At 45.6% G+C, this 71,348-nt stretch overlaps 2 protein-coding genes and 1 non-coding gene across 8 annotated transcripts; all 3 read right to left on the bottom strand.

Moving 5' to 3' along the window:
• Positions 1–20,823: 20,823 nt before the first annotated feature.
• Positions 20,824–45,681, bottom strand: VAMP2 (vesicle associated membrane protein 2). Its single transcript, XM_058183098.1, has 5 exons — positions 45,556–45,681; positions 31,323–31,443; positions 29,439–29,597; positions 27,316–27,367; positions 20,824–24,373 (listed from the first exon to the last, which is right to left on the bottom strand). Coding segments are annotated over exons 1-5 (351 nt in total). The 5' UTR covers positions 45,558–45,681; the 3' UTR covers positions 20,824–24,356.
• A 3,383-nt stretch (positions 45,682–49,064) lies between these two features.
• On the bottom strand, positions 49,065–67,744 carry AURKB (aurora kinase B). Of its 6 annotated transcripts, none has more exons than XM_058182871.1 (9): positions 66,184–67,744; positions 60,948–61,021; positions 59,922–60,078; positions 58,018–58,081; positions 57,344–57,541; positions 55,132–55,270; positions 53,659–53,807; positions 52,830–53,004; positions 49,065–49,605 (listed from the first exon to the last, which is right to left on the bottom strand). In XM_058182871.1, exons 1-9 carry the CDS (start codon positions 66,311–66,313, stop codon positions 49,429–49,431), a joined length of 1,263 nt encoding a protein of 420 aa, XP_058038854.1. In that variant the 5' UTR covers positions 66,314–67,744; the 3' UTR covers positions 49,065–49,428. The 6 variants fall into 6 exon arrangements, with proteins under 6 accessions (XP_058038854.1, XP_058038855.1, XP_058038858.1 ...); XM_058182872.1 differs by having other exon boundaries at positions 59,922–60,075; XM_058182875.1 differs by having other exon boundaries at positions 60,948–61,182; positions 67,191–67,739.
• Positions 67,071–67,201, bottom strand: LOC131199000 (U8 small nucleolar RNA). Its single transcript, XR_009155238.1, has one exon. It is a non-coding gene; the product is annotated as a U8 small nucleolar RNA (small nucleolar RNA).
• Positions 67,745–71,348: the final 3,604 nt, after the last annotated feature.

Here is a 71,348-nt window from a genome sequence, read left to right as displayed (position 1 = left end):
CATACACACACCACACAACTCCGTCGTGAGCTAAAAACACACTTATTTATTCAAGCGGGACTGGCATAATAGTTTCGATTTTAAATTGGGGTTTTATTAATATTTTGAAATTTGAAATTTAAATTTTTAATGATCAGCCTTTTTGTCATTTGCTATGTTTTAAATGTTGGTTTTAATTGTATATATCCTGTGTTTTATCCTTGGCTGTACACCGCCCTGAGTCCTTTGGGAGAAGGGCGGTATAAACATTGAATAAATAATAATAATAATAATAATAATAATAATAATAATAATAATAATAATAATAATAAAAACACACACTACACACATACACACATTACACAAACTCACTACACCCATACATACACACACAGACTCTACACACACACACACTATATATATACACATATACACATATATATACATACATACACATATATATATATATACATACACACACACTACATATATATATATATAAAACACACTACATATATATATATACATATACACACATATACACACTGCACATATACACACATACACATACACACACACACACATACACATACATATACATACATATACACATACATATACATACACATATACATAAAACACACTACACACACATACACACACACACATACACACACACTACATATATATACATACATATACATATACATACACAAACACACTGCACATATATACACACTACACACACACATACATATACATACACACTATATATATATACATATATATATATACACCCTACACACACACTACACACATACATACACACTACACACACACTACACATACAAACAAAACACACTGCACACATACACACACTAGACACACACACTACACACTACACAACATACACACTACACACACTCTATACATACACACATACATACACACACACAACACACACTACACCCACACTCACTACATCCACACACTACAAATACACACATACACACAACCCTACACGCATACATACACATATACACAACTCTACACAACATACTACACAGATCTACACACAACACATACTACACCCACACATACACACAACACACACACACTACACCTACACACATATACTGGCCTGGATCCCTTGAACCTGCAGCTGGAACAGAGGTTCAAGGGACATTGAAGCACCAGAAGACGACTGTGCAATTCAGAGGGTGGGGGGGGGGCGTGTGCACGTTTCTCCATGTGTGTCTTAGGACCTTCATGTGCTGTTTTAGAAACATTCTAACGGTGTAAACAAATGGCGCTATTGGGATTTATTTCAGGGAGGGAAGGAGGGAGGAAAAAGAGAGAAGAAAGAAAGGGAGGGAGGAAGAAAGAAAGAAAGAAAGAAAAAAGGGAAGGGAGGAAGGAGAAAAGGGAGGGAGGAATGAAGAAAGAGAAAAAAGAAGGGAGGGACAAAAAAGGGAAGGAAGGAAGGAGAAAGGGGAGGAATGAAGAAAGAGAAAGAAGGGAAAGAAGGAAGGAAAAAGGGAGGGAAGGAAGAAGGGAAGGAAGGAGAAAGGGAAGAAAAAAAGAAAAGGAAGGAAGGAAGGAGAAAGGGAGGGAAGAATGAAGAAAAAGGGAAGGAAAGAATGAAAAAGGGAGGGAGGAACAAAGAAAGACAAAAAAAAGGAGGAAGGGAGGTGGGGAAAGGATGGAAGAGAAATCGAATAGAATTCTTTATTGGCCAAGTGTGTTTGGACACACAAGGAATTTGTCTTCGGTGCAGAAACTCTCAGTGTACATAGAAGAGAATATAGAATAGGGTAAAGAGGAGAGGAGAAGAGAAGAGAATATAGAGTAGTGTAGACACAATAGAGTAGAGTAAAGAGAAGAGAAGTAGCACAGAATATAGACTGGACTAGAATTCTTTATTGGCCAAGTGTGATAGGACACACAAGGAATTTGTCTCCGGTACATAAGTTCTCAGTGTACATATAAGCAACGAAGTGATGCAATAGCAGTAGCACTTAAGATTTCTATCCCGCTTCACAGTGCTTTTCCATCTGTCTCTAAGCGGTTTACAGAATCGGCCTCTTGCCCCCCAACATCTTCTGCAACAATCCAAACTCAATTTACGGATTACAAATTAAAGAACCTTTTTCAAACAGTGACCACTGCATGATTGATTTTCGTCTCAATATACGTCCATACTTAATTCGCCATAACACCAGAACTCCCAACTACAACTTCAAGAAAGCCAATTACGACCTTATAAACAACGATCTTTCACTTCTGAACTGGCAAAATCTGTTTGCAACCTGCATAACCGCTGATGACCTCTATAGAATCTTCCTACTTGAAATCAATAGAGTCATTAAATTATATGTACCACGAATGACCACCATGTCCAAGAAAAACAAACTACCCATATCAATAAAAAAGCTTCAATCAAAAAAAATCCTCTGAAAAGAAACAAAAAAGGCTATGTTACAAACTTCAGAAACCGTTACAGAAACATATGCAACCAAATTAAAACTGAATGCACAAATTACCACACCAAGCAAGAAGAAAACCTTCTACGCACAAATTCCAATCGTGCCTTTTATAATTTTGTCAACAGTAAACTTAAAGATTCAAGATCCATCCCACCACTAAAAGATTCTAACAACAAAGAATGCAATGACGAAACAGTCAAAGCAAACCTCTTCAACATTTTCTTTGGCTCAGTTTTTGTTAACTCCGATAACACATATCCAACATTCCACAAACGAACCAGCAATGACTATGATGATTTAACTCATATAGATTTCACAGAAGACAACGTTGGTAAAGCTCTTCACAACTTAAAACCATCGCTTTCTATTGGACCTGATGGTCTATGTGCATATTTCTTAAAAAAACTTTCCATTAATATAGCTGAACCCCTAAGTATTATCTTTGATAAAGCTTTCACTACCAGTTCTCTTCCCAAACTTTGGTCACTAGCCACAGTCATCCCCATCTTCAAAAAGGAGACCCCAGCTTAGTCGAAAACTACAGACCGATCTCCCTTTGCTCGTCACCTGCAAAGTCATGGAATCTATCATCAATCAATCCATTACCTCACACTTAGAAACTAACAACCTACTCTCCAACAAACAATTTGGTTTCAGGAAAAGTTATCATGTAACTTACAACTTCTCCACTGCAAAAACATATGGACTTCAAATCTAGATCAAGGCAAATCAATAGATGCAATCTACATAGACTTCTGCAAAGCTTTTGACTCAGTAGTACACCATCAACTTCTCCTTAAACTAACATCCTATGGCATCTCAGGACCCTCCACAAATGGATATCTGCTTTTCTGTCTAACAGACAACAAGTGGTCAAAATTGGCAATGCTTTATCAAATCCTGTTCCTGTCAAGAGTGGCGTTCCACAAGGCAGCGCCCTTGGACCAACACTCTTTATTCTATACATTAATGATCTTTGTGACCATATCTCAAGTAATTGTGTTCTCTTTGCTGACGATGTCAAACTATTTAACACCACAGACAACACTTCTATCATTCAAAACGACCTTGACCATCTAACCGCTTGGTCTAAAATTGGCAGCTCCAAATTTCAACCAGCAAATGCTCAGTCTTACATATAGGAAAAAGAACTCTAAAACTAAGTACATACTAGATGGACATTACCTTACAGACGACCCCATCCCGTTAAAGACCTTGGAGTTTTCATGTCAAATGATCTAAGTGCCAAAGCCCACTGCAACTACATAGCAAAAAAGCTCTAAGAGTTGTAAACCTAATTTTATGTAGCTTCTTTTCCAAAACACCACACTACTAACCAGAGCATATAAAACATTTGCTAGACCAATTCTAGAATACAGCTCACCTGTTTGGAACCCTCACCACATCTCTGACATCAATACAATTGAACGTGTCCAGAAATATTTTACAAGAAGAGTTCTCCATTCCTCTGAAAACAACAAAATACCTTATCCCACCAGACTTGAAATCCTAGGCTTAGAAAACTTGGAACTCCGCCGACAAGACCTAAGTTTAACTCACAGAATCATCTATTGTAATGTCCTTCCTGTCAAAGACTACTTCAGCTTTAATTGCAATAATACAAGGGCAACCAATAGATTTAAACTTAATGTAAACCGCTTTAATCTAGATTGCAGAAAATACGACTTCTGCAACAGAATCATCAGTGCTTGGAATACTTTACCTGACTCTGTGGTCTCTTCCCATAATCCTAACAGCTTTAACCAAAAACTTTCTACTATTGACCTCACCCCATTCCTAAGAGGACCATAAGGGGCGTGCATAAGCGCACAAACGTGCCTACCGTTCCTGTCCTATTGTTTTTCTTTTCTTCTTCCTATATATGTTTATATGTGTATATACTATATAATCTTTTTGTATGATGTTGTGACAAAATAAATAAATAAAAATAAATAAATAAACAATCTGGGTCCTCATTTGACCTACCTCGGAAAAGAAGGACGGAACTCTGAGTCAACCTGGAGCCTGGTGAGATTCGATCCGCCAAATTGCAGGCAGCCGGCTGTCGGCAGAAGTAGGCTGGCAGTACTGAACTCTAACCACTGCGCCCCCGTGGTCTATATAGCATAGGACGGTCATTAAAAGGGGACAAAACTCAAAACGTAACCACTGTTTTTTGTTTAGCAACAGAAATTTTGGGTTCCATGAGCGGTCGTAAGTCAAGGACCACTTGAAACCTTCCAGTTATTGCCTTTAACGCTTTAGAATTGTAAACCCCTTTCTAAGAACGTGTGTTCGTTTTGCAAACGTTTACTTCCGCGGCCATCCCGTTTGTTGCTCGGGGTGGGCCTCCACGCGACATCTACTGCGTGGGCCTGCGTGTTTTCGTTCCCGCGTTTTATCATGTTTATACACATATGCAGAATATTAAGCAGGCATTAAAAAAACACCCACCGTTAAAAACAACAACCCGTCTTAATTGCGCTAATTGCCTCAAAGACAATATGTGACTTATCTCTTGCCAATTAGACTGGGACAAGATGGTTCCCAGCTTGTATTTTTCTCAGCAGGAGGAACCATGCTGTTGTTGGTAGAGTAACAAGCTTGTTAACGTCGCCCGTAAAATGATGGTCAGATGCGCAGAATCTTGGCTTGAGCCAATTAAGCACCGAAACAAACCAACACAATCGGGGTGAAATGCTCTGAAGTCTGCTACCGGTTCGCTTTGCTACTGGTTTGCTTCACGCGCGCATGCGTGGTGCGCGCCAAAAACCTGCACATGCGCACCGCAGGCGCTACCACGCAGCGCTGGAAAAGGAGAATTAAGGAGCCTTTTCTGAGTCTGCAAAGGTAAGTAGAACAGCGAGGGGGGGGGAATAGAATAGAATTTTTTTTTTATAGAATAGAATTTTTATTGGCCAAGTGTGATTGGACACACAAGGAATTTGTCTTGGTGCATATGCTCTCAGTGTACATAAAAGAAAAGATACGTTCATCAAGGTACAACATTTACAACACAATTGATGGTCAATATATCAATATAAATCATAAGGATTGCCAGCAACAAGTTATAGTCATACAGTCATAAGTGGAAAGAGATTGGTGATGGGAACTATGAGAAGATTAATAGTAGTGCAGATTCAGTAAATAGTCTGACAGTGTTGAGGGAATTATTTGTTTAGCAGAGTGATGGCCTTCGGGAAAAAACTGTTCTTGTGTCTAGTTGTTCTGGTGTGCAGTGCTCTATAGCGTCGTTTTGAGGGTAGGAGTTGAAACAGTTTATGTCCAGGATGCGAGGGATCTGCAAATATTTTCACGGCCCTCTTCTTGATTCGTGCAGTATACAGGTCCTCAATGGGAGGCAGGCTGGTAGCAATTATTTTTTCTGCAGTTCTAATTATCCTCTGAAGTCTGTGTTTTTCTTGTTGGGTTGCAGAACCGAACCAGACAGTTATAGAGGTGCAAATGACAGACTCAATAATTCCTCTGTAGAACTGGATCAGCAGCTCCTTGGGCAGGTGGAGCTTACTGAGTTGTCGCAGAAAGAACATTCTTTGTTGTCCTTTTTTAATGATGTTTTTGATGTTAGCTGTCCATTTTAGATCTTGCGATATGATAGAACCCAGAAATTTGAAGGTTTCTACTGTTGATACTGTGTTGTCTAGTATTGTGAGAGGTGGAAGTATGGAAGGGTTTTTCCTAAAGTCTACCACCATTTCTACGGTTTTGAGTGTGTTCAGTTCCAGATTGTTTTGGTTGCACCACAAGGCTAGTCGTTCGACCTCTTGTCTATATGCGGATTCGTCATTGTCTCGAATGAGACCAATCACTGTTGTGTCATCTGCGAACTTCAGTAGCTTAACAAATGGATCATTGGAGATGCAGTCATTGGTATACAGAGAGAAGAGAAGTGGGGAGAGCACACAGCCTTGGGGGCCCCCTGTGCTAATTGTACAGGTATTTGATGTGATCTTGCTTAGCTTCACCTGCTGCTTCCTGTTTGTTAGGAAGCTTGTGATCCACTTACAAGTCTGTTCCGGTACCTGTAGCTGGTTTAGCTTAGTTAGAAGAATGTCTGGAATGATGGTATTGAATGCTGAACTAAAGTCTACAAAAAGGACCCTTGCATAGGTCTTTGGAGACTCAAGATGTTGTAGGATGTAGTGCAGAGCCATATTAACAGCATCATCTGTTGATCTATTTGCTCGGTATGCAGATTGCAAGGGGTCTAACAGCGGATCCATGATGGTTTTCAGGTAGGAAAGCACTAGCCTTTCAAAGGTTTTCATGACTACAGATGTTAAAGCAACTGGTCTGTAGTCATTCAGTTGTAGTCACAGAACAGCTGTGCTGCGCGATTTAGATTTGCTAGAAAGCAGGATTTCAATCGCGCAACACAGCTGATCGTCGGAAATACCGGTTCGCCTGAACCGGTAGCATTTCTTACTACCGGTTTGGTCGAACCGGTCCGAACCGATAGCATTTCACCCCTGAACATGGTCAGAAATTAAGGCTGCGGAGCTGAGGGGGGAACTTAAAAGGCACGGAGGACCTTCATCTGGATTGTCAGCGAATACAGATAGTCCTTGACGTAAGACGGTTCATTTAGTGACCGTTCAAAGTTAGAGCTGCTCGGGGGGGAAAAGGGACTGAAAACCGTTGTTTCACACTTAGGGCTGTTGCAGTCACGTGATCAAAACTCGGACGCTTGGCAACGTATATTTAGGACAGGTCACGTCGTGATTCCTCTTTTGCGGCCTTCCGACAAACAGACTCAAGGGGGAAGCCAGATTCACTTAACGACCATGTGATTGCCTTAACAACGGCACTTGTATTTTCTTCACAAGTGTGACAAGAAAGGTTCATAAAATGGAAAGGAACAATTCACTTAACTGTCTTCCCCTTAGCAATGGGAGTTTTGGCTCAACTGTGGTCGTAAGACGAGGACGGCTTACATTCTCATTCCCTCCTAAGAATGAGTAGCTTTTGGATGACTTGAAAGGAAAATGTTTGGCCCTCCAAGGTCCAGCTCTAATCTATATATGTAAAAAATGGCTCTCTGTGGGTGTGTGAGTGTGTGTTCCAGCATAACTCTGGAACGCCTCGAGCAATTTCAACCAAACTTTGTGCAAAGATGACTTAGTCTCTGGAAAAAAAATACTGTGGGGGGCAAGACACCCTTAACACCCCTCGAGGGGTGTGTGTGTGTGTGTATGTCTGTGTGAGTGTTCCAGCATAACTCTGGAACGCCTGGCCGCTGAACTGAAAAGGAATGAATTTCATCACTTGAGACTTTCAAGAAAAGATTGGACTGCCATTTGTCAGAAATGGTGTAGGGTCTCCTGCTTGAGTGGAGAGGGGGGGGTTGGACTAGATGACCTATAGGGTCCCTTCCAACTCTTGTTAATCTGTTCTGTTACTTTTGACAGTGATAGTGTGCGTTTTGGATTCAAGTTGTGTTTGGATACAGCCTGTTGTGCCTTAAAATGGCTTCTACTGTACAGCACAGTGGAGTTGCCATGGTAACGGCTTCACAGTACTCCACAAGGAGGCTCCCTCTGGGAAACGTCGGGTTATCAGCTAGTCTGGATATAAAAACGTCAGAAACATTTTAATACAGGTAGTTTTCCACTTACAACCCACTGTTAAGCGGATCGCTGAAAGTTGCAAAGGTACAGGGAAAAGGATTTGGTCCTCACACTTACGACTGTCGCAGCATCCCCCTGGTCCCCCGATCAAAATTCAGGCGCTTGTATGTATTCAGGATGCCTGCAGCGTCCTCCAGTCATGGGGGTGGCTCTTGGGGGGGCAGGGGGGGGGGCTTTCCATCCGACTCCTGACCAAGTCAATGGGGAGCCAGTTTTTATATCCAGACTAGATTCGTTTCATGATTCAGTTCGTCACTGTTGCACTGGTTCACTTAATAACCGTGGCAAAGCAAAGTTCTGAAATTGAGTGCCACTCACTTAACGTCTGCTTCGCTTAGCAGCTGTTAAAAGGCAACAATGGATTTTCATCACATTGCTGCTGCTGCTGCTTCCTTCTCTTCCTCTCCTCCTCCTCCTCTTCCTTCCTTCTTCCCTCCCTTTTTTGCCTTTCTTCATTCCTCTTCCCTTTTTCCTTCCTTCCTTCCGTTTTTCTTTTCCCTCCCTTTTCTCTTCCTTCTTTTCCTTCTTTCTTTCACTCCCTTTTTCCTTTCTTCCTCCTCTCCTCTCTTATAATTCTATTCGATTCCATTCCATATTTTGGATTCCATTCCATATTTTCTCTTCTATTCCATTCCATATTTTCTATTCCATTCCATTCCACATTTTCTATTCTATTCCATTCCATATTTTCTTTTCTATTCTTTTCTATTCTATTCTATTCTATTCTATTCTATTCTATTCTATTCTATTCTATTCTATTCTATTCCATTCCATTCCATTCCATTCCATTCCATTTCATTCCATTCCATTCCAATCCACATTTTCTATTCTATTCTATTCCATTCCATATTTTCTGTTCTGTTCTGTTCCATTCTATTCCACATTTTCCATTCCATTCCATTCCACATTTTCTATTCTATTCCATTCCACATTTTCTATTCCATTTCATTCCACATTTCTATTCTATTCTATTCTATTGCATTCCATTCCATTCCATTCCACATTTTCTGTTCTATTCTATTCCATTCCATATTTTCTATTCTGTTCTGTTCCGTTCCATTCCATTCTTGTATCATTTCTTAAAAGCTGGGCTTTGTGAAAAGCAGGATTGGGTGAAGCTGGAAAGGAGACCACCAGGAAATCGACAGGTTCTAACGGGAGTCGTGAAACGCATCCCAAAAAGAGGTCAACGTTTCCACACCCCTTGCCAAAACTAGCATGAAGTTGGACGTGCATAAAATCATCCGGTGCTCCGTCTGACTCAGGAAACCTGTGGCTTTTTTTTTTTTTAGAAAAAGCAGGAAATGCTCAAAGGGTCGGACTCCTTACGTATAATTACACCTGTTATCGAGATACGTTTTTGATCTGTTTTCCTCCACCAGTGTCCCTTTCCACATTTTCTAGCTGCTGCTGCTGTTGTTTTTTAACAGGCACAAGTGTTTCTCACCTTCCTTTATTTATTTATTTATTTATTTTATTTTATTTTATTTTGTCACAACAGTATATATAAGCATAAGCATGAAATAACTATACGATATATAAGCATACATATAAGCATAAGCATGAAATAACTATATGAATTGGATACTATCAAAGGGAACATTAGGACAGGAACGGTAGGCACGCTGGTGCTCTTATGAACGCCCCTTACAGACCTCTTAGGAATGGGGTGAGGTCAATAGTAGACAGTTTTTGGTTAAAGCTTTGGGGATTTTGGGAAGAGACCACAGAGTCTGGTAGTGCATTCCAGGCATTAATAACTCTGTTTCTGAAGTTCATATTTTCTGCAATCGAGATTGGAGTGGTTCACATTAAGCTTAAATCTATTGTGTGCTCGTGTATTGTGATTGAAGCTGAAGTTGTCTTCGACAGGAAGGACATTGTAACAGATGATTCTATGAGTTAAACTCAGGTCATGTCGAAGGCGGCGGAGTTTTAAATTTTCTAAATCCAGGATTTCAAGTCTGGTGGCATAAGGTATTTTGTTGTGATCAGAGGAGTGGAGAACTCTTCTTGTAAAATATTTCTGGACACGCTCAATTGTATTAATGTCCGAAATGAGGTGCGGGTTCCAGACAGGCGAGCTGTATTCAAGAATTGGTCTAGCAAATGTTTTATAAGCTCTGGTTAGTAGTGTAGTGTTTCTGGAGAAGAAGCTACACAGGATTAAGTTTACAACTGTTAAAAGCCTTTTTTGCGATGTAGTTGCAGTGGGCTTTGGCACTTAGATCATTGGATATGAAAACTCCAAGGTCTTTAACGGTGTCTTTCCCCCCCAAAATCCAACATTGGATGTTGTCAAACATAAAGTAAGGTATTCTCTTTAATATATTCCTCTAATTGCTGCTGGGGCCAATGGGTATATTGTGGCCTTTGGGATGGTCTCTGAGCTTGGTGGCTTGCTTGCCAGATGTTTTATTACCAGACTGACAACACTGAGGAGGAGGAGGAGGAGGAGGAGGAGGAGGAGGAGGAGGAGGAGGAGGAGGAGGAGGAGGAGGAGGAGGAAGGAAGGAAGGAAGGAAGGAAGGAAGGAAGGAAGGAAGGAAGGAAGGAAGGAAGGAGGAAAAAGAAGAAAGAAAGAAAAGGAAGGAAGGAAGGAAAAAAGAAAGAAAAAAGAAAAGAAAAAGAAAAAAAGGGAGGGAGGGAGGAGGAAGGAAGAAGGAAAAAGGAGAAAGAAGAAGGAAGGAAGAGGAGGAAAGAAGGAAAAAGGAAAAGAAAGAAGAGGAAGAGGAGGAAGAGGAGGAAGGAAGGAAGGAAGGAGGAAAAGAAGAAAGAAAAGGAAGGAAGGAAGGAAGAGGAAGGAAGAAGGAAAAAGAAGAAAGGGAAAAAAGAAAGAAAGAAAGAAAGAAAGGAAAAGGAAAGAAGGGAAAAGAAGAAAGAAAAGAAAAGAAGGAAGGAAGGAGGAGGAGGAAGGAAAAAGAAAGAAAGAAAGAAAGAAAGGAAAAGGAAAGAAGGGAAAAGAAGAAAGAAAAGAAAAGAAGGAAGGAAGGAGGAGGAGGAAAGGGAAAAAAAGAAAGAAAAAAGAAAAAGAAAGAAAGAAAAAGAAAGGGAGGGAGGGAGGAGGAAGGAAAAAGGAAAAAGAAGAAAAAAGAAGGAAGGAAGAGGAGGAAAGAAGGAAAAAGGAAAAAGAAAGAAGAGGAAGAGGAAGGAGGAGGAAGAGGAGGAGGAGACTGTAGGGTCTTTGGTGCTGTCTGAGCTTCGTTAGTTTCCTGCAGACGTTTCATAACCCAACTAGGTAACATCATCAGTACCGAAAGGGAGTGCAATTTGCAGAGAGGAGGAGGAGGAGGAGAAGAGGAGGAGGAGGAGGAGGAAGAGGAGGAGGAGGAGGAGGAGAGGGGGAAGACAGGAGGAGAAAGAGGTCCGTGGTGTCCTAGGTATTCTCCGAGCTTCATTATTTCCTTGCAGACGCTTCATAACCCAGCTAGGTAACATCCTCAGTGCTACAAGAATGAGATTTGCAGGGAGGAGGAAGAGGAGGAGGGAAAGACAGGAGGAGGAAGGGGACTGTTTCTTGCAGACATTTCATAACCCAGCTAGGGAACATCATCAGTGCCAGAAGGGAGTAAGGTTTGAGGAGTAAAGGAGGAGGAGGGGGGAGGAGGAGGAGGACTGAGGTATCTTTGTTGCTTTCTGAGCTTTCTTGTTTTCTTGCAAACATCTCACAACCCAACTAGAATAGAATAGAATAGAATAGAATAGAATAGAATAGAATAGAATAGAATAGAATAGAATAGAATTTTTATTGGCCAAGTGTGATTGGACACACAAGGAATTTGTCTTGGTGCATATGCTCTCAGTGTGCATAAAAGAAAAGATACCTTCATCAAGGTACAACATTTACAACACAATTGATGGTCAATATATCAATATAAATCATAAGGATTGCCAGCAACAAGTTATAGTCATACAGTCATAAGTGGAAAGAGATTGGTGATGGGAACTATGAGACGATTAATAGTAGTGCAGATTCAGTAAATAGTCTGACAGTGTTGAGGGAATGATTTGTTTAGCAGAGTGATGGCCTTCGGGAAAAAACTGTTCTTGTGTCTAGTTGTTCTGGTGTGCAGTGCTCTATAGCGTCGTTTTGAGGGTAGGGGTTGAAACAGTTTATGTCCAGGATGCGAGGGATCTGTAAATATTTTCATAGGGAACACCATCAATACTACAAGGGAGTGGGATTTGCAGAGAGGAAGAGGAGGAGGAGGAGTATAGAGTCCTTGGTGCTATCTGAACTTGGTTACCGTATTTTACGGACTATAAGACATACTTTTTTCGTCTCCCAAAAGGGGGTAAAAATTTCTGTGCGTTTTATAGACTGAATATTGCCGAAGTCCCGTTTACCCGCCAGCCGTTTTTTTTTTTCTGGCTTCTGCACGCCCTGTTTTCGGGGCTTTTTTCGGCCTGTTTTTTCCCAAAAAAAGAGGCCCAAAAACGCACTGAAAAAAGGGCCGAAATATGGGGCGCGTGGAGGCCAAAAACTTTTGTTGTTGTTGTTGTTTTCCTCTTCTAAATTTAGGCGCGTCTTATAGGATGAAAAATACGGTATTTCCTTGCAGACGTTTCCTGACCAAACTAGGTAACGCCATCAGTACCGGGAGGGAATGGCGTTTGCATTGGCCCATCTTAAAAAAACGGCTCATCTCGAGAAAACCCGACGTAGAGATTCAATCACGCTCCAGAGCGCCTTGATTTCATCCGGAAGCTCAAGATCCAGATTTCTAAGGAACGACATCGTCGGTTGGGGACAGGGAGGGAGTCAATTTTTTTGCACCCAATTCCTACCCGCACCCCTTCTCCTCCAACGGGCATGGTCTTCTTGCCCATCCAAGTTTGTTTGTCCTCCATCCACTCCGAACTTCCTTCCCAGCTGGGCACTTTGAGTGCCACCCAGCCTCACCCGCCCCTGGAGGAGGTGGCATTGCTGGCTCCTTCACGTCCGCCCCTTGGCAACCTCGCCCCTCAAGTGCCAACGAGCAGGTGAATCCTCTGCCGAGAAAGCTGGGTCAGGAGGTGAGAACACTTTGTTCCCGTCTTCGTGAAGAGGAGCGAAATTATTAATAGCTTCACGCTGCAGGGCCTGGCTGTTCCTCTCCCGCGCCCGACTGGAAAAACATCCTTTTCGCTTCCTGCCAAACGGGGCACAGCCTCGGCGACATCCGTCGGCCGAGCTTTTTTTTGAGCCTCGCAGAAAAAAGTCAAAGAAAGAAACAAAAGAGTTTCTTGCTTTTGCTCCCTGTATGCACCCAGGGGAGAAGGCAAAAAGAATAAAAATTAAAATTAAAATTCGGGCGAAAATTGAGGAGCGGATAACGCAAGTTAACGCTTGCAAACGATTTCGAGCTCGCTTTGGCGAACCGTTAAAAAGCAAAGAGGTTGCGGCTTTGCTTGGAAAGGAACCGTGGCGGAGCCCCCCCCACAAAAAGTGAACAGGTGCCCCATTCGGAGGGGTACTACTACAAGGTCCATGTGGCACTCTCAAAATTCCACAAAAATAGTAGGAACCCTCGGGAGCTGTTGTGGTCCGCCAGCAGCCTGCGGAGCTGGCAGCGGAGTTGGACAGTGAGGAGGCAGGGGAGGACAATGGGCCAGTCCTGGAGTCTGGGGAAGGCCCGGACAAGGGCTCTGCGTCGGAGGCAGAGATGGGGCCAGGGCCATCTGGGAGTTATGCGCGGACTCCGGAGCCTCCAGAGGCAGACAGCAAAGAGGCAGAGGAACAAGAGGAGCCTGTTCCTAGTACACGCATACAAAGAGTTGCCAGAAGGCAAGAGCAGCTGAAGCAAAAAGGACGACTCGGGAGTAAGGCCAGGAGATGATTGGCCTCTCCCAGAAGGCTTAAAAGAATTAGTGCTGCTTATGAACAAACTCTTGCGTTGAATTGCTCTTTGACTCGGTACTCTTCTTTGGTGTTTATGGTGAGCCAGGGTGGACCCGATCAAGTTATTAAAATTAACCCGGGTTTATGCAAAAGAAAACCACAACAAAATCCATCAGGCTGCAAATTATCCCAGTTCAGCCCGGTTTTAGGTCAATCCAGCCTCCAAAGAACCGAACCTCATTTGCTAACTTTGTAAGGCAGATTTTTTTTCCCAATCAAGATACCTACCGGACCGTTCGTTCAACTTAAGTTCAATGCAGGTAGTCCTCTAGTTACAACGGTTCATTTAGTGGCCGTTCCGAGTTATAACGGCAACACTGAAAAAAGTGACTCGGGAAAGCTTTTCACACGACATCGTTGCAACATTCCCGTCGTCACGTGATCAAAATTCAGATGCTTGACCGCTGACTCATATTTATGACGGTCGCAGTGTCCCATGATCCACCTTTTTTTTTTAATTTGAATTTATATCCCGCCCTTCTCCGAAGACTCAGGGCAGCTTACAATGTATTAAGCAATAGTCTTCATCCATTTGTATATTATATACAAAGTCAACTTTTATTGCCCCCAACAATCTGGGTCCTCATTTTACCTACCTTATAAAGGATGGAAGGCTGAGTCAACCTTGGGCCTGGTGGGTCTTGAACTTGCAGTAATTGCAAGCAGCTGTGTTAATAACAGACTGTCTTAGCAGTCTGAGCCACCAGAGGCCCTTAACAACTGTCTCACTTAACCATGGAAATTTGCGGTCGTAAGTTGAAGTCTACCTGTAGCTCAGCTTTAAGAAAGTCGGGAAAAGTATTCTTATAGTAGTGGCCAAAATTGTGGAAATCTTTTTGGGAAAAGTGTATTTTCTTAAAACTAGCAAATAACACCACTTTTTGGGGGAGCAGTACCATAAAATTATCTTATCAATGGAGAGGTAATTTAATCAAGAATGTAATGCAATCACTTTTATGGAGGATTTGCTATTAGAATAGCAGTTAAAGTATAAAGAAGAACAGTTAAACGTAGAAAAAACGAGATCTACAAAAATGATCCCCATGTCAGTTAATACTTAGTTGGGTCACCTTTAGGATGAATTACGGCCTTAACAACATCTTCCCATGGAGTGAACCGAGCCTTTGAGTTCTGCAGCTGTTATCACGTGAAACCAAGATTGAATGATGGCTTCGATTAACTGGGTTTTATTGCTGGGTCATTCTGACTAACCAGTTTCTTTAGTCAGGTCCATAGATTTTCCATTGGGTGAAGGTCTGGGCTATTTCCAGGCCGTTCCAGCAGTGGAATAGGATTATCTTGAAACTCCCCCCCCAAAAAAGTGGTGTTATTAGCCATCAAACCTCCAAAATACACTTTTCCCAAAACGTTTCCATAATATTGGCCAATCCTGTATATTTTTAGATTTCCAGAAATGGGAGGGGGATTTTTGCATAGCAGATATCCAAGGCCGATAGATTTTAACCAGCGGGCAAGTTGGAAAATTCTTCTCGAAAGCGACGGCAGCAACTTCTAAACTTGCTAAGAAAACCACGGGTCTCTCTCTCTCTTCATCATCGGCAAAAAATTTAAATCGTGTATAATTATTCCAAAATTGTAATCGTTTTTGCTAGTCCAGAACACAACAGGATTGCAAAATCGCAAAAAACTGGTTTTTGTTTTTTTGAAATGGGACTTTCTTGCACCTTAAACAAAAATGTGTAATCCAAGATTTGATTGGTTGGTTTGAGTTTTGCAACTCAAGTTCTCCTCTGCTTGTAATTTGCAAAAGCTGTTCACCAATTCTCTGCTCAGTCTATCAAAATCAAAGGTGGTTATTCAGTCGGCTTGAACCAATTTGCCCGAACCGGTAGCGGAAATCGCAGGCGGACCTGCTCACCCGCCCCGACTCTATGCCATCCTATTTAGGCATTTTTGAGGCTGGGCGGACGCACGGAAGGCGTGTACGTGTATGCAAACCGGGTGCACGAAGCGAGCGTGTGCAGGGCGAACCGGTAGTAACATAATCTGAAACCCACCGCTGATCAAAATCCATCTTTTGGATGCAAGATCTCTTCACCCAGATAAGTATGCGCAACACGTAATCCTTGAATCTACTTTCTCCGGCACCTTTTCAATCGAAGGTTCTTAAATCTTGTTTTACCTCAAGGGGGGGAAAATGCATTTAAATGTGTCAAAATAGAGATTGTTGTTCCAAAGGAAACAAAATTATGTTCGGATACCGTTATCAAAATATAACCCAGTGTGTGTTTGTGGTTGGTTGCTAATGTGTGAAACAAAGAACAAGGCCAGATGGTCTAAAGTTCATGTTGTGGTCCGTCAGTAGCCTACAGAGGTGGCAACGGAGTCGGACAGCGATGAGGCAGAGGTGGGGCCAGGGCCATCGGGGAGTGAGGTGCAGACTCCAGAGCCTCCAAAGACTGACAGTAGTGAGGCAGAGGAACAGGAGGAGCCTGTTCCTAATGCACGCATGAGAAAAGCTGCCAGAAGGCAAGAGCAGCTCAAGCGAAGAGGACGACTCAGGAGTAAGGCCAAGAGATGATTGGCCCCTACCATAAGGCTTAAAAGACCAGCAACTGTGTTTGAGCTTTGCCGGAAAACAACATTGTAGCCGTGTCTTCTGCTTCGTGTACATCTTTGTTTTTGTGGCTTCTGGACGTTTGCCAGGAAGGGCTTTTGGCAGTTTGCCTAATCGGCTAAGGTTTGTGAGATAACTGAGGAATTTGTGTTGGGAGGCGTTTGTTTTACTTTGAGTTGAACAACGCTGGGAATGAAGTAATTCCCAGCTCTTCGAATAAAGTTTGTTTTTCCACGGACTAAGTTTATAACAACCTACTTGGGCCTGGGTCACAACAGTTCAAATAGAAAATAGTGGAAATAAAGTGATTTTTTTTTTTACTCCCTATCCAAGTTCACAGATGCCCTGAAAAATTAAAATCTGGATAGAAATCCACGGACATCAATCAGCCACCTTAAACAGTCTTGAGCAAATCTTTGCCAGATTTAACATTCCCACTTTGAAAGGTTCTACGGTGTGAGAATTGTGGCTTATCCAGCAAGCCACGTTTAAACCACAATTGGACGTTATCGATGAATTCAGTGCACCATAACCATTCCGTCGCCTTCTGAAGGAAATGTTCCCAAACCAAAATGTTCCCGTTGCCTAAAATGTTGGTAATTGTTTCTATTTGGCCAAAAAAAACCAAAAAAAACCCAACCAACACCACTTGTGTTCAAATACGATCATCTACCTTCATGGCTGAATTATGCCTGAAATTAACACCTGAGCCGCACCAGCAGCCCCCAAGTGCAAAATTTGAAAGTGTCTCTTGCCGACAGGAATTGTGTGTGTTTAGTTGCATGTAATGCATTTCACTTACGAAAAAATCTTACTGGGTTTTTTTTCTTCATAGGAGGAAGGAAGAAAGGGAGGTAAAGGGAGTGAGTGAGTGAAGGAAGAAGGGAGGAGGAGAAAGAGTACAGGAGGGAGGAAAAACAGATGGACAGAAGGAAGGAAAGAAAAACGGAGAAGGGATAAAAGGAAGAAAACGAGGAAGGGGAAAGAGAAGTAAAGGTATAGGAGGGAGGGAGGAAGGAAAAACATACAGATGGAAGGAAAGAAAAAGAAAGAAAACGAAGGGGAAATAGAAGATACAGGAGGGAGGGAGGAATGAAGGAAAAATGGATGGGTGGAAGGAAGGAAAAACAGACGGAGGGAATAAAGGAAGGAGAGAAAAACAGAGAAGAAAGAAAACGAAGGGGAAATAGAAGGTACAGGAGGGAGGAATGAAGGAAAAACAGATGGACGGAAGGAAGGAAAAACAGAAGGAAGAAAAAAGAAAATGAAGAGGGAAGAGAAGTAAAAGTACAGGAGAGAGGAATGAAGGAAAAACGGAGGGAATAAAGGAAGGAGAGAAAAATGGAGAAGAAAGAAAATGAAGGAAATAGAAGGTACAGGAGGGAGGGAGGGAGGGAGGAAAAACAGATGGACGGAAGGAAGGAAGGAAAGAAAAATGGAGAAGGAAGAAAATGAAGGGGAAAGAAAAGTAAAAGTACAGGAGGGAGAAATGAAGAAAAAACAGGGACGGAAGGAAGGAAGAAGAGAAAAACAGAAGAAAGAAAACGAAGGGGAAATAGAAGGTAGAGGAGGGAGGAATGAAGGAAAAACAGAGGGACGGAAGGAAGGAAGGAAAGAAAAACGGAGAAGGAAGAAAATGAAGGGGAAAGAAAAGTAAAAGTACAGGAGGGAGAAATGAAGAAAAAACAGAGGGACGGAAGGAAGGAAGAAGAGAAAAACGGAGAAGAAAGAAAACGAAGGGGAAATAGAAGGTAGAGGAGGGAGGAATGAAGGAAAAACAGATGGACGGAAGGAAGGAAAGAAAACGGAGAAGGAAGAAAATGAAGGGGAAAGAGAAGGTACAGGAGGGAGGAAGGAAGGAAAAAGATGGACGAAAGAAAGGAAAGAAAAACAGACGGAAGAAAAAGAAAATGAAGGGGAAAGAGAAGTAAAAGTACAGGAGGGAGGAATGAAGAAGAGACAAAGGTGTAAGAGGAAGGAAAGAAAGAAAAAGAAGGGAAGGAAAGAGACAGAGGGTGGGAGGAAGGGAAGGAAGCAGAAAGAGGAAAGAGGAGGAAGAAAGGGAAAAAAAGAAGGGAGAAAGAAAATCAAAGATGGAGGGCAGAAGGAATTTTTTTCTTTAACTGTTATAAAGGCGGAAAACGTAAGGCTGGCCTACGCTGCGCATCTCCCCTAAAAAAAAAAAAAAGTAAAAAAATCATTTATTTCCAGAAGACCAAAAATAAAAAAAAATAATAAAAGCCCAAGAAATCCATTTTTCGGCCCCAATCGGTCAAACTCCCCCTTCACCCACCCCTCAAAAGTTGCCCATCACCAGTCGCTAAATCTATATTATTACTGTTGTGTCTCGTCCAATCTCACCTGAGCCGGGGTCTTCTTATCTGCTTCCGAACACGGAGGAATGTCCTAGTATGCCTCCCGGCCCCAGCCCTGGCTCCATGCCCAGACAGGCTGAAGAGGAAGAAATACCTCCAGCCCCCAGCTCTGATTCCATGCCCAGGCAAACGGAGCAACTAGACCCCTCCCCCTCCTCCACAGCATGTGAGCCTGAGGGAGGTCAATTGCCAACAGCTGCAGACTGGAGTGACCCAAGCGTCAGAAGACTTGATAGGCGGAGGCAACAGAAGGAAGGGAGGGGCAGGCCTGGATAAGTGCTGAGTCATGGAGCCACACCCCATGGCCTATACATACAGATCTATACAGATCATGCCAGACTAATCTTATCGCATTCTTTGACAAAATGACAAAATTAGTAGACCAGAGGAATGCTGTCGATATAATTTACTTGGACTTCAGTAAAGCATTTGATAAAGTGGACCATAACCTACTACTAGATAAAGTAGAAAAATGTGGGTTAGACAGCACCACCACCAGATGGATTCGTAACTGGCTGACCAACCGCACTCAACGTGTAGTCCTCAACAGAACTACATCCACATGGAGGGAAGTATGCAGTGGAGTACCCCAAGGCTCTGTTTTAGGCCCAGTACTCTTCAACATCTTCATCAATGACTTGGACGAGGGGATAGATGGGGAACTCATCAAATTTGCAGATGACACCAAGCTGGCAGGAATAGCTAACACTCCAGAAGATAGGCTCAAATTACAGAAAGATCTTGACAAACTTGAACATTGGGCGCTATCGAACAAAATGAAATTCAACAGTGAAAAAAGTAAGATTCTACATTTAGGCAAAAAAACCCAAAATGCACCGGTACCATATATGTGGTACCTTGCTCAATAGTAGTACCTGTGAGAGGGATCTTGGAGTCCTAGTGGACACCCATTTAGATATGAGCCAGCAGTGCCTGCTGCTAAAAAAGCCAACACAGTTCTGGGCTGCATAAACAGAGGGATAGAATCAAGATCACGTGAAGTGTTAGTGCCACTTTATAATGCCTTGGTAAGGCCACACTTGGAATATTGCATCCAGTTTTGGTCTCCACGATGTAAAAAAGATGTTGAGACTCTAGAAAGAGTGCAGAGAAGAGCAACAAAGATGATTAGAGGACTGGAGGCTAAAACATATGAAGAACGGTTGCAGGAACTGGGTATGTCTAGTTTAATGAAAAGAAGGACTAGGGGAGACATGATAGCAGTGTTCCAATATCTCAGGGGTTGCCACAAAGAAGAGGGAGTTGGGCTGTTCTCCAAAGCACCTGAGGGTAGAACAAGAAGCAATGGGTGGAAACTGATCAAAGAAAGAAGCAACTTAGAACCAAGGAGAAATTTCCTGGCAGTTAGAACAATTAATAAGTGGAACGACTTGCCTGCAGAAGTTGTGAATGCTCCAACACTGGAAATTTTTAAGAAAATGTTGGATAACCATCTGACTGAGATGGTGTAGGGTTCCTGCCTGGGCAGGGGGTTGGACTAGAAGGCCTCCAAGGTCCCTTCCAACTCTGTTGTTATGTTATGTTATATAAAGGACCTGCTTTCTGGCATTCTCCGAGTCAGGCAAAGTCTAAACATATCTTGCTGAAGTCACTTTCTGGTCTCCTGCCTGCCTTGAGAACTTTGCTGGGACTTTGGCAAAGCTGCAGAGGCACGCCTGATTCCGATTCCCCTGACCCGGCTGTCAGCGGAGGAGTGGGACACAACAATTACCCTTTTTTTCCCTTCCCCCTTTTTGCCCGCAAAGAAACCCCCTCCTCAAGGACAAAAGACCGGCAAGTCATCATCGTCCCCACCCACCCCCCCAAAAAAAGGAAGAAAAAAAAAATAACAATGCAACCAAGAAAAAGACGAGCGTTTGGGGGGCATTCTCCACACAGGATATATATTTATTGTAGGTTTTTATTTTTGTCTCCGAATATCAATTTTGAGTTTTTTTTTGTTTTGTTTTTTCACAGCATTATCGAACCCCTGCTTCTATCCCAAATTGGATCTTAGCCCCCTATTATTATTTTTTTTGTTTTTGTTTTGAGGAGCAGGGCTGGCTGGGCAATTTAAACTCAAGGAAATTTCCTTTCCACACCGGTGTCTGTCTCAGGTTTTGGGCTGGGATCCATTTTATTCCACTCTTTTAATTCTCTTTTTTAAATTCCTCTTTGGGCAAGTTACATGTCCACAGCGACCCCTGCTGGCCAACTGCGAGAGGGGCAGCCCCTTCTCTTTCCCCCCCATCGGAAAAAAAAAAAAAAGAAAGAAAACCCCTATATACCTTTCTCTATTCCAGGATTTTCTCAAACCACTTTAAAAAAAGACGCGAGTGGGAACATCAACTCCCAGAATTCTCTGCCGGATGTGTTCGCGGACTTGCGGCCTGGGGAATTCTGGGACTTGACGTTCCCGCTCGTCTTCAAAAGTGACCTTATCTATTATACTATCTATACGAGGACCTCGGGAGCCCCCTTTTCAGACTAAATCCGTTTTATTAAAAGGCAGCGTCCAAGTTTGTTTTGTTTTTTCAGCACAAACGGCGACACCCCACAAAGGGATGTTGCGGGCCCGTCAAAGGCGGCTCACCCGCACAAGCCTTCAACCCATGACACAAATTGCCGATTGACTCACACAATCTGCAACTTGCCACCTTCCCTTCCTCCCTCGCCCCCCCACCCCCAAAATATCATTAAAGCCCCCTCCACGCACCCAAAAAAGAAGCTCCTTTAATCTGCCTTTGAATCAAACGTTGGGTTTGACAAGGGGCTCCAGAGCCCTCCTACCGCAGACGGCTCTTTTCCTAGACCAGGAGTAGGCAACCTGTGGGCTCTGGAGCCGCATGTGGCTCTTTCATTCCTCTGCTCGCTCAAAATATGTATCGCAACCGCCAAGGCGCGACACCTGCCGGCGCGCGATTTATTGAGCTTGTCCGGTAGGTTCTGTGGCTCCCGGTGTTTTCTTTTCTGTGGGAAACGGATCCAAATGGCTCTTTTGAGTGTTTTAAGGTTGCCGACCCCTGTCCTAGACTATATATGGAAGACGATGCGTCAAGCGGACACCCCACCCCCACCCCCGTTCTATTCCCCGTGGCTCTATTTCTCAGGGTGTTCCCTCTCCCCTCTTTTCTCCCCAGATCGAAACCCCCTCAAAGAACCACCCTCCCCCCCCCCAACAGGCCAGCTTGAGAAGGACAGGATGGAAGCGAAGGCCACGCTCAACCGTCTCCAAGGTCTCCTCGCTCCGTCGTCCCTCCAAACTAAGGAACTTGGAGACCTTCCCAAACTTCTCACTTCTGCTCCCCCGTTTCCTGATCTTTTTCCAGTCCGTCTCCCCCTCCTCCCCCCCAAAATCCATGTGGTGGTGTTTGGTTTTTTTCTCTCCCCCTCCAGCAGGGCAACTGGACCCAGAGGGTTCTCCTGCCGAGATAACCCGCCACCATCCGTGCTTTGCCCCTCCCCAAACATTTTACAGGCATCATTTCTCTCTCTCTCTCTCTCTCTCTTCCTTCTTCCTCTTCGGAAAAATTTCCAGGGAGCAAATATGTGACGAACAGGATACAGCTGTTTTCTTCCTCTTGGAAAAGGAAGGGGAGACGAGAGGAAAGGCGGCGGTGGGGGGGGACGAAGGGAGGGAGGTACCCCCCCCCCGCAAAAATACTTTTTAAAAAAAAAAAAAAAAAACCTCACACATAGCCAACATTATAAACAGGCCCAGAAACATGGCAGTTTGTGCTGAAACGAGGGGGGCAGGTGGGCGGGTGGGTAGGGGGTGGTTTGTGGTCACTGGTCACAATTAATCACAACTACAACTGTTTGCAAAAGCTGAAAAGTGGCCAGGCTTGGAGGACAGGGCCAACAAGGGGCTGGGTGGGTGGAGAGGGGGAGAGGGAGGAAGAGAGGTTGCACAAAGAGGAGGAGGAGGAGGGAGGTATTTCTCTTTTATCCACAGTCATTCATACCCAGCTGTCTCCTTCTCCCTTTCCCACTTTAAAACACCTTTCCACGAGGTTTAACGCGGAAACAGGAAGCGCCGACAAATAATAATAATAATAATAATAAATTAATTCGAACAATAAATTATAACGTTTCGTTCCCAGGATCCGGGTCAAGGAAGGGTCTATCCTTAGTCCCCGGGAACGAGAGCCTCCCCGCACCTCCCGCCCCGGTTAACGCCCGTCAGATATGCTGGTTTTTATAAAATAATAAAAATCCACCTTTGTATCTTCTGCAAAAGGAGACCAAGCTGGAGTGGAGCGCCCTCCCCCTCCTCCTGCGTTGCTCTTTTAACGTAGTCGCACATACACACACCCAAGGCATGCACCCACAAGCACACACAACTCCTTAAAACAGGGTTAAGATAGGCAGTGATAGCAAGGAAAACCAAAAAAAACCCAAAAACCGCACAGGTCCTAAGAGCGGGAACACCGCTTTTAGAGAAAAAGTGTGGAATGTCAAGAATCGCAACCAGGTTGCGTCGCCGTTGTTCACAACTAAAAAAAACAACAACACACGGGAAGTAAATGGCAGTAAATTCGCCCGTGGTTCGGAAGAGGGAGGAGAACGCCGCGGGCCGGCGGGAGGACTCCCACCCGGCACCGACCCTCGGAAAGGAGGCGTTTAACTCCCGCCAACGCCGGGTGAGTTTCCCGCAGACACTTAAGGGAGAGAAAACTGGCAGTACAAGCCGAATAAGTTAATAAATTTTAAAAAAAAAAACCGTTAAGAGGAGATCACCAGGTCCGGGGATCAGTGGCCAAGACACTGAGGACTAGCAGCACGGCCGAGAAGACTAAACGGGGAGCGACCCCCGAACTTCTCCCAGATCTCCCCAACGAGCCGGGATCTTCCGATTCTAGATATTTGCGAGAACGAGAAAGGAGGGGGATACAATTCCAAGATCGGGCATGATCCGCGTGGCAACTAGGAATTGCTCCGTTGGGAGGCGGAAGGGAAATGGGGGTCGGGAGTCCACCGAATTGGGGGAAATGGGGGGACGACCACGGAGGCGAGAATCGGGGGGGGGGGGCAGGTGGGCCTTGGTCCTCGAAGGTTTGTCGTTAAAAATCAAGAAAAAAACCACCGGGAGCGACACATAGAAAGTCTAGATAGAAATCTACAAACAGACAAAATATAATATAATATAATATATATATATATTTTTATGTATATATATATGTATATATGTATATGTATAAATAACAAATCGGGCTATTTACAAGACACCCACACGCAACGCCACGCTCACACACACACACACACACGCGGGGAAAGGGGGGGGATGGGGAGGGAGGCGGGGTAAGGGGGGGTCGGGGTGGGGTGGGGAAGTTGGCGCTGGAAGACTCGGCCCCGTGCGCCTCTCCCGGCCTCTGCTCCTGGTTGGGGAAACGTCTCGGAGTATTTCCACTAAGTACTGAAGTAAACTGCAGAGGAAAAAACAGACAAAAGAGAGAACTTATAGGATGTCCTGGTTATACGACCGGCATAATGAGAAACGGCCTGTTACAGTCATTAAATGGGTCGTTCCTATTATTTGGTTTGGTGAACTTTTTTTTTTTAGCGGCGGTCGTTAAGTGAACCGGTGGTAGGCGTGGTTTTTACGGACAGGCTGGAAGGGCTGTTTTTCCCCCCCCCCACAAAACCGTCATTAAATGGGACAACGCGGTCATATTACCAGGCATCCCAAGTTCGGATGCGTGACCAGAGAGGACGGGGAGGGGGGTGGTGTCGCAATGTCAGAACTGCAAAATCTGGGTTGGGAAAAAAACCACCCATTTTAGGGTCGGTCGGTCGGTTGGAATGCCGAATGGTCCCACTTAGCGACCGGTCGTTAAGTCGAGGACTGCCTCTAAAGGTTCCGGTAATTGGTATTTGAGTGTGCTAAGCTGCAGTTTGCCTGCAAACACAACTGGCTTCATTGCTACATCAAACAAACTTCATAGGTAGTCCTCGACATACGACCATTCGCTTAATGACCTCAACAGCACTGGGAAAAAAAGGGACTTTCCACTGGTTCTCACACTTATGACTGACAGTGTCCTTGCCATCACGTGATCAAAAATTCAGGCACCGGGCAACCCACATATATGGATCATGGGATCACCGGATTGCCATTTGCCATCTTCGCAGAAAAATTCTGACCAGCAAACTCAGAGCGGGAAGCTGGGATTCGCCTAACGACCGCAGTGATTCGCTTAACGGCTGGGTCAGAAAAGGTTGTCAAATCGGCGGCAACTTATTGCACAACCACATCTCTTAGTGACGGACGCTCCAGTCCCAACTGCGGTTGTAAGACGAGGAGTAAAGTTTATTTATTTATGAAGTTTCTGCCCATCATAGTCCTATAGATTAAAATTGAGAAAATTATTCAGGAAAAAATCTCAGGATGGCTGTAATCCTGTTTTTTTTTTTTTTTTTAAACTAACCAGGATACAGGTAGGTCCTCGACTTACAAAAGTTCATTTAGTGACGTTTCGAAGTTAGGACGGCCCTAAAAAAAAGGGACTTGTAACCGTTTTTCACACTTACGACCGTTGTAGCAGTCCCCGTGGTCACTTGAACAACTGGCTCGCATTTATGACGGTTGAAGGGTTTATATGATCTCCTTTTGCGACCGGATGAGCGAAGTCAATGAGGAACTCGGATTCGCTTAAAGACCATATAATTCACTTAACAACCGGGGCGAAACAGGTCATGAAAACAGGGCAAAACCTCACTCAACAACGGCCTCACTTAGCAACGGAAAGGTTGGTGCCATTGTGATCGTAAATCGGGGGGGGGGGCCTCACCGTACAGGTAGTCCTCAACATATGACCCCAAGTTTCCGTTGCTAAGCGAGACGTTTATGGAATGAGTTTTGTCCTGGTTTACGACTTTTCTTGCCACTGTTAAGCGAATCACTGCAGCTGAGAAGTTAGTCCCATTGTCGTTAAGTGAATCCGGCTTCCCCCTCCCCCCTCCAGTCAGAAGGTCACAAAAGGGAAGCACGTGACTCCCCGGGACGCTGCAACCGTCGTAAATATGAGTCACTTGCCAAGGAACTGAATTTTGACCGGAGGAATCCTACAAAGGTTTTTAAGCGTGGGGAAAAAACATTGTCGTAAGTCACTTTTTAAAAAAAAAAGCGCCGTTATAACTTGGAACGGTCACTTAACGAACGGTTGTAAGTCGAGGACCACCGGTAAAAAGTTAATTCTTACTAAAGTCCACACTGAGGGCAATCGTCGGCGACTTTAAGGATTGTCAAAAAATGGAAACGACACGGAAGAGTTTGCGATAAGTGGGATCAACCGATTGGCACCCAAACCCCAGATGAGATTCAGTCTAAAGCAAGGGTATCAAACTCAGCCCCCCCGCCCCCCCCCCCGCGCCCCGTTTCTACTGGCAGAGGGCTAGCAAAACATACCAGAAACAAACCAAAAGAAGAAATGTTTCCCCTTTTGCATTTGAGCCATCCAAGGGACAGGAAAGGAGAAAGGGAAAGACAAAAGACAAAAGAAGGAAGGATGGGAAGAGAGCCAGGAAGGAAAAAGAAGGAAAGAGGGGAAGGAAGAAGAAAGGAGAATAAGGAGGGAAGGAAAAGAAAAGGAAGGGAGGAAGGGAGGAAGGGAGGAAGGAAGGAAGGAAGGAAGGAAGGAAGGAAGGAAGGAAGGAAGGAAGGAGGGAAGAAAGGGATAGGAAGGAAGGAAGGAAGGAAGGAAGGAAGGAAGGAAGGAAGGAAGGAAGGAAGGAAGGAAGGAGGAAGGGTTTGTGGAAGGAGGAACTGAGAAAGGGGAGGAGGGAAAAAGGAGGAAGAAAGAAAGGAAGGGATTGAGGAAGGGGAAGGAGGAAGGGAGGGAGGGAGGGATTGAAAGAAGGAAGGAAGGAAGGGATTGAAAGGAAGAAGGAAGGAAGAAAGGTTTGTGGAAGGAGGAATTGAGAAAGGGAAGGAGGGGAAAAGGAAGAAGGGAGGGAGGGAGGGATTGAGGAAGGAGGGAGGGAGGGAGGGATTGAAAGGAGGAAGGAAGAAGGAAGGAAGGGACTGAGGAAGGAAGGGAGGGATTGAAAGGGAGGAAGGAAAAAGAGTTTGAGGAAGCAGGAAGGAAGGAACATTATAATGAGTGTGAGGGAGGGTCTCAGGGAAGTCCTGCCTTAGCACTTGGCCCCCACAGGTGCCCCCCCCCAACACAAGTCCTGTGTTATACCCATCATGGCCACGCCCCATGACCCCCCGCCTCCAGGGTCAAACACAACTCTGATGCAGCCCGTCGTGAAATTGAGTTTGACACCCCCGCTCTAAAGCCACTTGAGGCACTTTCCTGTCCCCCTCTTTACGTCTCATCGCTCCCATTTTTATTTTTTTTATTTTTTGGCAAGGGTCACTCACCAATGATGATGATCAAGATAATGGCGCATATCACCCCCAGAATTATCATCATCTGCCACGGGAAAGAAAGAAAGAAAGCGTGTGAAATCAGTGGTGCTATTCAGCCAGTTCTACCCGGTTCGTGCGAACCTGTAGCGGCGGAAGGCTCCATCCACCCGTCCTGTTTTTGACGCTCTGTGCATGCGCGCTCCCATTTGTGAACTGGTAGCGGAGTTAAGTGAATACAATCTCTGGTGGTGAATGGTCTAAATCGGTCTTTCTCCAACAGGAATCTTCTGGATTGTCCCGTCTGACCCCCGCGGTAGATCTGTTTCCCATCTAAAGCAAAACCTTCCCAGATCCCTTGGGATCTAGCTCCTTTTAGATCCTAAACGAGCGTTTCTTCAACTTCTCCAGAATTCCCCAGCCAGCAAGGATTCAGCATGGACAGGACGAGAACAAGCGTCACATTGTTTTGACTGGGTAACTTTCTTAATAGACGGTGGGAATGCGGTAGACGTAATATATCTTTGACTTCAGCAAAAGTGAATAATAATAACAATAATAATCCACAAGATTAAATTAATAAACGAGTTAAAAGTGGGCTGGATAGCATGACAATTAAATAGGAAACCGATAAGACTGGCTGGGGAATTCTGGGAGTTGAAATCCACCCACCTCCACGTTGCTCCGATGGAAAACTATGGAAGCTAGAAGGCTGACATTACATACATCCAGAAGACTACAAGGACCCTGTGGCTGGGCCTGCTTTCAAGTGAGTTCACCCCCCTCTCAAACCTGATTCCATGCAGATGATCACCAGAAGGCCGAGATCATGGAAGGAGGTTAGCATTCTCATCAAGAGCTCGGGTCCCATCCTCCCCGACCCCCAATATCCTCTCTCTCCCCGTTTTTTGAATCGAACCTGATTCTGGGGTCTCTTCCCCCAAATCTTCTCTGCACTGGTGGCCCGTGCCACACGATCCTTTTTGCCCGTATTTTTGCCCTTCCAACTCTGTTATTCCGTAGAGCAGGAGTCGGCAACCCGTAGCTCTGGAGCCGTATGCGGCTCTTTCATCCATCTGCTGCGGCTCCCTGTTGCCAGTTGGTAAAAGGAAAGAGAGTACTGCGCTAGGAGGAGACTCTATGGTGGGGGAACCAGACTTCCGGTCAGCAGAGGAAAAAGGACACCGCGCTAGGAGGAGACTCTATGGTGGGGGGGAGGGAAACCGGACTTTCGGTCAGCAGAGGAAAAAGGACGCCGTGCTAGGAGGAAACTTTAAGGTGGGAGAACCGGACTTCCGGTCAGCAGAGGAAAAAGGACGCCGTGCTAGGAGGAGACTCTATGGTGGGGTGGGGTGGGGTGGGGAACCGGACTTCCGGTCAGCAGAGGAAAAAGGACGCCGTGCTAGGACGAGACCTTACGGGGGGGGAACTGGACTTCCGGTCAGCAGAGGAAAAAGGACGCCGTGCTAGGAGGAGACTCTATGGTGGGGTGGGGTGGGGTGGGGAACCGGACTTCCGGTCAGCAGAGGAAAAAGGACGCCGTGCTAGGACGAGACCTTACGGGGGGAACTGGACTTCTGGTCAGCAGAGGAAAAAGGACGCCGTGCTAGGAGGAGACTTTATGGTGGGGGAACCGGACTTCCGGTCAGTAGAGGAAAAAGGACACTGCGCTAGGAGGAGACTCTATGGTGGGGTGGGGTGGGGAACCAGACTTCCGGACAACAAAGGAAAAAGGACGCCGTGCTAGGAGGAGACTCTATGGTGGGGTGGGGTGAGGAACCGGACTTCCGGTCAGCAGAGGAAAAAGGACACTGCACTAGGAAGAGACTTTATGGTGGGGGGGGACCGGACTTCCGGTCGGCTCCAGAATTGAACGGGGTGCTTCCAGTTAGTACATTTGTGGCTCTTTTGAGTGTTGAAGGTTGCCGACCCCTGCGCTAGAGGAATGATGCAAGATGACATCTCTTTAACCTCAGAGGCCTTCTCCGTCTAATGTTGGTTGCGCTTCCCAGGGACGCCCAACCAACAAGGTCCCTCGAAGGTCCCTCAAGATCGGGTGGCTCCTTTGGACAAAGGGGAAGGAGGCAACCAGGCTTTGGGGGGGGCGAGGAGGAGGCGGTCGTCCTCCTCCATCCTACCTTTAAGTTCTTCCACCAGTATTTGCGCTTAAGCTTGGCGGCGCTGGTTTCGAATTGAGACGCTCCGGCTTGAAGAGCATCGGCACGGTCGTCCAGCTCCGAAAGCTTCTGATCTCTCTCTAGGACCTTATCGACGTTCACTCGCATGATATCCACCACCTGGAGGGAAAGAGACCCCGGGAAAGAGACGGTCAGATGTAGGAGAAGGCAGCGAGAACCACCGAGATCTGGAAGCCGATAGAAGGGCAGAGTTTTAACACCGGGAAGGAAATGTCTGCAAGGAAACCACCAAACTCAGAAAATATCTAAGGACACTACAGTTGTCATCCTCCTCTTCTTCTTCCCCATCTCCCTTCTTTTTCTCTGCAAACCTCACTCCCTTCTAGCACTGATGATGTTCCCTAGTTGGGTCACGAAACGTCTGTAAGAAAACCACCAAGCTCAGAGAGCACCAGTCCTCCTTCTCCATCCCTTCCTCTTCTCCTTTTCCTTCTCCCCTCCTCACCCATCTTCTCCTCTTTCTCCATCTTTCTTCCCCCTTCTCTTTCTTCTCCATCCCTTCCTCTCCTCCTCCTCCTCCTCCAACCCTCCTCCCTTCTAGCACTGATGATGTTCCCTAGTTGGGTCACGAAATATCTGCAAGCTCAGAGGGTACCCAGGACCCCACCGAAGATTGACACGCGCTGGTCACGTCACCTCCATCAAACTAAAGGATTCTGAAATTAAATCAGATTAGAACTGAAATTAAATCAGATTCGATTTCAGTCATGGTTGTCTATTATAGCTTTGGAAGTGTGTTTTGAGCCCGTCGCCCAAGGCCGCCGGGAAGGTAACCTCATCCCGATTTAAACCGAAATTCTTTCCGCCGACGATTGCAACCCTTGGTGAGTCCTCGGCTTGCAAGCCTTCATTTAGTGACCGCTCAAAGTTACAACGGCATGACAAAAAATAAGTGACATACGACGAACCCGTTTTTGACTTAGTTGCCCAGTTTCCCTAAAAATAAGACCCAACCGGAAAATAAATCCTAGCGTGATTTTTTCAGGATGCTTGTAATATAAGCCCTACCCCAAAAATAAGCCCCAGTTAAGATTGTCTGCCAGATGGATGCATTTAGTACTGTATTTCCTCAAAAATAAGACCTAATTAGAAAATAAGTCCTAATGCGTCTTTTGGAGCAAAAATTAATAACACCTGGCCTTATTTTTGGAGAAACACGGTATGACCATTGTAGCATCCTCATGATCAGGCGGCAGGGGTGAAATCCAGCAGGTTCTGGAGAACCGGTATCGGAAATTTTGAGCATTTCGGAGAACCGGTATCGGAAATTTTGAGCAGTTTGGAGAACCGGTAGAAGAAATTTTGAGCAGTTTGGAGAACCGATAGCGGAAAGTTTGAGCAGTTCAGAGAACCGGTAGCAGAAATTTTGAGCAGTTTGGAAAACCAGTAGCGGAAATTTTGAGCATTTCGGAGAACCGGTAGCGGAAATTTTGAGCATTTCGGAGAACCGGTAGTGGAAATTTTGAGTAGTTCGGAGAACCGGCAAATACCACCTCTGTGCTGGCCCCAGGAGTGGGGAGGGAATGGGGATTTTGCGGTATCCTTCCCCTGCCATGCCCACCAAGCCACACCACGCCCACCAAGCCACGCCCACAGAACCGGTAGTAAAAAAATGTGGATTTCACCATTGTCAGGAGGCATATACATTTCATACATAAACATTAAGAATGCAGTTTATTAGTGAATTGGGGGGGGCTCGGTGCCCTCTCTGTACCCCTGGCAAAGAAGGGCCACCACCCGCAAACTCTTGACCTCTGGGGCAGTGTCCCTCCCCCTTCCCCCCCCCAGCATGGACTTCAACTCCCAGAATCCCCTACTTCTCACCTCATCCACTTGAGCCTGGGTTTGCTGGAGCCTCCGGTTACTGGTGAGGTTGGGTGGGGGGCCGGGGGGAGCCCCGGCTTCTCCTCCGGCAGCCGCGGGTGGGGCAGCAACATTAGCCGACCTGAAAAGTATATAAGGAGGGTGTGATTTTGTGTCTTGCACACAGCTTAAAAACAAAGGGGGGGGGTGTTTTATGGGTTTGCAAGACCCTCTCCTCTACCTGCACGGTGCGAAGAAACCCACCTGAACCTGAAAACAGACCCACCTGTGTTGTTTCTCAGCATCGAAAATGTGTCGGGGCCCAAAAAGGCGGATTTGGGACCTGTTGATCGCAACCCGTTTCCCGCTAACCCAACCTCCCCACCCCCCAAAAAAATTCACAGGCAGGAAGCACCTATCCAACGTCTTGTTCTTAAGTTCCCAGAATCCCCCAGCCAGCTAGCCACTGCAGAGGCTTCTGGGAGGGGAAGGCCACAGGGCTAGGAAATCGACGAGTTTAAGTGCTTCCTTGAGAATGGGATTGGGCAGGGTTGGTTCAAAGGCCCGATCGGACGCCTTAACGTGGGGCTACATGGCTGGACTTCAACTCCCAGAATCCCCCAGACATTATGCCTTGATTTGGATAGGTGTCAACTCCCAGAATCCCCCAGCCAGCATATTTTAAGACAAATGGACTTCAACTCCCAGAATCCCCCAGCCAGACAGCTTTAAGATGGGTGGACTTCAACTCCCAGAATCCCCCAGACATTATGCTTTGATTTGGATAGGTGTCAACTCCCAGAATCCCCCAGCCAGCATATTTTAAGACAAATGGACTTCAACTCCCAGAATCCCCCAGCCAGACTGCTTTAAGACAGATGGACTTCAACTCCCAGAATCCCCCAGACATTATGCTTTGATTTGGATAGGTGTCAACTCCCAGAATCCCCCAGCCAGCATATTTTAAGACAAATGGACTTCAACTCCCAGAATCCCCCAGCCAGACTGCTTTAAGATGGGTGGACTTCAACTCCCAGAATCCCCCAGATTATGCCTTGATTTGGATAGGTGTCAACTCCCAGAATCCCCCAGCCAGCATATTTTAAGACAAATGGACTTCAACTCCCAGAATCCCCCAGCCAGACTGCTTTAAGATGGGTGGACTTCAACTCCCAGAATCCCCCAGATTATGCTTTGATTTGGATAGGTGTCAACTCCCAGAATCCCCCAGCCAGCATATTTTAAGACAAATGGACTTCAACTCCCAGAATTCCCCAGCCAGAATGCTTTAAGATGGATGGACTTCAACTCCCAGAATCCCCCAGCCAGATTATTTTAAAATGGATGGATTTCATAAAGCTGAGAACTTCTTGAGGAAGAAAAAGACAATATTCTTTGAAGATAAGCTGGAGGGAGTGACTTAAATATAGTTTAATTAATTAGGATATATCAAAAAATGATATATGTACTGTTAGAAAGCTTTAAGTTAGTTTTGTACGTATAAACTGAGTATATGTATGTATACCCACGTCTGCTGGTTCTTTAAGTAATGCGGAACAATATTCTAAAGTTGGTAAAATATTATGGACTAAGACTTGAAAATAGGAGAATTATATATTATTCCTCACAGCGAGGAGAAGCTGAGATGGTTAAAAAAAGGATTTTTTTTTCTCCAAATAGATTATACTTAATTTTTGTCTCGAGTTCAAAATTTCCTTCCGGGTTTTGTGTTTGCAATGAGAAGGAAAAAAAATAAGTGAAAGTTTGATTCCGTTTTTGTAAACGAGATGAGCTTATTGTTATCGAAATGGATTGTAACCAGAGCTGATATTCAGCTGGTTCGCACCGGTTTGAGCGAACCGATAGCATCGATCGCAGGTGGGCCAGGCCACCAAGTTGTGCTATTTAGGCACGTTTGCGAGTCCGGGCGCATGCGCGGGAGGGGTGCGAGCGAGCAAAACACATGCACGAAAGGCCAGGTGCATGTGCGGACAGTGCGCGCGTGGGCGGCAAACCAGTGGTAAAGGTAACTCAAACCCACCCCTGTCTTGTACATATCCTGTTTTCCCCAAAAGAAGACATCCCCTAATAATAAACCCAATCGGGCTTTTGAGCGCATGGCAAGAAGGCCAAGCGCTTATGGTTTTCGCGGGTGTTTGTATGTAGGTCTTTGGTTATTCGGGTTTTCTCCCGCGTAAAATTTGAAGTGTCTTGGTGACGTTTCGACAAAGTCTCATTCGTCATCTTCAGGCTTCAGCTTTGTGCTTCTGGGAGCAATGTGTGATTGCAGCTGTTTCTTCCTTTTTAACTGCTAGTGGGGGTTTGAACTGATTGGGTGGGAGCTTGGCTGTGCTCTGATTGGATGGGGTTTTTTTGTGCTCTGATTGGATGGGGGTGTGTCCTGTTTGGGTGGGGGCTTGGTTGTGCTCAGATTAGTCTGAGTTGCAGGGGGATTTGAGCTGGTGAGCTGCATTGCTGTTGTTTGGCTTCGTGTTCGTGGTCGTGCTACATCTTCATAGTGGGTGTCTGTCTGCTGCATGTATGGATTGGAGGGGTTTGAAATGGCTAATGTTGCAGCTGCGGTCTGGCTTCTGGTCCTTGGTCGTGCTTCATGATCAGTGTGGGTTTGGGTCTGCTTTCTGGGTAGATGTGTGGTGGTGACATCCTGTGTGGACCTCGTGAGTGTGGGTCTGGTGTCATTCCTCGTGTTAGGGACTCGTTTGTCAATAAGGGCGGATTTCCAAATGGATACCTCCCGCCTACCAGCCATTTGGTATATAACAGGGTCTTATTTTCAGGGAAAACACGATACTGTTGTGTAAAAGCAAAAAAAAAAAAGTTGTGGTTGTAATGTTGTTACCTTCACCTGTGTCAAAGAGCGTCGGAAGTTGGTGTCTTTTTCTTTATTCTTATTTTTCTCCCGTTTACACCGTACCTCCCTCTTTTTTCCCTTCCTCTCTTCTTACTTTTCCATTCTATTTGATACTTCGATAAAACTTAATAAAAAAAATTTACATTGCAAAGATGATTGGACTTTAACTCTCAGCATTCCCAGCCAGCATGCTTTAAAGGTGGACTTCAACTCCCAGAATGCCCCAGCCATCTCCCCACCCAGTCCTCCCCCCATCCTTTTATGCTAGTAGTTTTAAAGAAACAGAGCGGAATTTCTTCTCATTTTGCAAGCGCTTTGTTAAAATATATAACCACAACTGGTGTTGTGCGTTCGGTGTAATTAGAGGGAGGGTGTTAAGAAAAAGAGCTTTAGGCTTAATCCCTGGGAAGGGATTAAGAAGCCAAGATTAGTAGTACAGTAGTAGTACAGTAGGTAGTTGTAGCCATCTCTAAAATACCAAAAAGCAAACTGGAAAATATCTTGTTCGGTGAGAAGTTGCCCCAAAAAGCTAGAACGGGACTGTAGAATTGCAAAATTCTCCAGGAAACCGCCTTGCAAATCTGCCTTGCGTGTTAACACACGTGTGCGTAAACATCGATCGGTAGAAGATGGATGAATTGCAGGGAGTCCTCGACTTTACGACCAGAAGGCACCAGAATTTCCACAGCTCAGCAAGGGAATGAAGTGAGTCACACACGCCCGATTTTATGACCGTTAAGTGAATCAATCGTCGTGGTTAAGTGAGTCACACGGTCCTTAAGCGAATCCAGCTTCCCCCTATTGACTTGGCATGTTAGGAGCCCCAGCTGGGTAGGCCGCAAATGGGGAATCGCGTGATCTTAAAAGGCGTCGTAAATACATCCTTGGTTGCCAAGTGCTCAAGCTTTTATTATATGACCTTGGGGATGGTACGATGGTCATAAGGGTGAGGATAAGTCATTATCAGAGCTTTTCCGTTCGGCTGTGGTGATTTCAAACAGTGGCTAAACATGTCTAGGATGACACCTGCGGGAAGGATGCGATCCAAAATCTCCCATTGGCGGGCTATGGCGTGTTCCTCCGGAAGGCCATTATAGGTAGTTCTCGACTTACGACCACAATTGAGCCCCCAAATTTCTGCCATTAAGCGAGGCTTTGGTGAAGTGAGCTTTGCTCCGTTTTATGACCGTTTTGCGAAGCGAACCAATGCAGTTTCCTTGAGATGGTCACACGGTCGTTAAGCAAATCCGGCTTCCCCCCCTCTTGACTTGGCCTGTCGGAAGGTCGCAAAAGGGGATCATGTGACACACACACACACACACACACCTGGGACACTGCAACCGGCGTAAGTACGAGTCCGTTGCCAAGTGTCCGAATTTCGATCGCGTGACCACGGAGAGGTTGCCCCGGTCGTTAAGTGTGGAAAAAAAACAGTTGTTATGTCCCTTCCTTCAGTGCGGTTGCAACTTTCAACGGTCACTAAATGAAATCGTTGTAAATCAAGGACTACTGTACTACAAGAGGCCAGAAATACATGCAGTCTTCAATTTATAATCATTTGCTTAGCAAAAAAAGGGACTTAGGACTGTATTTCACACTTACGACCGTTGCAGCCTCGTGGTCACAATTCAGGTGTTCGGCAATTGACACGTCCTTACGACGGTTACAGTGTCCCGGGTCATGTGATCCCCCTTTGTGACCTTCTGACCGGGCAAGTCAAAGCGCAAGCCGGATTCACTTAGCGACCGTGTAACTATCATAAAACCGCAGTGATTCACAGGACAAGCGCGGCAAGGAAGGTCGTAAAACTGGAGCAAAGCTCCCTTAACCAAAGTCTCGCTTGAACGACAGACATTTGGGGCTCAATTGCGGTCGTAAGTCGAGAACTAGCTATAACGGCCTTTCGTAGGAACCCATCATAGCCTGCAAATGGGAGATTTTGGATCGCATCATTCCCGCAGGTATCACCCTGGACTTACGACCGTTCGTTTCGCCGCTGTTTGAAATCACAGGAAAAGGCCTGATAGTGGCCTCATCTTCGCCCTTACGACCACCGTAGCATCCCCAATAATAAAAGTTGGAACCAGCGTCTCGCTTAGCAACAGAACTTTGGAGGTTCCATTATGGTCGTACGTCGAGGACTACCTGCATTCTATAGTACGTTGTATTCAGACTCATCGCGTTTGCTCCACATTTCAAAAAAAAAAAAAAAAGGCAAGTCACGTTTTAGCCGAATTCTTTTAAGGAGATTCAAAAACTCAGTAAGCTCAAACTGCCCAAGGAGCTGCTGATCCAATTCTACAGAGGAATTATTGAGTCTGTCATTTGCACCTCTATAACTGTCTGGTTCGGTTCTGCAACCCAACAAGAAAAACACAGACTTCAGAGGATAATTAGAACTGCAGAAAAAATAATTGCTACCAACCTGCCTTCCATTGAGGACCTGTATACTGCACGAATCAAGAAGAGGGCCGTGAAAATATTTGAAGATCCCTCGCATCCTGGACATAAACTGTTTCAACTCCTACCCTCAAAACGACGCTATAGAGCACTGCACACCAGAACAACTAGACACAAGAACAGTTTTTTCCCGAAGGCCATCGCTCTGCTAAACAAATAATTCCATCAACACTGTCAGACTATTTACTGAATCTGCACCACTATTAATCTTCTCATCGTTCCCATCACCCATCTCCTTCCACTTATGACTGTATGACTATAACTTGTTGCTGGCAATCCTTATGATTTATATTGATATATTGACCATCAATTGTGTTGTAAATGTTGTACCTTGATGAATGTATCTTGTCTTTTATGTACACTGAGAGCAGATGCACCAAGACAAATTCCTTGTGTGTCCAATCACACTTGGCCAATAAAATTCTATTCTATTCTAAAAACGCTGCTTAAGAAATCCTATTATTTTCGGAAAGACGTTGTGAGTAGACGACTCAAAATCATCCAAGCCAAAAACGACCTAAAAACACTGAATCGTGGCAAATTTGTTAATCTGAGCCAACCACACCGCAAAAGAACAACCTCCAGGATCCCAAAGGATCTCGACCTAACTTTGAACAACGGGCGCTACCCAACAAAATGACATTTAAACGTGGAGAAAAAGCAAAGTTTTTTTACATTTAGGATTTGGGGGGGGGGGGAAATCAAAGGTATAAGAAGTAGAGATGACTCCAAAACAGGAACCACGAGATGGGCTTTGGAGTCCCAGGGGACGATCGCTTGAAGATGAGCCGGCCCTGTGCAGCCGCCACCAAAAAAGCGAATCCGATCCTTGGTTGGATAAACAAAAGGCGCAGAATCACGGGAAGGTTTAGCACCGCTTTGTAAAGCCTTAGTAAGTCCCGCACTTGGGAGTCCCGCATCCAGTTTTGGTCCCCACGTTACAAAAAAGATGTTGAGACTTTTGGAAAAAGTGCAGAGTAGAGCAACTAAGATGAACAAAGGCCTGGAGACTGAAACATATGAAAAATGGTTGCAGGAATTGGGTTTGGCCGGTCTAGAGAAAAGAAGATTTGGGGGGACGACGACTTGATAGCAGCTTTCCAATATCAGAGGGGCTGCCACAAAGAGGAGGGGCTGCCACAAAAAGCACTCGAAAGCAGCAGAAGAAGCAATGGATGGAAACTGATCAAGGAGAGAAGCAACCTGGAATTAAGGAGAAACTTCCTAGCAGCGAGGACAATTCACCAGTGGAACAGCTTGCCACCAGAACTTGCGGTTGCTCCATCACTGGAGGATTTTAAGAACAGTCACTTATCTGAAATGACACAGCACAGGTTCTCCTGCTTTAGTAGGGGGGCTGGACTAGAAGACCTCCAAGGTCCCTCTTCCAGCTCATTCTATTCTAACTGCTATTTAGTCGCTCATCCAACCAACTTCATCAGTCAAACCATATATATATATATATATATATATATATATATATATATATATATATATATATGTTTATATGTTTATATGTTTATATGTATGTATGTAGGTCTTTGGTTGTTGGGTTTTCTCCCGTAAAATTGGAAGTGTCTTGGCGGCGTTTGACGAAGTCTCATTCGTCATCTTCAGGCTTCAGCTTCGTGCTTCTGGGAGCAAAGCACAAAGCTGAAGCCAGAAGATGACGAATGAGACTTCGTCGAAACGTCGCCAAGACACTTCCAATTTTACGCGGGAGAAAACCCGAATAACCAAAGACCTACATACAAACAATATATATATATATATATATATATATATATATATATATATATATATATATATATATATATATATATATATATATATATATATATATATATTCTGAGGTTTTCACAGGTGTATGTATGTAGGTCTTTGGTTGTTGGGTTTTCTCCGTGTAAAATTGGAAGTGTCTTGGTGACTTCAGAAGATGACGAATGAGACTTCGTCGAAACGTCGCCAAGACACTTCCAATTTTACGCGGGAGAAAACCCGAATAACCAAAGACCTACATACAAACACCCGCGAAAACCTCAGAAAACACACACACACACACACATATATATTTCGTGATCCTCTTTTGCGACCTTCTGAGCAGCAAAGTCTAGGGGGAACCCCGATTCGCTTAATAACAACCGTGTTGCTAATTTAACCATGTGTTGCAGCCATTCTTCGCTTAACAACCGTGGATAGCAAGGTCATAAAACGGAGCAGAGCTCACTTTCACAAACAGCTCAACTTAGCACTGGAAATTTTGGGCGCGAGGGTGGCCGTAACTCGAGGACTACCTGTCAACCATTCCTGCCACCCTTCCAAAACCTAAACACGGAACCGACGTGGTCCGAACAGAAAGATTTCAACTCTTAATCCGCCTTTTGTCGGGATCCCTCCCTCCTCCCCCGCCCGATAATCTACTAAAAAGGGGGAGGGGCATGTTTTGCTTTCTCCCCACCCCCCGACCGACCCACATCTGTACCCCCCCCCGGCGTTGAATTTGCAGTCAATCTGCCGCGATTAACAAGGATGACTCAGTCACGACTTCTGGGAAGACGTGAAGGATTTCAATGCATCCATTGAAAAGATGACTAAGGCGGCTCGGATTGGCGCACACGGTCCCTGCTGTGACATCACCGGCAGATTCGATCCCGAGACATGCATGCCATCGCCCCGCGGATAAGCCACACGGTCCCGCCAAACCCTCCCCTGATGCTACACCAAAGGCTTTGCTGGCAAACCCAAAAAAATTGCGGAGAATTTAAACCTTTGCACCCGGTCGCTTCCCAAGCTCTCCCGTTTTCCTGCCCAAGTTACTAGTCCTCGCCGTCTCCAAACCGAGGAGGATGGTTGAATTCCATGCCCCTGAATTCAACGCACCTGGTACTTCAGGTGCATGGAGTTCAACCATCCTCCTCAGTTTGGACGGTGAGGACTAGTAACTTGGGCAGAAGACCGTTCAACCATCCTCCTTGGTTTGGTTGGGTTTGGTTTACTTTATTGTTATCTCACTTCATACAACGAAATTAAATGCCATCTTCAGTGTACATTAGAACAAAAAAAAAAAATGAAACACAAACACACCTCCTTCACATTCTATATACAATTGAATTGAAAAACCCCTCATATTGCATTCATATTGTACTATACAGTAGAATTCAATATAGTTACTGCCCTGGGACAGATGCTGCAATTCAGCCTATTTGTCCTTGTTTTTATTATCCTGTACCGTCTGCCAGATGGTAATAGTTAAAAAAAAAAAAAAAACCACACAAATGGTGAGGACTAGTAACTTGGGCAAAAAAAGAGGGGAGCTTTGGAAGCTTCCATTGTCAAATAAGCTGGCTCGTTTTCTCAGCCGGTGGAGTAAAATCCGCTGAAGTCACCCCGTTAGGAAATCGCGGTTAAATAAATCTATATTTTTATATACAGATAGGGAACTCGGCGTTGAAGATCGAAGTTGCAAAAGCGAGCCAGATATCTCCCATTTATATTCAAGATCTGGCTCTCTATTTACAGCCACTCCTGATTTTACTGAGGATGCGAGGGCTAAATATATATATTTTAAGATATAAATCTATTTCCCCCCCTGCTTGCTAGCAGTTCGACGGGCGTACGGAAAATAAAAATTCCAGACACCCGACCCCAAAACAGGAAGCAAAGGGCTTTAAATGCGTTAAAATCCACATTTTAAAATCCACATTAAAAAACAAAACAACAGCCTTGATCAAAACAAAGCCATCAATTTGCCAAGAAAATCTCCCGTTTGTTTGCTGCCTTTTGAGTTATTTGTAAAAAATAATAAAGGCATCCTTTTTATGACCGTCTAATCCTTTAATTCGGGACAGTAAATGTTCATTCATAAATATTTCCAGAGCAGGGACGGGTACCAAAAAAATATTTCCTAAGGAGGAAAAAAAAAATGGATCTATATAAATGTAATATAATCTAGATACCGGCTTGTTGTATGGAGCCAAACAAGACCCAACGCCAATCTCAAATTTAACGACAGACACAACTGCCAAGAAAGGAGCACACACATCCAAAAGCGGCAAGTAAAAAAATAAATAAATCTGGATTTATTATTATTAGCGAGGAATAAACAGAAGAAGGAAAGGAGACCAAGAAGACAGAAAAGCCTTAAATATATCCCATGGCTCTCCAAGGTGAGTAGCTGAGTCTGAAGAAGTGAGCAAGCCAAGCTAGATTTAGGAGCAATTTATTATTATTATTATTATTATTTTTGCAGAGTTTCTGAACCGCAGTGAGTTTAAGACGGCTTAACTTCCAACTCCCAGAATTCCCCACTTCCGCAGGCTGGGGAATTCTGGGAGTTGAAGTCCACCCGTCTTAAATTTGCACGGATCGAGACGTACTGACTGACCCCAGCGGTTATTCTATAAAGCCGAACGGTTCACACCAGGCTTGTGAGTGTGACACAACCGACAAAGAATGCAACCTTTTGTCTGGAAAGGGCAGCAAACAATGGACAAGAAAATCCAGGCCGCAGCTCAACCGGCTTAGCGCTCTGCGGACAAGAGGCTTTGTCCGGGACTTCACGCGATTATAGCCTGCCTTCCTTCTGCAGATCCGGCTGTCGGCCCAGATTTAAAGGAGATCCACCCACGGGAATTGCGAATTCGAATCTTACCGACAAAGGAATAATAACAACAACAACAACAACAACAATAATAATTTCAAAAATCACATTATTGTGGCTTTCGCCCAGCTCGTTCGTACGTTACATTTTTGCAGAAGACGAAGGAAGGAAAAGATTGGAAAAAATGTGGGTTTTGTTTTTAAATTGAAAACCAAGCTTTCTAACCTCAACCGCCTAGCAGTGGATCACAACTTCCTTTTTTTTTTTTTTTAAATTGCAGGATTATTTATAAAAAAGCTCTCTCAAATCGGAGCCCCGGCAAGCCGAGGCGGTATCGATTTCTTCCTTTCTCTCTCTCTCTCTCTTTTTTTTTTTAAAAAAGGATGAAAATATGGACCACACGCCAGGGAACAAAGCATTGAGAGACGGGGCAAAAAAAAAAACAGCCCCAAAGAATTGGGAGAGAAAAAAATTGCAAATAAAACCAATTGAGATTGTGATAAAATAAAATAAAATAAAAAAAAGAAATGAAACACGGGCTCGCCAAAACAAAATAAATGAAATTAGGGCACTTCGCTTGGAGCTTCCTTTCCCGATGGCAGAAATGGGCAGCAGATCGATTTCATAAATAAAATAAAATTTAAAAAAATCCCCTCCCAAGGAGGGAATTGCAATAAGGACCGATTGAATACTTCTGATTTTTTTTTTATTTTTTTTTGCAGGTGGTGAGCCAGCATCATCATGGTGTTTATGAGGCAGCCTTTCCATTCAATTTCCCCCCCCCCCCTTGTTAGAAAATAATAATAATAAAAACAGTTTTATCAGGAGGCCCTTAAAATCTCACTGGATAATAAATCACCGATAATCAGGTTTGGCCTTTTTTTTTTTTTTTGGCACGTTCTATTCCGACGGTATAAAAGCAGATTAATTTCCACCGAGGCTTCCTTCCGTCTGCAAAAAAATTTTTTTGCAAAACCGTTTCCAAATTGGCCTTCCCGGATTGCAATCCGGGAAATTAGCCATTTCCTCTAGATTTCCCACGAGACCTGTGGCTTTTTTTTCCCTTTTCCTTTTTCCACCAGACCCTCCCGACAACAACACCGCAGCGGCACTCTGCACGATCCCAGGAGCATCTTTAAGACATTCAGAAGCAGCCTTCCGATTTATTTCTGGCACGCAATTTTTCAATTTTCAATAAACGCCGTTTTAAGACGGGTGGGACTTCAACGCCCAGAATTCCCCATTAAACGAAAGGGTTGCCAGCTGGGGAATTCTGGGCATTGAAGTCCATCGATCTTAAAAGTGGCCCGGGGTTCCAATCGCCAATTCGGTGCCGTCCAGATGTTAACATCTGGTCCTTCCCAGCTACATAGCAAGCCGCACAAAATCACCCTTGCATTTTGAGACAGGTGCAAAAAACACACCCTATTTGTTTTATCTGCAGCACCCCTCTGCCCATATTCCACTCCCCAACCGGCAACCACCAATGCATCTTCATCCCTTTGCAAATTCCATTTTTTTTCCTATTTTATTTGCAACCTCCATTTGCAAACTCCACTGGCAGTTTCTCCCCACCCACCCAAAGGGGATGGAGAAGCCAAAGATCCAGGACAAAATAAAATAAAATAAAATAAAAATCCACCCCAACCCCAAAGGTTACATGGAAAGCAGTAATTGTGTCATCGCCTGGACAAAAAAAAAAAGGTGTTTTGTTTTTTAAATATATATTTTTAGCATCCTCCATCTGCCCAGCTTGCCTTTGCAAAATCTAAAAATACTCAAAATGGGGGGGGGGGGAGAAGAGAGGATGCATCCGTCTTAAAGAGACACCCCACCCCAAAAAAACCAAACCCCATCACCTCTTGGTGCCCCATCCCTTCCTTTCAAACCTTTTGTTCCTTCCCGACAGCTTTGCAAAAAAAAAAAACCCAGAGGCATTTTTTATTGCAAACGCTTCCAAACACCACCACCCCCCCTCATTTTTTCAACCATTTGCAATTCCCAGGTTGGGGGGGGGGGAAAAGAGGCATTTTTTTTTATACAGCCCTTTTTTTTAAAAAAAATATATTTTTAAATAACACACCCACTGTTCACCTGCATGCAAAATAGGGCGGGGGGGGGGGGGAAGGACCCTCTTCCAAAATTGCTTTCTGTTTTTTTGCTCCCCCCCCCCCGTCTGTTTTGGATCCTTCTCCACCCTTTTTTTTTGTGGGGAGGGGGGTTGTAGGTTGTTTTGCACATAGCAGAGCCTGATGATACATACATACATACATTCAATGCATGCTTAAACATACGTTCATTCAAATAGGAGAGCTGCCATGCCCAAGGAATGGTTCCATCTCCACCCTACACCAAGGGCTGTTTTTTTTAAAAAATTTTTTAAATAAATCTTAAAATGCAAGAAAAAAAAAGAAACATTGCCTTCAAAGGCAGCATCGCCTCCTCTCTCCCTTTCTTAAATCCCCCCCCCGCATTATTTTTTTTTGCACGTTTGCAAAAGGCAAAAGAGAAGCGTGCAAAGATGACCTCACTTATTCCTGGAGAAAGGAATCAAGAAAGAGGGAGGGATTGCAATAATAAGAATAATAATAATGAAAACAGTGATAATAATGATAATGATGGTAACAACAACGACAACACTAATACCAGTCAATGGTGTTTGTGATGTATTTTTGAATGTTCGGTTGACCTGAGTTTCATGTTTAATGAATAAAGATAATATAATAATAATATTAACAATAATAATAATAATACCACCAGTCAATGGTATTTGTGATGTATTTTTGAACGTTCGGTTGACCTGAGTTTCATGTTTCATGAATAAAGATAATATAATAATATTAACAATAATAATACTACCAGTCAATGGTATTTGTAATGTATTTTTGAACGTTCGGTTGACCAGAGTTTCATGTTTAATGAATAAAGATAATATAATAATAATATTAACAATAATAATAATACCACCAGTCAATGCTATTTGTGATATTTTTCAATGTTCAGTTGACTGTTTCATGAATAAAGATAATATAATAATAATAATAGTCAATGCTATTTGTGATATTTTTGAATGTTCAGTTGACTGTTTCATGTTTAATGAATAAAGATAATATAATAATAATATTAACAATAATAATAATACCACCAGTCAATGCTATTTGTGATATTTTTCAATGTTCAGTTGACTGTTTCATGAATAAAGATAATAAAATAACAATAATAGTCAATGCTATTTGTGATATTTTTGAATGTTCAGTTGACTGTTTCATGTTTAATGAATAAAGATAATAATAGTAAACCAGTCAATGCTATTTGTGATGTATTTTTCAATGTTCAGTTGACTTGAGTTTCACGTTTAATGAATGAAGTAAATAATAAGAGTAACAGTGAGTTTAATAGTGATTTGCCATTTTTGAAGGTTCAGCTGACTTGTGTTTCATGCTTAATGAATAAAGATGATAATAACAGTAATAATAATAATAATAATAAATTGCAATATTACAGGTAGGGTTTTTTTTCTTTCTTTCACCCCAGGCGGGTGGGGGGCGTTGGAGAGGGTCGTCTCCCCCCCCCCGGTTTTTAAGATTTGGGGTGGGGTGGGGAGGTTAAAAAAAAAAGCTTTTTTTTAAAAAAACCCCCCCAATCTTAAATGGGTCCAACTGTTTTCATTCATTGGGACACACAAGGGACGTGCCATTCGGTGAAGAGGGGGGGGGAAGGGAGAGCTTAAAGCCAAGCCTTCCCCCCTCCTTTTTCTTGTCTTCTATGGGGAGGGGCAGCAGCAGCCCCCCTAGATCTGAAAAAAAAACACCCTAAATTATTGGATTGGGGGGAAGGGAAGGAAACAAGAGACCAAGAAGGAAGCATCCATTGCAGCAAAAACAACAAAATTTAAAAAAAAAATAAAGATTGCTCTCTGCATTTTATCTGTCCTTAGCACCCCCCTCCTCCCCATTCACGCCCTTCCCCAAAAGAGGGAGGACAAAAAGAGAGAGAGAGAGAGAGAAATGCGTGGGAGGAGGGAAGAAAGAGTCGGGTTTTTTCGATGCACCAAACCCCAATGCAAGCCGGGGAGCCGTGCACCACGTCCCTCTCCTTGCAAACGACCCTTCCCCACCCAGGAGGGGAAAAAATAAATAAATAAATAAAAACATCCCCTCCCCTTCCCCGTTACTGCGGGCGGCGGCGAGAGAATCATCATCACCATCATAATAATCATAAAATAAAATAAAAAAACTCTCCGGTTTCTGGCGTGCACCTGCTTTTATGCAAGAAAAGGAGCATTGCACGCCGGGTCCCGCGTTGCATCGAGCGCTACTTACATCGCGGAGGACGCTGGCTGTGGCGGGCGGGCGGTCAAAGGCGGCGGCGGCGGCGGCGGCTGCGAGGCTCGCGCTCCCCGAATGAAGCTTTTGCTCGCTTCGGCAGAGGCAGCAAAATGGCGGCCGGAGCTGTCACATCCGGGCATTTCAGAGAGGGGAGGGGGGAAGAGGAGGAGAGAGGAGGAGGAGGGAGGGAGGAGTCCGCCATCTTGCTCGGCCTCCTTTTTCACCCTTAGGCCGGGGATGGCTAACCGCTTTTTTGCCATTGCGGGGTGCCCACAGCCGTAATTCAATGCGCCCTGCACGTGCACACGCGACCGACCCACGTTTTTTGGCACGCAGTGGGCCCAGGAGGCCCGTTTTTCACCCTCCCCGGGCTCCAGAGCCTTTCTAGGAGACTGGGGAGGGTGAAAATGGCCTTCCCCACCACCGTGGAGGCCATCCAGAGTCTGGAAAGTGCCCATTTCCTGACTTCCAGTGGGACCAGAAGGCCCGTTTTTCACCCTCCCCGGGCTCCAGAGCCTTTCTAGGAGTCTGGGGAGGGCAAAAACGGCTTTTCCCACCCCTGTGGAGGCCCTCCGGAGGCTGGAAAGTGCCCATTTTCTGTGGGACCAGAAGGCCCGTTTTTCACCCTCCCTGGGCTCCAAAGCCTTTCTAGGAGCCCGGGGAGGGCGAAAATGGCCTTCCCCACTCCCGCGGAGATCCTTTGAAGGCTGGAAACTGCCCATTTCCTGATTTCTGGTGGACCCAGTAGGCCCGTTTTTTGCCTTCCCCCGGCTCCAGAGCCTTTCTAGGAGCCTGGGGAGGGCGAAAACGGCTTTTCCCACCCCCGCGAAAGCTGGAAACAGCCCGTTTCCCAACTTCCAGTGGGCCCGGAAGGCCTGAAAATCAGCTGGCCGGCGCGTGCTGGAGCTGAGCTAGAGCAACGCTCACGTGCCTACAGATATGGCTCCAAGTGCCACCTGTGGCATGCATGCCATAGGTTCACCCTCATGGCCCTAGGCTCTGTGAGGAGAAAACCCAATCAATCAATCAATCAGAATAGAGCTGGAAGGGACCTCAGAGGTCTTCTAGCTCAACCCTCTGCTCAAGCAGGAGGCCCTAGACCGTTTCAGACAAGTAACTATCCAGTCTCTTCTTAAAAAAAACCTAACATTGCAAGAAAAATTTACTCAAAGCATGACCCCAAGTGAAAAAAACAAAAACAAAACATTCAAACGTGGCAGTCTTGAAGTCATAACTTTCATCTCCTTTTAAAAGACCCCCATAATCCCTTGCGGGGCGGAGGTCTGGGCAACGGAATGGAGCTGAGAAGTTTACTGGCCGGATGCCCTTCCTGTCACCGCGGAGTTTATGTTCAGTAGATATACTCTCGGCAATATTGAGAATGCGGAGTTATATTCAGCAGATTTATTCTCAATATTGAGAACGCGGAGTTCTGCATATATTCTCAGTAATATTGAGAACGTGGAATTACGTTCGACAGATATATCCTCAGTAACATGGGGAACGCGGAGTTACGTTCGGCAGATATATCTTCAGCAACATGCGGAACGCGGTGTTACATTCGGCAGATATATTCTCAGTAACGTGCGGAACGCAGAGTTACGTTCGGCAGATATATCCTCAGTAACGTGCGGAACGCGGAGTTACGTCCGGCAGATATATCCTCAGTAACGTGCGGAACGCGGAGTTACGTTCGGCAGATATATCCTCAGTAACGTGCGGAACACGGAGTTACGTCCGGCAGATATATCCTCAGTAACATGGAGAACATGGAGTTATGTTCGGCAGAGATATCCTCAGTAACATGCGGAACGTGGAGTTACATTCGGCAGATATATTCTCATTGCGTCCAGAAAGAGAAGTATCTGCCTCTTCCTAGGATCGAACTCAAGGGGAGAACTCGACCTCTAGGCCACCACATCGCTCTTGAAGTCATAACCTTGAAGACCCCAAATTGGGGCGTTTTGACCCAGCTGACTGGAATTAAACAGGGGTTGGCCTGGCTTTGCACAAACCAGCTATCCTAGTTTTTGAAGACCAAGCGTTTGGGGGTTTAGTCCCGACTAAAATTCAACTAAACATAAGTGCCAAGCTAAGCAGGATTGAAGACTGGGCAATGCCAAGTTAGTGCCTGGGGGACTTCCCACCCCATCATCCCCATTATGGGGCGGATGGAGTCAACGGTGCGAAGAGTGCCAGGTTGCAAAAAAAGGCAAAAGTTGTTAGCTGTATTCCCACACAAGACACACAAATGAGACAACCAACACATTTTAGCCTGGCATGTGCCAATCTGGTTTGTTTCCGATCTTAGGTATACCCTACCACCCCACCTAGGAAACCGGGTTTATTGAATAAGCCACCATTACTTGGAAGCAAGCATAGAACTATGCAATCCCAGAAACAGGGTTTTCAATTTTATAAGCCAGGGAAAGATGCCGGGGGGGGGGGGGGAAGTGACTTACAACAAGTCCTCGCACTTATGATTGTCATCATAGGCCCGAGGTCACATGATTTTTTTAAGAAAATGTTGGATAGCCATTTGTCTGAAATGGTGTAAGGTTTCCCGCCTGGGCAGGGGGTTGGACTAGAAGACCTCCAAGGTCCCTTCCAACTCTGTTATTATGTTATGTTATGATCAAGACTCGGATAAATATGTGACAATTGAACTCTACCATTTGACTTGCAGGGCAGCTTCCAACATGCAAAGTCAATGGACAACTCTGGATTCCCTTAACGGCATGATGCGCTTAACGGCGGTGATTCAACAACCATGGCCAAAAAAAAAAAAAGAGAGAGAGAGATCCAAGCACCCAATTTCGATCACATGATCACCGGGTTTGCTGCAACCTTCGTGTCAAAAACGGTCGTAAAGTCAGTGCCATTGTAACTTTCAACGGCCGCTAAATGAAAGATCATAAAATCGAAGACTACAGTTACTTTACTGTTGTAACTTTGAGCAGTGATGAAACAAATAGTTGTAATTCAAGGACTAGCTGCAATTCCTATTTATTTTATCCCTTTCACTGGTTAATCGAAACGTCATGCCAATCCAGGCAATTTCTATGTTCACTGGTTCTTGGAACATCGGCACAACTTCCAGAAATACCATACTTTTCGGAGTATAAAATGCACTCCCCCCCCAAAAAAAAATGGGTGAAAATTGCAGTGTATCTTATATACCGAATGTTGCCGAAGCACCGGCCACCTGCCGGCCCCGACGCTTCGGCTGTTTTCGACCTCCGCGCGTCACATTTTCGTCCGGTTCCAGATGGTGGGGATTGGTGGCGGTGAATGGGCAGCGGTGGCAGCGAACGAGCTGCGGCAAACTGGTGCCGCGACAGCAAACAGGCCACGGCGAATGAGCTAAGGCAGATTTTTTTTTTCTTGTTTTCCCCTCCAAAAAAAGTAGGTGCGTCTTATACTCCGGTGCATCTTATAGTCCGAAAAATATGGTAGATATTAGGAGATAAACAACTAAAAAGTCCAAAGCAGCCAAGTCCGAAAGAAAATGTTTATTAAACTTACAACAGTTCCCCAGAAAATATATACACAAAGACTGGGCATACCGTTTTGGGAAATAGCTTATTCCTTTAAAAATGATCCCAAAGGAGAAGATCAGCCAAGGTCAAAGCATCAAAGGAAGATGTCCTAGGTCCAGGAACAACTGCCCGTCCAGGTGAAGGCAGCTTTCCAAAACGAGATCCGCGTCTGTATCAGCTCTTCAAGTACGGATGTTTTCAATCCCAGAAAAAGACGTCCCGCCCCAAAACCCTGCGATAATTCCCCGTTCCCCCAAAAAACAACCCTTCGCAGCCCCATCCATTGGGGACGTCATACAGTTGGGTATCCAAGTCCCTCCTGGCAAAGTTAGTTCGGGGACACAGGGTTGAAGACCGGGGGTAGCACCCGCTTGGAATGCTCTTTCACCCAAGGGTGCTCCATCACGGCTTGCAGCGAGAGACGCTCGGATGGGTTGTGACGCAGCAACTTCGAAATCAAATCCTGGGCGCCTTCGGTCACAAAAGGGGGGAACTTGAGATCTACCTGTTAGGAAAGGAAACGGAGTCGAGGTGAGCACCCAACCGCACCAGGAAAGCACGGAGAAGTTAGCAAACACTCGCAAACCTGATTTTAGCCTAGCACAGGAGTCGGCAACCCGTGGCTCTGGAGCCGCATGTGGCTCTTTCATCCCTCTGCTGCAGCTCCCTGTCGCTCAAAATATGTGTCGCAACCGCCGATGTGCGACACCCACCGGCAGGCGATTTATTGAGCTTTTCGACCCCCGGTAGGTTTTGTGGCATCCAGTGTTTTCTTTTTTTTGTGGGAAACGGATCCAAATGGCTGTTTGAGTGTTTAAGGTTGCCGACCCCTGGCCTGAATCCCAGGCATCGTGGCTAGTTCAAGAGCAGAAAACTTGGGTTATCTGATCAACACAGGCTCCTTGTCCTTGAGCATACAGGTAGTCCGTGACGTACGACCACATTTGAGCCCAAAATTTCAGTCGCTAAGCGAGACATTCATGGAGTGAGTTTTGGCTCCGTCTTACAACCTTTCTTGCCACCGTTATTAAGCGAATCACTGCAGTTGTTGAGCTAGCAACAGGGGTGTTAAGCGAATCTGGCTTTGCTGGTCAGACGTTCGCAAAAGGGGATCACGCGACCCGAGGACATTGCAAGCATCGTAAATATGAACCAGTTGGCCAAGTGTCCGGATTTTGATCACGTGACCACAGATGATGGTCCTTTAAGTGTGCTAAGTCACTTTTTTTCATTGCAGCTTCAAATGGTCACTAAAATGAATTTTTGTAATCTAGGACCTATATAGTGTGTGTGTGTGTGTGTGTGTGTGTGTGTGTGTAAGGTAAAGGTTCCCCTCGCACATACGTGCTAGTTGTTCCTGACTCTGGGGGGCGTTGCTCATCTCCGTTTCAAAGCCGAAGAGCCAGCGCTGTCCGAAGGCGTCTCCATGGTCATGTGACCGGAATGACTCAACGCCAAAGACGCACGGAACGCTGTTACTTTCCCATCAAAGGTGGTCCCTATTTTTCTACTTGCATTTTTTACCTGCTTTCGAACTGCTAGGTTGGCAGAAGCTGGGACAAGTCACAGGAGATCACCCCGTTCCGCGGCACTAGGGATTTGAACCGCCGTATAGAAAACCATCCGACTGACAAGCTCAGCGTGTCGTACCCACTAAGCCACCGCGTTGATATATATATATATATATATGTAGGTCTTTGGTTGTTCGGGTTTTCTCCCGTGTAAAATCGGAAGTGTCTTGGCGACGTTTCGACGAAGTCTCATTCGTCATCTTCAGGCTTCAGCTTCGTGCTTCTGGGAGCAGTGTGTGATCGCAGCTGTTTCTTCCTTGGAGAAGAGAGCTGCGTGGAGCTGCGATCACACACTGCTCCCAGAAGCACGAAGCTGAAGCCTGAAGATGACGAATGAGACTTCGTCGAAACGTCGCCAAGACACTTCCAATTTTACGCAGGAGATAACCCGAATAACCAAAGACCTACATACAAACACCCGCGAAAACCTCAGAAAACAAATATATATATATATGTATATGTATATGTAAATGTGTAAAATTTAAAGAGCGCCAGTTTGGTATGATGGGAAAAACGCTGGCCTAGAAACCAAGAGGCCACGAATTCGAATCCTACCTCGGGCTGGAAAGTGCTTTTTTTGAATGTCCCCAAAGTGCTTTTTTCAAGAGGCAACTGGTTTTTTTTTTGGAAGACGTTTCACTTCTCCGAGAAGCTTCTTCAGCTCTTGACCGGATGGTGGGGAACGGAAGGATTGATCCGCCTTGCAGACAGCTGGTCATTTGCGTCCTTTTTAGAGGTTCGTTGAGGCCACTGGAAGGTTCATCTGTGTCCTCAGGATCACCCGAGTGTTGGCAAATGGGTGTGGAGCCTTCTTGGAATTGCTGAAAGGACTGGATTGTAGAGCTGTGCTTTTCTGCCCCGTTGGAACACAGCTGCGGGCATCTCATCCCCACAGACAAACCTCCAAGTGGCTTCAACGACTCTCTAAAACAGGGTCGTCAAACTTTAAAGCCCGCGGGCTAGATTCCGCCGGCGGGTTGCTTAGATCCGACCTATGGGGATGCCCTGGAAACAGGGAAGGACCTGCCCACGGTGCCTCTGCTAGCAAAAAACAAAGTTCAAGAGGGCCATGTTTTCAGCTGTGAAGGGCTCCTGCAGCCTTCAGCCAGCAAAAATGGAGCTGAGTGAGGGGTGCCTGGAACTCCATTTTCGCTGGCAGAGGGCTATCAAAACAAACTGAAAACAAACCAAAAGGAGAAATGTTTCCCTTTTTGTATCTGAGCATCCAAGAAGGGACGGGAAAGGATAGAAGAGGGAAGACAAAGAAAAAGAAGGAAAGAGAGCAAGGAAGGAAAAAGAAGGAAAGAGTTGGGAAGGAAGAGGGAAGGAGAATGAAGAGGGAAGGAAAAAAGAAGTTAAAAAAAAGGGGAGGGAGGGATTCAGGAGGGGAGGGACGGAGGAAAGGAATTGAGGAAGGCAGGAGGAATTGAAAAAGGGAAAGAGGGAGGAAAAAGGAAGGAAAAGATTGAGGAACGAAGGAGGGAGGGGGAGGAAGGAAGAGATTAAGGAGGAAAAAAGAAAGGAAGGGATGGAGGAAGGCGGGAGAGAGGAAGGAAGAGATTAAAGAAGGAGGAAAGAAGGAAGAAAGGGATTGAAGAGATTAAAAGGAGGAAGACATTGAGGAAGGAAGGAGGGGGAAGAAGGAAGAGATTAAAGAAGAAGGAAAGAAGGAAGGAAGGGATTGAGGAAGAAGGGAAGGATTAAAAGTAGGGAAGAAGGAAGAGATTGAGGAAGGAAGGAAGGAAAAAAGGAAGGATATAATAGGGAGGGTCAGTCTGAGGGAAGTCCTGCCTTAGTACTTGTCCTCCACAGGTGCCCCCTCCCCCGACACAAGTGACAATGAGCTGGCCACCCCACTCCCCCAAGATCAAACACAACCCTGATGTGTCCGTCAATGACACCCCTGCTCTAAAGGCTGCAAATGACCAGCTGTCTGCAAGGAGTATCTACCCTTCCATTCCCCACCATTCAGCTAGAGCTGATGAAGCTTCTCGGAGGAGAAGCGAAACGTCTTCCAAGGAAAAACTAGAACGTCCAGTTGCCTCCTGGAAAAAAAGCACTTTTAGGACAACCACCACCTGGACGATTGAGGAATCGCCATCGACCTCGTCTTGAATTAAGCTAATGTTGGGCAGGACGTAACCCCGGCCCGGCTCACCGACACGATCCGCCGATAGGTCTCCGAGTGAGATTCGCTCTCGAAGGGCGGGTTCCCCACCAGGAACTCGTAGCACAGGATCCCGATGCACCAGAGATCCACTTTCTCGTTGTGGGCTTTGCCTTCGATCATCTCGGGGGGCAGGTAATCCAGAGTGCCGCACATGGTCTTCCTCCTTGAGGAACAATTTGGGGGGTGGGGGGCAGAAAACAGAAGATGGAGATGCTGAGAAAAGTCCAAAGTTGTGAAAAGCCCACCGTTGCGGCCCGCCAGAGGATCTGGCAGCAGATTCAGACAGTGAGGAGGTTGGGGAGGAACATGGGCCAGTCCTGGAGTCTGGGGAAGGCTCGGACGAGGGCTCTGCGTTGGAGGCAGAGAGGGGGCCAGGGCCGTATGCCAGTTATCAGCTGCCTTTGGAGTCGGCCATCAGTGAGGCAGACAAACAGCTGGAGCCTGTTCCCAGAGTTCCCAGATGAAGGGAACAGCTAAAGAACAAGGGTCGACTCAGGAGTAAAGCCACAGGTGGACGGTGAATGGCCCCTCCCAGAGGGAATAAAAGTGGAGCGAAAGGGGAGGGGAGTTTGCAGGAGACAAATTAGTTCATTCCTGCATTCTTGCCAAGTATAGCGGCCGTCTGAAAGATATCGGCCTGGCCAATATCTCTCCAAGCCCGATAACGGTCGGTAATTGCGAACGATCTTGAAAGATGGTGGGAGAGGAATTCACTGTAAATGAAATAAAGGGTTTATCGGGACGAGGACTCGGCTTCGTGCTGCTGGGGAAGCCTCGGTCAGAACAATCCCGAAGTCAGTGGGGGCGACCGACCCACCTGAGCGAGGGGGCGTGTACCGACCAGCCGAAGTCGGCAATCTTCAGCTCCCCCTTCAGTCCCATCAGCAGGTTCTCGGGTTTGATGTCCCGATGGATCACTTTCTTATTGTGACAATACTGGAGGGCATCGGCTAGCTCTTCCATGAACTGCAGAAGACAGGCGACAAGGAGGGGGGTGATGGAAGTGTTGGTAATGCCACCCACTACGAGAGGTCCGAGTCGCCCCAAATGCCCGTTCGGTGCACGAAAGGGTGAACCCACGGCCAGACCCGAACCCACGGCCTCGAGAGAAAACCTGAACTTAAAAATAAAATTATTGTGGGGTCCCGGATGCTCTGTGAACTGGGTTGTTTTCTTGCAGACGTCGCGTGGCCCAACAAGGTAACGCCTTCAGTGCTAAAAGGGAGTGGGGTTCGTGGAGAAGAGGAGGATGACGACAAGGGGTGTGGGGTCCTTGGTGCTCTCTGAACTTAGTGGTTTCTTTCCAGACGTTTCATGACCCAACTAGGGAACACCATCAGTGCTAGAAGGGAGTGTGACATGTGGAGAGGAAGAGGACGACGACTGTGGAGTCCTGGGTGCTCTCTGAACTTGGTGGTTTTCTTGAAGACGTTTCATGACCCAACTAGGTAACACCATCAGTGCTAGAAGGGAGTGGGGTGTGCCGCCTCTTTATGGGGAGTGTTCTTGGTGTTTCCTTGATTAGGTTGTTATTCAGTGTTAGCGTGTTTGACTGACTGGAGAATTGTTTACTTGATTGTTGGTCCGGTATTAACCTTGGTCTTAATCTCTGGCTGTTTATTTGGGTGCTGGTGGCTGGCAAGGTTTTGTGGTCTTTGGACTTTTTCATTTCCTGCTTTTTACATGTCAGGTAGATGTTCTCGATCTCTATGTGCCTGTTGATGGCTGATTTGTCCAAGAGCCAGAGATCGTCTACAATTTTCCAGGAATTGTCTACATTTTTCGGCTTGGCCTATTAAGCTCCCCCTCCCCAAGTTGAAACTACGATCGATCCACGTATTGTGAAATTAACAAATGTCTAATTAAACAAGCTCCTATACAGTATATAAACAGGGAACGAACCCCACACTCCCCGACACGGATGACGTTACCTATTGAGGTCACGAAACGTCTCCAAGAAAACCACCAAGCTCAGAGTGCCCCAAGGATGCCGCAGTTCTCCTCCCCACCGCCACCACCATCCCCACTCCCTCCTAGCACTGATTCCATTCCCTAGTTGGGTCTTGAGACGTCTGCAAAAAAACCACCCAGCTCAAAGAGCACCAGTGACCCCACCGTCCGATCCTGAGCTACAAAAGAGTCTCTCTTTAAAGAAATTCTTAAAAGACAGACCTCGCAGGCCTGCCGCCCTCTGTGAACCGTGAAAGAGGAGGCCTAAAACCGCCCACTTTTTCCCGCACTAAAGGACAAGGACTCCCCAAGTTTCCAGTCCTCAAGAAGCGTGGCTGACCGTGGCCGTTCTCTGCTCGTCGAAGCGCTGGTGTTTCTGCAACTCCTTGAAGAGCTCCCCCCGAGGGGCGTATTCCAGGATCAGATAGACTCGCTTCTTGTCGTGGAAATAGTTGTAGAGGCGCAGAATGTTGGGATGACTGCAGGAAGGGGAGACACGTTAAATGCCAGCCCCGGGAATTAAAAACAACAACCCAAAAACACTTCCTCCAGCTTCCCCACCGCCATCTTACGCTACAAGGACTCTGTAATCTCAGGCAGGGTAACCTTCCGAGCGCTCGGGGGCTACCCAGCAGTCCTCGAGTTACAACCATAACGGAACGTGCCCATCACTGCAATTGTCGAAAACACGAGCCAGTTGCCACGCATCTTGTGTTTCGACCGGGTGACCAGTGGGGACGCTGCAACAGCCGCCCGGGTGATAAAAACGGGCGCAAGTCACATTGTTGTCGCGTCAAACGGTCACTAAATGAACCGTTGTTAAGAATGGTGCGGCGGCCTAGAGGCGGCGCTCTCGCCTCCCAACCAGGAGGCCGCGAGTTCAATCCTAGGCAGATATTTTTCTCTCTCTCTGGGCACAATGAGAATGTATCTGGTGAACAAAACTCCGCATTGGCGACAGGTAGGGCATCTGGCCAGTAAAACACTCTGCTAGCTCCATTCAGTTGGCCAGATTCCACCCCACAAGGGATTATGGAGTTGTTAAAAGATGATGATGATGATGGCTAAATGAACTGTTGTAAGTCGAGGGACTACCTGTATATAGATTTAGATATGAAGATAAATGCCGTATTTTTTGGAGTATAAGACAGGCCTTAGGTTTTTGGGGAGGAAAATAAGAAAAAAGCTGATTGGCAGGTGGATCGGCCTCCCGGAATATCCCCAATCAGCTGTTCCCAGAGGTGAATTTTAGCAACAGGTTCCTTGGTTGTGAGCTCTGTGTCTTGCTCTTTTTTTTTTTGCCTCTGAAAGCCTCTGAAACAGAACTTCAGAAAAAAAAGCCTCTGAAGCTCTGTTGGAGGCTTTTTTTCTGAAGCTCTGTTTGGAAGCTTCTTTTCTGAAGCTCTGTTTGGAGGTTTTTTTTCTGAAGCTCTGTTTGGGGGCTTCTTTTCTGAAGCTCTATTTGGAAGCTTCTTTTCTGAAGCTCTGTTTGAGGGCTTCTTTTCTGAAGCTCGGTTTGGAAGCTTCTTTTCTGAAGCTCTGTTTGAGGGCTTCTTTTCTGAAGCTCTGTTTGGGGGCTTCTTTACTGAAGCTCTGTTTGGGGGCTTTTTTTCTGAAGCTCTGTTTGGAAGCTTCTTTTCTGAAGCTCTGTTTGGAGGCTATTTTTCTGAAGCTCTGTTTGGGGGCTTCTTTTCTGAAGCTTCTTTTCTGATGCTTTTTTCAGCCTCTGAAACCTCCATTAGAGAAGCTGGGCAGGGCTACATTTGGAGTATAAGACGCAGCCAGATTTTCACCCTTTTTGGGGGGGGGGGCGGGGGGAAGGTGCGTCTTATACTCCAAGAAATATGGTAAATGAATTTAAAGATAGCCAAGCCTCTGAAACAGAACTTCAGAAAAAAAAGCCTCTGAAGCTCTGTTCGGAGGCTTTTTTTCTGAAGCTCTGTTTGGGGACTTTTTTTCTGAAGCTCTGTTTGGGGGCTTTTTTTCTGAAGCTCTATTTGGAAGCTTCTTTTCTGAAGCTCTGTTTGGGGGCTTTTTTTCTGAAGCTCTATTTGGAAGCTTCTTTTCTGAAGCTCTGTTTGGGGGCTTTTTTTCTGAAGCTCTGTTTGGGGCTTTTTTTCTGAAGCTCTGTTTGGGGGCTTCTTTACTGAAGCTCTGTTTGGGGGCTTTTTTTCTGAAACTCTGTTTGGAGGCTTTTTTTCTGAAGCTTTGGAGGCTTCTTTTCTGAAGCTGTTTGGGGGCTTTTTTTCTGAAGCTTCGTTTCTGATGCTTTTTTCAGCCTCTGAAACCTCCGTTAGAGAAGCTGGGCAGGGCTACATTTGGAGTATAAGACGCAGCCAGATTTTCACCCTTTTTTTTGGGGGGGGGAGGGAAAGGTGCGTCTTATACTCCAAGAAATATGGTAAATGAATTTAAAGATAGCCAAGTTTTTTTGTCATGGGAATGATGTGGTCACTAAGCTTGGTTGTAAGGCGAGGACTACTGAGAAAGCCACAAAAGGCTCGGCCCCCTCTGAACTGTGACTCCAAGCCACCCCATGGCTCCGGCCATACCTGAGATGACACTGGATCTCGATCTCCCTCCGCAGCTGGTGTTCCACCCCTTCCTTCTCCATCTGGGATTTGAAGAGCACCTTGAGCGCCACAATGAACTTGGAGGTCTTCTCCCGGGCCAGGTAAACATTGCCGAATTTCCCTTTGCCCAGCGGCCTCCCGATCTCAAAATCGTCAATGGTGAAGATCCGACATGGCCTGACATGGACAACGTGGGGCAGAAGAGAATCAAGTCAGAGGGAAAAAATATATAACTTTTTGTCGTTTAACGACCCCGTAATCCCTTGCGAGGTGGAGTCTTGGGCAACCGAATGGAGCTGAGGGTTTTACTGGCCGGATGCCCTTCGTGTCGCCAGTACGGAGGTTAATACAACAGATATATTCTCATCGTGCTGAGAGAGAGAAATATCTGCCTCTTCCTAGGATCGATCTCGCAGCCTCCTGATTGTGAGGCGAGAGCGCTGCCTCTAGGCCACCGTGCCACTCAAAAATTATATACATAAATATGTCGATGACTTTAAAGACAACCAAGTTTGGTGGTCGTCGGAATGATGCCGTCACTAAAAGCAAGGACTACTGATAAGCTACAAAAGGCTCGGCCTGCTCCCAGCCACGGAGGATGAAATCAAACGCCCACTCCACTTTTCCCATCGATTGGAAAAAAAAAGACTCACTCTGGGGAGTCCTGCAAGGCTGGTCCGACGGAAGCGGGTTCGAGAGGCACCCTCCCTGCGATACCTAGACAGCCGGAAAGCAAAACCAGACACAAAAAGAGTCCTTGACATACGACCACAATCCAGAGCGGAATTTCTGTCTATAGGCAAGGCGTTTGTTAAAGGGAGCAGCGCCCAATTTTACAGCTGTAAGATTTAAATAAACCGCAGGTACCTCTCCTCTTACTACACTTAGTGACTGTTCCAAGTTATAACGGCTCTGAAAAAAAGGCACTTCAGAACATTTTTCACGGTTACTTTTCCAGCATCCCCACGTGATCAAAATTCAGAGGTTTAGGAACTGACTCTCATTTATGACCGTCGCTGTGACCCATGGTCGGGTTGCGACCTTCTGACAAGCAAAGTCAAAGGGTCAGCCAAATTCACTTAACAACCGGGTTACTCAGTTATCAATTGCGGCGATTCACTTTACCACCGTGGTGAGAAAATTCGTGTCTCGCTTAACAACAGAACTGCGAGGCTCAGTTGTGGCCGTAAGTTGAAGACTACCTGTAAGGCAGCTGTGAAGCAAAACACACCGTTGTTAAACGAATTCAGCTTCCTTCGTCGACTTGGCTTGTCGGAAGCCAGCGGGGAAGGTCGTAAAAGGTGACCATGAGACCCCAGGATGCTGTAACCGTCATAAAGTGAAGCGTGGCAAAGCAGCATCTGCATTTCCTGTGTCGGATGAGGAGAGCACCTCTTACTCCTTCTGTCCCGGCCACTTTTTACAAAGCCACAATTGGGAGCGTTTTTAACAACTTGCATCCCTGTTTGGTTTGGTGGCCGCAGTGCCTCAGCTAGAAAGTCCCTACAGAGAGTGGTGAGGACAGTGGAGAACATTATAGAAAGCTCCCTTCCCGTTATTCAGAATGCTGCTTATAAGTGCTATGTACTTAGAGCTCGAAGCATTGTTAGAGACCCACCCACCCCCAATTCACGTTGCTCCCCTCTGGGAGGAGGTTTCGAAGTCTCCGTTAGGAAGTTTCTCCTTGATTCCAGGTGGCTTCTCTCCTTTTTTAAAAAAAGTTTTTTATTTTATAGACAAACATACTGTTGTGTCTGTGCCCCCCCGAGCCCGGCCCTCCTGCCAGAAAGTGACTTGGAGCTGGGCCTCCTGCCAGAAAGTGACTTGGAAAGTGAGGGGGAAGGGCCGTCAGGACTTACCTCGGGAGCACCGGCTTCCCTGGCTCAGCTCCAGGAGCCAGAGGCAGGCCAGGTGGAAGAGATAATGAGCCCTCCGTCCACTGACTCTTCCCCCCCAGGTCACGCCTTCAGACCCAGCTGATGGCAATCAGGCCTGGCTGGACCCTAGGTTTCGTAGGCAGGAGAGGAGGGAACAACAGAAGCAGGGGTGGGGCAGGCCTAGGAAGTGCTGAGTCATGGAGCCACACCTCACAGGGTATAAAAGGCAGCGAGAGCTGCTGTGTCTCTTTGTAACAGGCAAATCCACGGATTGACTACGATTGACTAAGAGCTGAAGTTTGTTCCTGGGTGACTCACCAGTGTCGTGGCAGACGCCGGCTATTCTGCTGCCAGAGTTGTTAGTGCCGGCTAATTAAGCCATCACTCGGACGGAGGCGAAGGAGGACAGAACACATACATTTAAAACATAATTATCCATTGCTTATCTGTACCTTTCTTCTAACCAATGGTAAAATTGATCCCCTATCTTAAAATATTCGGAATCCTCTCTTTCTTTCATCATCAAAATTAATCTGTTCGTTTCTGCACAATCTAATTTTTTTTCTAATAGTTTCTCCTTCCAGGGGGCTTCTCTCCTTGATTAGTCACTAAACGAATGCTTTTCTAAGTCAAGGAATAATTTGGGAAAAATAAAACCCAACACTCAAGGGAAATATTACCTGAAGTCCGGACGCAGGCCGTTTTCATGGTGTGTTTAGCGCTGTTGGTGAGAGCTCTCTGTGCCAGAATCGAGCCAGAAGGAGTCGTGCACGGCGTGGTGGTATTCTTGTACAGGACGTGTTGACGCCCGGCTGCTTGGCTGCTGGGGCGGTACTGCTGGGGAAGAGAGACCACACAGCGATAAATCGGTAATTATTTTTTTGTGTGTGTGCTTGGCAATGAAAAGGGATGACGGGAAAAGACATTTTCTCTTCTCACAAAGCAAAACAGATGTCTAGTTACCCGAGGATTTCTCTGCACAGGGAGTCCTCCACTTATGACCATTCGTTTAGTGGCCGTTTCAAGTTACGACGGCACAGGGGGAAAAATGTGACTTACGGGCAAGCCTCCCTCACAGGAGTTCCTTCTATCAACTACCCAAAGTTAATTTCAAACAGGAATGAGCCATTATGTCTTTTATTTCAAAAAAGGGCACATCCTTTATCAGTAGTGCCGGCTAACAAGTCCGGCCGGCCGGAAGATGAAACAATTGTCTGCCACATCTATTCATCTACGCCCTCTGCCTTTTATCCCCAGAGCTAGGGTGGGGCTTCGCTAGCAGCAGTGGCTTTTCCGTCCCGAGGACCGGCCCATAGATTTCCACTGTTCTCCTCTCCTCTGCCTTCTGCGCATCCATGCGTCAGGCACTGGACCCATCTGTTCCTCCTCTTCCACATCAGCCACCTCCAGACCTGGGGGCTGTTGACTCTCCATCTGAGGGCTGACGGACAGCCTCCATCTCTCTCTCTACCAGCTCCACTCCCTCTTCCCCCTCGGAGCTCTCAGGTTGCCTCGATGCTGACCCTCACTCCCACATCTCCTCCTTCGATTCGGCTGCTGGAGGGGCCGGTGGCCGAGAGACCACAACACCTGGATTACCCCGTCCCACAATTCTCACATTGAGGAAGACCAGGACATCTCCACCCATTATGAAATTCGGGATTTGCACGCTGCCTAATTTCTTACAGACGCAGAGAAAAACTCACAGAGTAAAGGCTGCTGTAGATGCTGCTAATATTTTCCTTATTTGACATCCTGGGTGCCGGCGATCCAGCGTTGCCTTTGTTCACGGATGGGTGAAGGGAGAAGATATTAAATACTCGGGAGGAATCTCCAACGCAAAATCAGAAAACGTGTTCCCGATGAAGCTTCAGTATCTTGAGGTTGAGGATAATCTCTCCTCTGTTGGATCACAGACCCCGGATCCCAACACTATAAAGACTGAATTGTGAAAAAATAATAACCACCAGAGACATGCTCAGAAATAAATGAACGAATCGGTGGGTGAAAAAAGACACGTTTGAATCTTGAAAACTTTCCCAGTGAAATGATGCCTGCTCAAGAGAATGTGTAGACCAGCAGTTCTCAACCTGTGGGTCGCGACCCCGTTGGGGGTCGAATGACGATTTGCCAGGGGTCGCCTAAGACCATCGGAAATATGGGAAGTATACTTGCGAGTCGAAGAATCGCGCTCCAATGGTTGATTCCACAAGCCAGCTGCAGGCTCTTCAAATCGCTAGCCGAATTCGGCTTCAGGCGCGATGAATTAAAAAAGAGAGAAATCTTTGCTCGGATGTCTCCCTCTCAAGCCAACTGCAATCGCTCCCAATCGCTAGCCTAATCTGGCTTCAGGCGCCATAAACTTAATAGGGGAGGAGTCTCCGCTTTAATGCCTCCGTCCTCAAGGCAATCGCAAGCAGTACAGATCGCTAGCCAATACGGCTTCAGACGCGATAAATTTAAAACGAAAATAATTTTACGGTTGGGGTCGCCACATCGTGGGGAATTGTATTAAAGGGGTCGCAGCACTATAAAGGTTGAGAACCACTGGTGTAGACGGATGACCACAACGGAACCCAAAATATATACAGTCAAAAATTGTGGAAACCTTTTTGGGAAAAGTGTATTTTCTAAAACTGGGTAATAACATCGCTTTTTTATGGGAGTAGTACCCTAACATTATATATCAATGGAAAGATCATTTAATTGAGAATGTCATGCAATCACTTTGATGTAAGATTTGCTCTTGGAATACTGTAGCCGTTATAGAACAAAGAAGAAAAGTGAAATGCATAGAAAAAACGAGATATACAAAAATGATCACCATAAAAAAAAACAAACCAAGATATACAAAAATGATCACCATGTCAGTTCATGCTTCATTGGGTAATCTTTCGCAAGTTCTGCAACTGTTCTCATGTGAAACCAAGATTGAAGGATGGCTTCGATTAAACTGGGTTTTATTGCTGGGTCGCAAGTTCTGACTAACCAGTCTTGGTTACCTTGTGTGGCCGTTCCCGTTTTCTCTTTTAGAAATAAGCAGGATAATTTAAGTTATCCCAAGGAGTGTCCAACCGTGGGGATTTTTTTAAGACAGGTGGACTTCAACTCCCAGAATCTGGGACTTGAAGTCCACCCATCTTAAAAAGTCCCCTCGGTTGTCGATCAGAAAGGTCGGCAGTTCGAATCCCTAGTATACATTTGAGCAGGGGGTCGGACTAGATAACCTCCAAGGTGCCTTCCAACTCTGTTACTGTTGTTGTTGTTGTTATTATTATCATCATCTTTATTCATGAAACTCAGTCAATTGAATAAATAATAATAATAAAAATAATTATCTTTATTCATTAAACATGAAACTCATGTTGTAACAGCAGCTAGAATTGTGTTAATGGAATGTGCAGAAATGAGTAAATTGACATTTGAAATTAGGGAACAGGAAAACAAACAATATTATAAGATATGGGATTAATTTTATCAATGGCTAGAGGGGAAAATATGTTAAAATAACATCTGAAGGAAGTTTTTATAACGGAAGAATTGTTGAAATATACAGTATTTCATTCATTCAAATCCAGGATGTCTTATTTTTGTGTTCCCTTTATTTTTTTGAGCAGTGTATATTGTATATATGACTGTAACTTTTTGTTGCTATCATTAAGGGTTAAATTGCAACCTATGACCATCATTTGTGTTGTAAATGTTGTACCTTGATGAAGGTATCTTTTCTTTTATGTACACTGAGAGCATATGCACCAGGACAAATTCCTTGTGTGTCCAATCACACTTGGCCAATAAAATTATATTCTTAATTTAAGATCTTGGAATAAATGATGCAATAAGATTAAATATAAAATTTAGAATATTCTATATGAAACAAGAGAATGAATTATTATAGTTAATTAAATGATCAATTGATTAGAATACTGTATTTGGATACATATCAGATTGATAGAACGTAAAATTAGACAAATCAATGATACGCATATAGAATAGAATATTTAGAATAGAATAGAATTTATTGGCCAAGTGTGATTGGACACACAAGGAATTTGTCTTTGGTGCATAAGCTCTCAGTGTACATAAAAGAAAGAGGAAAAAAAATACCTTCATCAAAGGTACAACATTTACAACACAAATGATGGTCATAGGTTGCAATTTAACCCTTCATGATAGCAACAAACAGTTACAGTCATATATATATATATATATATATATATATATATATATATATATATATATATATATATATATATATATGTTTTCTGAGGTTTTCACGGGTGTTTGTATATAGGTCTTTGGTTGTTCGGGTTTTCTCCCGTGTAAAATTGGAAGTGTCTTGGCGACGTTTCGACCAAGTCTCATTCGTCATCTTCAGGCTTCAGCTTCGTGCTTCTGGGAGCAATGTGTGATCGCAGCTGTTTCTTCCTTTTAACTGCTAGTGGGGGTCTGAACTGATTGGGTGGGAGCTTGGCTGTGCTCTGATTGGATGGGGGTTTTTCTGTGCTCTGATTGGCTGGGGGTGTGTCCTGTGTTTATTTATTTATTTATTTAATCATATTTATATACCGCCCTATCTCCCGAAGGACTCAGTTGGTGGGGGCTTGGTTGTGCTCAGTCTAGTCTGTGCTGCAGGGGGATTTGAGCTGGTGAGCCATTGAGATAGAAAAACGCCCATACAGCATGAACAAACGAGATGACACCTCCCGCCTACCAGCCATTTGGAAACCCGCCCTTATTGACAAACGAGTCCCTAACACGAGGAATGACACCAGACCCACACTCACGAGGTCCACACAGGATGTCACCACCGCACATCCACCCAGAAAGCAGACCCAAACCCACACTGATCATGAAGCACGACCAAGGACCAGAAGCCAGACCGCAGCTGCAACATTAGCCATTTCAAACCCCTCCAATCCATACATGCAGCAGACTGACACCCACTATGAAGATGTAGCACGACCACAAAGCCAAACAACAGCTATGCAGCTCACCAGCTCAAATCCCCCTGCAGCACAGACTAGACTGAGCACAACCAAGCCCCCACCAACACAGGACACACCCCCAGCCAATCAGAGCACAAAAAAACCCATCCAATCAGAGCACAGCCAAGCTCCCACCCAATCAGTTCAAACCCCCACTAGCAGTTAAAAGGAAGAAACAGCTGCGATCACACATTGCTCCCAGAAGCATGAAGCTGAAGCCTGAAGATGACGATGAGACGGGTTTTCTCCGTGTAAAATTGGAAGTGTCTTGGCGACGTTTGACAAAGTCTCATTCGTCATCTTCAGGCTTCAGCCGTGCTTCTGGGAGCAATGTGATCGCAGCTGTTTCTTCCTTTTAACTGCTAGTGGGGGTCTGAACTGATTGGGTGGGAGCTTGGCTGTGCTCTGATTGGATGGGGGTTTTTCTGTGCTCTGATTGGCTGGGGGTGTGTCCTGTGTTTATTTATTTATTTATTTAATCATATTTATATACCGCCCTATCTCCCGAAGGACTCAGTTGGTGGGGGCTTGGTTGTGCTCAGTCTAGTCTGTGCTGCAGGGGGATTTGAGCTGGTGAGCCATTGAGATAGAAAAACGCCCATACAGCATGAACAAACGAGATGACACCTCCCGCCTACCAGCCATTTGGAAACCCCCTCTTATTGACAAACGAGTCCCTAACACGAGGAATGACACCAGACCCACACTCACAAGGTCCACACAGGATGTCACCACCGCACATCCACCCAGAAAGCAGACCCAAACCCACACTGATCATGAAGCACGACCAAGGACCAGAAGCCAGACCGCAGCTGCAACATTGGCCATTTCAAACCCCTCCAATCCATACATGCAGCAGACTGACACCCCCTATGAAGATGTAGCACGACCACAAAGCCAAACAGCAGCTATGCAGCACACCAGCTCAAATCCCCCTGCAGCACAGACTAGAGTGAGCACAACCAAGCCCCCACCAACACAGGACACACCCCCAGCCAATCAGAGCACAGAAAAACCCCATCCAATCAGAGCACAGCCAAGCTCCCACCCAATCAGTTCAAACCCCACTAGCAGTTAAAAGGAAGAAACAGCTGCGATCACACATTGCTCCCAGAAGCATGAAGCTGAAGCCTGAAGATGACGATGAGACGGGTTTTCTCCGTGTAAAATTGGAAGTGTCTTGGCGACGTTTGACAAGTCTCATTCGTCATCTTCAGGCTTCAGCTTCGTGCTTCTGGGAGCAATGTGTGATCGCAGCTGCGATCGCAGAAGCACGAAGCTGAAGCCTGAAGATGACGAATGAGACTTTGTCGAAACGTCGCCAAGACACTTCCAATTTTACATGGGAGAAAACCTGAACAACCAAAGACCTACATACATACATACATACATACATATATATATATGTATGTATGTATATGTATATGTTAGAATTGCACAAAAGATTTGTAATCAACCAACCGACACACTACATTTGTATTGAAGATGTTTTTATGTTTGTTTGTCTAAAAAAATTTTTAAAAAATTAAAAAAATTCAAAAAAACAGAAACATGAAACTCAACTGAACATTCAAAAATCCACCACCATCATCATCATCATCATCATCATCATTATTATTATTATGCATCTCCATCGACCCCAAACTCCAACAACCCTTCAGATGCACCTTCCCTGGCCGGCCAAGGCCCCCCACCCACCCTAGTAGGGGATGATGGGATTGGTAGTCCAGTGCATTGGGAAGGCAGGTGGTTAGCAAGGGGAATGGTGGGAGTGGGGAGGGTTGTTTCCGGGCTGCAAGGCCGGCAGGAACCGCTGGTATCGCCCTCTCCATACCCGACGCTCCCCATAGGCGCAGGACTACAACCCCCATACTCCACGGCCAAGCCCATCGGCGTCCGTTTTCGCCGAGTTTCTCCGCCACCCGCTCTCGGAAGCGGCCCCCGTCCCTCTTACCGATTTCCCAGGGCCATGAACCGCCGCCGGAGGCAGCCCGAGACCGCCAGGCTGTCTCTTTTTCAAATATCCCTCCCGGAATCCTATTGGCTGCCGGCAAAGCAAGACGTCGCCCAGCGCGCCGTTTCATTGGTTTGACGGACAAGCACCGCCCCTCATTGAGCCTCCTGCTTTCTATTGGCCGGCTCTTTTTTTTTTTTTTTGAGCCTCGGCCATTTTTATTGGACAATCCTCCCTCTACGGAGGGGAGGGGCTCCTTCCTCGGAAGCCGATTCGTCAGAGCGGGTGGGATTTGGACCCGTTGTAGAAGTTACGGATTGGCCCGATTTTTTTTGGAAGACTCCCCCCCACTCCCCTTTTTCTAAAATGAGATGCCAATTTCCGCACGTTTAGCCAATCAGGGCGAAGGAGAAAACCACCACGGGAGAGAAAAGCGGCCATTTTGAGAGACTGGGGAGATTACATAGTCCCAAAAAAATAAAATAAAAGGCACCATTTAAAAAGGGGCGCAGCTTATGTAATTGGACAGGCCAGAAACAAGCCAATGAATGACGCGCAGCTCTTAAAAGGAGGTTGTTCAATAGAGAGGCGTCTTAGCCAATCAGAAAGGAGATTGCGCACAATTCTTAAACGGGGGCAGAAGAATCAAGGCAGAATAAACAAAGGAGAGTCGCTTGAAATTATTACGTGGCAGTGGATGATGGGAATTGTAGTTGGCAAATTAAAACCACAAAACAGGAAAAAAAAAACTGTTTGCGTTAGAAAGCGCGCGAAGACACCGCTTCCCTTTTCTATTCCACCCCCGGCATATTATTGAACAAGTGTCAGACAGGTTCACACGTTGGTTCTTTCTTAGCAGACACGAGTAGCAAAAGACCGTCAGGAAAATCAGAAAGGAGCAAGCCGAGGCGTTGCTGTTCCCCGGCTGGCGGAGACTCTAATCATCTCTCATGCCTCTCCATTCATCATTTTCTGTTCTCCCGGAGGAGGAACAGGTAAGGATATACCTCACTGACGATACCCGCTCGTGTTGCCCCGTGGCGGCTACTCTCCGCGGGACAACCCGCTAAGTCATGGCGACCCTCGCAGCGCCCCCCAACCTCCTCGCGGAGAGACCCTTCCTCGCCGTCGCCAGTTTCCTTTTCCTTTTACCGGCTCCCGTTTTTCTCGGTAACATCCCAAACCAACCACGCCCCGGTATCGGCGCCGGCTAATTTCCCAGCGATCCATGCGCGGGGCGGGATCTGCATAAAACCTGACGTCACGCCCGAGGCCAAAAATAGCCCGGTGACGTCGTTCTCTTTAAAATGCCCGGAGCGCCTTCCTGGATTGGAGATTTTTGTTGCAATTGAGTTGCGTGCATCTAATCTTCCAAAAATGACTTGCCTGGACAACTGGAAAAGGAGAAAGCCAAGTGAGGAGGACTGGGAGCTACTGGGACTGCTGAACAACAGCTGGGAAAGATTTAAATCTACCCCCCTGAAGTCGAATAAAAATGCATTCGTATTTTTGTAATTTTGTAGATAATGTTGTGGAGCGACTAAATAAAGATTTGAACTGAATAATAGTATATTCATCCCCAGGGCAAAATAGATGGGGAAGAAATGGAGGCAGTGACAAATTTTATTTTCCTGGCCTTCAAGATCACCGCAGACGGGGACTTTCAGCCAAGAAATGAAAAGATGCTTGCTCTTTGGGAGGAAAGCTATGGCAAATCAATTTTTATTGATTTTATTTATTAATCATACTTTTATACCGCACCATCTCCCTTAGGACTCAGGGCGGTTCACAGGCATATTAAAAAACAGTATAATAAATAAGCATTAAAAACCCAATTAAAACTAAATATTATCATAGCCAAATCACTAAAAACGGTAAAAACCCATTAAAAAACCCTTAAAATTTAGTGGAAACATTTTATTCTTAGGCTAGTCCAGCGTGCTGAAATAATAAAGTCTTCAGTTCACGTCTGAAGGTCCGGAGGTCGGGGAGTTGTCGTAATCCCGGAGGAAGCTCGTTCCACAGGGCTGGTGCCACCACAGAGAAGGCCCTCCCCCTGAGGGTCGCCAACCTACATTGTTTGGTCGACGGCACCTGAGGAGGCCCACTCTGTGGGAGCGCACAGGTCATTGGGAGGCAATCGGTGGCAGAAGGCGGTCTCGAAGGTATCCCGGTCCTAAGCCATGGAGCGCTTTAAAGATGGTAACCAAAACCTTGAATTGCACCCGGAAGGCTACCGGTAGCCAGTGTAGACCGCGCAGGATGGGTGTTATATGGGAGCAACGCGGTGCTCCCTCTATCACCCGCGCGGCCGCATTCTGGACTAACTGGAGCCTCCGGGTGCTCTTCAAGGGGAGCCCCATGTAGAGAGCATTGCAATAGTCCAGGCGGGAAGTGACGAGGGCGTGAATGACCGTGCGTAAGGCGTCCCGGTCAAGGAAGGGGCGCAACTGGCGAATCAGGTGAACCTGATAAAATGCTCCCCTGGCGACGGCTGTCAAATGATCCCCTAAGGACAGCCGATCGTCCAGGAGAACGCCTAAGTTGCGCACTCCTTCCCTGGGGGTCAGGACTTCCTCCCCCACAGTCAGCGATGGTGTAAGCTGACTGTACCGGGACGCCGGAACCCACAGCCACTCTGTCTTGCAAGGGTTGAGTCGGAGCCTGTTCCTCCCCATCCAGACCCGCACGGCCTCAAGACACCGGCTCATCACCTCAACGGCTTCGTTGGGGTGGTTCGGGGTGGAAATGTACAGCTGAGTATCATCAGCGTACAGATGATAATCCACCCCGAAACCACGGATAACCTCACCCAGCGGCTTCATATAGATGTTGAACAGGAGAGGCGAGAGAACAGACTCCTGAGGCACCCCACAAGTGAGGCGCCTTGGGGTCGACCTCTGCCCCCCTGCCAACACCGTCTGCGAACGGTCAGAGAGATAGGAGGAGAACCACTGATAAACGGTGCCTCCCACCCCCAATCCCTCCAACCGTCGCAGCAGGATACCATGGTCGATGGTATCAAAAGCCACCAAGAGATCTAATAGAACCAGGACAGAGGAACAACCCCTGTCCCGGGCTCTCCAGAGGTCATCCACCAACGCGACCAAAGCCGTCTCGGTGCTGTATCCGGGTCTGAAACCGGACTGGAATGGGTCCAGATAGATAGTTTCCTCCAGGTGCTGAGGAAGCTGATATGCCACCGCACTCTCAACAACCTTCGCCAAGAAGCGAAGGTTGGAGACTGGACAGTAGTTCGCTAAAACAGCCGGGTCCAGGGAGGGCTTCTTGAGGAGGGGCCTCACCACTGCCTCTTTCAAAGCGGCGGGGAAAACACCCTCCAACAAAGAAGCGTTAGTAACTCCCTGGAGCCAGCCTCGTGTAACCTCCCATGTGGCCAGTACCATCCAGGAGGGACACGGGTCCAATAAACATGTGGTGGGATTCAACCTACCCAACAACCTGTCCATGTCATCAGGAGTCACAGGATCGAACTCAGCCCAGATAACACTCTCTTATGGACTACAAATAAAAGAACCCTTTTCCAACAGTGACCACTGCATGATAAGACTTTTGTCTAAACATACGCCCTCACATAAATCGTCATAACAATGGTACTCCAAACTTACAATTTTGAAAAAGCTAACTATGACCTTATAAACAATGATCTCTCATTTCTTGACTGGCAAAATCTATTCTCCACCTGTATCGCTGCAGAAGACCACTATAAAGTATTCCTACTTGAAATCAATAAAATCATCAAACTATACGTACCACAAATCACCACTAAAATCAAAAAAAGAAACAAATTACCCATATCAATAAAAAAGCTTCAATCCCCCAAAAAAATCCCTCTGGAGAAGAAACAAAAAGGGTTATGTAGCAAACTTCAAAAACCGCTACAGAAATATTTGCAACCAAATTAAAACTGAATGTAACATTTACCACACCAAGCAAGAAGAAGACCTTCTACGCACAAATTCCAATCGTGCTTTCTATAATTTTGTGAACAATAAACTTAAAGAAACAAGATCCATCCCACCACTAAAAGAACCTAACGGCAAAGAATGTACTGACGAAACAGTTAAAGCAAACCTCTTTAACACATTGTTCGGCTCAGTCTTTGTAAACAGTGATGGCTCATATCCGACATTCCTCAATCGTACCAAAAATGATAACAACGACTTAACTCTTATAGACTTCACAGAAGATAATGTTGGAAAAGCTCTTCGCAACCTGAAACCATCATTATCAATTGGTCCTGATGGGCTATGCGTATACTTCTTAAAAAAACTTTCAATAAATATAGCAGAACCTCTTTAATAAAGCTTTCACCACTAGTTCTCTTCCAAAACTCTGGTCTCTAGCCACAGTCATCCCTATCTTCAAAAAAGGAGATCCCAGCCTAGTTGAAAATTACAGACCTATCTCTCTATGTTGCGTCTCATGCAAAGTAATGGAATCTATCATAAACCAATCCATTACACTCCACCTTGAAACTAATAACCTACTCTCTAATAAACAATTTGGTTTCAGAAAAAAATTGTCTTGTAACTTACAACTTCCCCACTGCAAAAACATATGGACTACCAACCTTGATCAAGGAAAAGCAATAGATGCAATCTACATAGACTTCTGCAAAGCTTTTGACTCAGTAGTACATGATAAACTTCTCTTAAAACTAAAATCCTATGGCATTTCAGGACCTCTTCACAATTGGATAAATGCCTTCCTATCAAACAGATAACAAGTGGTCAAAATTGGCAGCGCTCTATCAAATCCTGTTCCTGTCAAAAGTGGCGTTCCCCAAGGTAGTGTTCTTGGACCAACGCTCTTCATACTATACATAAATGATCTCTGTGACCTCATCTCAAGTTATTGTGTTCTCTTCGCTGACGACGTCAAACTATTCAATACCACTAACAATACTTCTACCCTTCAAGATGACCTTGACTTTGTTTCCGATTGGTCTAAAATTTGGCAACTTCAAATATCAACCAGCAAATGCTCAGTCTTACATATTGGTAAAAAGAACCCTAACATCAAGTACAAGCTTGATGGTCATTACCTTACAGATGACCCCCACCCTGTTAAAGACCTTGGAGTTTTCATATCAAATGACCTAAATGCCAAAGCCCACTCGAACTACATAGCAAAAAAAGCTC

This window comes from Ahaetulla prasina, chromosome 4 (assembly GCF_028640845.1).
Source record: "Ahaetulla prasina isolate Xishuangbanna chromosome 4, ASM2864084v1, whole genome shotgun sequence".
In the NCBI taxonomy this organism is placed as follows: Eukaryota; Metazoa; Chordata; class Lepidosauria; order Squamata; family Colubridae; genus Ahaetulla; species Ahaetulla prasina.
Note: the sequence above shows the minus strand (reverse complement) of the source record. Positions and strands in the feature narration are given on the sequence as shown.

Coding starts and splice junctions, on each gene's coding strand:
- VAMP2 (XM_058183098.1), bottom strand. Junction 29,598..31,322: donor CCCAGGCTCAAGTGGATGAG/GTGAGAAGTAGG, acceptor CTTTCCCTCCAG/GTGGTGGATATCATGCGAGT. Junction 27,368..29,438: donor ACTGGTGGAAGAACTTAAAG/GTAGGATGGAGG, acceptor TTCCCGTGGCAG/ATGATGATAATTCTGGGGGT.
- AURKB (XM_058182871.1), bottom strand. CDS start 66,313: ATGAAACGGCGCGCTGGGCGACGTCTTGCTTTGCCGGCAGCCAATAGG. Junction 57,542..58,017: donor GCCTTGCAGGACTCCCCAGA/GTGAGTCTTTTT, acceptor TGTCCATGTCAG/GCCATGTCGGATCTTCACCA. Junction 49,606..52,829: donor CCTATCGGCGGATCGTGTCG/GTGAGCCGGGCC, acceptor CTTTCCTAACAG/GTAGATCTCAAGTTCCCCCC.